Here is a 72089-nt window from a genome sequence, read left to right on the forward strand (position 1 = left end):
TCCACTACATTGAATTCTAAACTTAACAGAAACATACAATCAGAGAATGAAGGTTCCAGAAAGGATGAGCTGGCTTCCCTGAAGCAGTCTCTCGAAACATGTCAGGCAGTGGCGTAGTGAGGGTAGGAAGCGCTTGGGGTGGTAGTGCCCTCCTGCACGCCCCGCACCCTCCTCTCCACGCCCCCACTTCTTACGCTCCTCCCATCTCTTAATCTTCGCCAGCGCGAATGGCTTCTGCAAGCATGCTCCTCGCACCAGCGTTGGATTCCCTCTGATGTCACTTACTGGCCCCATGACCCGGAAGTGATTCCGAAGGGACCTAGCCCGGCGTGAGCAACAGGCAGAAGTTGCTCACCCTGGCGAAGATAATATGGAGGTAAGGTGTGAGAGGGAGGGATGGCGCGAGAGTGGCATGGTGTGTGACAGGATGGGGTGGAGAGGTGCCAGTGCTTCCACCAACTTGGCGCCCAGGGCGGTCCGCATCCACCTTGATACGCCACTGATGTAAGGACCCTCAATAAGTTAAGTGAAAGAAATTGCTTCCTTATAAAAGTATTTAATGCTGAAGCATGACTAGGAAATAAATAAGAAAAATTCATGTGCAGTGATTATATTATGAGCCGTGGTCAGGAGACCAAGTCAAGCTAACTTCTGTCTCTGTTTACACCGAGGTGTTTTTAGATGGTTATTTTGGGATTACATCTGGTATACAGTGCTCCCCCGGTCATTTGCGGTTGGCAATTCGTGGTCCCAGTCATTTGCGGTATTTTCCGACTGCGAATGACCGGGCAGGAGAGGGCAGACGGAGCACGCGGTATGCTCCAACCGCCTCTTCCTGCACTAAAGTTGGGCCTAACCAATCAGAAGCTGCGTATCAAAGCAGCTCCTGATGGTTGAGGCCTGACTTTAATGCAGGAAGAGGCGGTCAGAGCAAACCGCGAGTGATTTCTTTCACTTGCCGGCGCTCTGGCTGCCCTCTCTTGTCTCCCCCACTGAAAACCGTATTCATGGTTTTTCAAGATTTGCGGGGGTTCCTGGAACGGAACCCCCGCGAATATCGGGGGAGTGCTGTATAACTCTTATTTTTTCAACCCATTTTGTTAGCATGTATTAATTCTGCCATTAGGACGTGGCCACTTTTTTTTTTATTACCGTGGCAGCACTTATACTAAAGGCTCCTGTTTTATCTATGCACTAACTCGTTGGCTTCTAGTAATGTAGATGCATTAACTGGTTAAAGCAGGAACATCCACGCTCTGTCCCTGACATAACTCCTCAACAAACCAGACAAACAAAAATTATTCAATGTGTGGTTAGCCCACACACATTCTAAAATTTACCATATGACACTACTACTACTACTATTAATTATTTCTATAGCACTACCAGATGCATGCAGCGCTGTACAGAGTCACAAAGAGTAAGAAAACAGTCCCTGCTTGAAAGAGCTTACAATCTAAACAGGCAAGACAGACAAACAGGACACTGTAGCACATCCAGCAGTACTCCATTTTGTTTTGTTTTGGGTTTTGTTGTTTTTTTTGCTGTATTATGCTTGTGTTAGTACCTAACCCAGCTTAGTAAAAAGGCCCCATATTTTTAAGCTCCAGAGACTGAAAAATACATACTACATCTGAATGCAACTCACCTGGAGTTGAAAAAGGCTTGAGCAAAATCCCCAGGGCCGGCTTAACCTATGGACAGGTGAGGCTCTGGCCCAGGGAGCCGGCACTAAAGAGCACCAAATGCATGAGCCCATGATTACAGAGTGACACGGGGACAAATTTTTCCCCATCTGCACAGGAACTCATTTTCCCATCCCATCCCGGCGAGTTCTTTTCCTGTCCCTGCCCCATTCCTGCAAGTTCCATCCTCATCTGCACAAGCCTCAAACACTTTCAAATCCTAAGTAGCAACATTCTAGAGCTCAGATTGTGATGTCATAATGCCTCATTCCTCCAATGCCTAAGCTCTGTCCTCATTTGCACAAGCCTCAAACACTTTAGAATCATAAGTGTTCGAGGTTTGTGTGGTTAAGACAGAGCTTGGAGCAGGGACAGGGACAGCGTCAAAACTCGTGGGCATGGGACGGGGAAATTGAGTTCGTGTGGGGACAGGGAAAATTTTGTCCTTGTGACATTCTCTACCCATGATGTCACTGGCCCATAGGTTAAGCTTGGCTTCTCACTGTGAGCAGCAGCAGTCTGCAGTCGTCGATCCGGACTGCCGGCATACAGGCAAGAGTCAGAAAAAGGCGGCTTTCGTACTTCCTCTTGTCTCCTCTCTCTGCGGATGTTTTCAAGGGCGATGTGCCTGGCGCTGATGCTTCTCCAGCATGGCAGCTGGCATCTGAGGCTGCTTAGGCCCACCCCAGCTTGAGCTGGCCTCGGATAGATGCACAAAGCACCTTGGAGCCACTCCTGTTCCCCCACCCAGAAGACACACAGGTTGATCTAAGGTGGGGAAGGGGCAGGGGTGGGACAGGTGGGAGACATGGCATGGGGTTGGGGGGGGAAGCACAAAACCAAAAGTTGGTTCATGGCACCGCAGCCTCTTGAACCAGCCCTACAAATCCCTTTCCCTGAATATACAGCACAGTAGACTATTCAGAAATACGATAAAATGTCAGCACAGTAGAATGAACGATCTTAAAAGGCATCGAAGAGAATACGTGGCTGGGACAACAGTCAGATCTGGTCCCTCCTCGAGGGCCGGAATCCAGTCGGGTTTTCTGGATTTCCCCAATGAATATGCATTGAAAGCAGTGCATGCAAATAGATCTCATGCAGATTCATTGGGGAAATCCTGAAAACCCGACTGGATTCTGGCCCTCGAGGACCGACTTTGACACCTGTGGGTTAGACAGAAGCGCTTGGATAAATAAAAGCAGGTGGCTAGCTGAAAGTAAAACTGTATACAGTATGTGGTCTAATAAGTTCTAAGGAACTGGTCAGAGGTTGTACAGCAAACCTAGTCCTGATGCATTGCGAGTGACTAGCTGGTCAGCCACCTTTGGAAATGGGGAACAAGACCATGAAACTAAGGCAGCATGGAGGGAACGGGAGTGGATGTTTGCTGTTCATGTGGTGATTTTCAAGAGGAGATTTTAGAGGCCTACAGTTAAAATCCCCCAAATTGAACCCTTTAGAGAAGATCACACTTAGGGGCTCCTTTTACTAAGGTGCGCTAGCGTTTTTAGCACACGCAGGAAATTACGCTTCTAGAACTAACGCCAGCTCAGTGCTGGCATTAAGGTCTAGCGCGCGTGTTAAAAACCCTACCGCAGCTTAGTAAAAAGAGCCCTTAGAGGCACTAGACAGGGATGGGCAGGTTTCTAAAAAAATCTCGGAGCAAGGTAAGAACTAAAATAAACGTAAAGACTCTGTGAAACCGTGTTCTCGGTATTTAGCTGAATGCCAACAATCAAGAAGGGGCTGCTTAAGTTTTCAACACTTTGCACATTCATTAACTGATGCAGAAACAGTGCTCAGAGATTCAATCTGATTTGTCAGACCAAATGCCGGAACACCAGACATTGCTGGAGATGCTGTTCTCGAACCATTACATGTGTTTCTCAAAAATATTTTTAGAGTTTGTATTGCAAATAAAAATGATCAAAAACACCACTTATCTGAGCTGTATACTCTGGTTTCACGTCACGTAGAACGCTCTGGGCTTGACGCGTTTCGCCAAAGGTGTATCACAAAGCCCGTCATTTTGCTTTCTTTTTTGAACCTTTTCGGCAGCTAGCAAAATGATGGGCTTTGTGATACAGCTTTGGCGAAACGCGTCAAGCCCAGAGCGTTCTACGTGACGTGAAACCAGAGTATACAGCTCAGATAAGTGGTGTTTTTGATCATTTTTATTTGCAATACAAAATCTAAAAATATTTTTGAAAAACACATGTAATGGTTCGAGAACAGCATCTCCAGCAATGTCTGGTGTTCCAGCATTTGGTCTGACAAATCGAATTGAATCTCTGAGCACTGTTTCTGTATCAGTTAATGAATGTGCAAAGTGTTGAAAACTTAAGCTGCCCCTTCTTGACTGTTGGTATTATACTTACCCTTGAAGTTTGGCAGTTATACAGTAATTTCCCCCTTTTTTGTGTGGATTTCTCTGTATATAGCTACCATGCAGACAACACTGCCTGATAAGTAGAAGAGGTAGAACACACATATGTGCTTCTGTGCCTGTTCACCCCAACAAGAAACGTCCTCTCTGGCAAGCTGGGATTGGGAGACTCCTGGTATCTGCCAAATATTTACAGCAGTCCCCACTAACACCACTGATACCATTGACCCTCATGCTCGTACAGCTCCCTCCTCTGTCCCACGTGGGGTGGTGGAACTAGAAGACAGCTGGATCACCCCACACAAGTTGGGGAAAAGCACCGCTAGGAACACAACAGCGCCACCTGGAGGAAAGGGACAGCAATGCCAGTGCTATTGGCTAAGGGGCAAGTGGTGCGAACCAAACGCCACAGATGTTTTGATGGTCTCTGCTGGCGGTAATCTGAATCCTATTTTAAGATCACATTGTTTCAAATAGCTTTAAATACTAAATACATGGGGTGCTTTTCTAAATTACCTGCTCATAAATATTGTCTTCATAACTTGGGGGTCCTTTTACTAAGGCGCACTAACCGTTTTAGCGTGCGCTAAATGCTAAGGCGCCCATTATATTCTATTATATTCTTAGCATTTAGCGCATGCTAAATCGATTAGTGCACGCCAAATCAATTAGCACAGGCTAAATCAGTTAGCGTGCCTTAGTAAAAGGATCCCTTGAAGTGATCTCTTTGACAAATGCAAGTTTTTAAAAAAAGACAAACCTTTTGTGGATTTTATGTGACATTCTAGAATTATAGCTAAATATGGGCAAAGTATATGTCCTAGATAAATTTTAATGATCCTTTCTTTATTTCTCTCAGGTTTCTGAATTCATGATAGACGTGCCCTTTGATAACAGTACAGATGACTTGGGATCTGGGGACTTTGATGACTTAACCGAGCCATGCTACACACAAAATACCAGTTTCAATCAGATCTTTCTCCCCGTCGTCTTTTCCATCATCTTCGTGATTGGAATCGTCGGCAATGGATTGGTTGTCGTCGTCATGGGTTACCAAAAAAAGTCGAGGACCATGACAGACAAGTACAGGTTGCATCTCTCGGTGGCTGATCTCCTCTTTGTCTTTACCCTGCCGTTCTGGTCTGCGGAGGCAGCGCAGGGGTGGCATTTCAAAATCCCAAACGTTCTGTGCAAAGGCATCAACAGCGTTTACACCATCAACCTGTACAGCATTGTCTTGATTTTGGCATTCATCAGCCTAGATCGTTACTTGGCAATAGTTCATGCAACAAATAGCCAGGGGACAAGAAAGTTGTTAGCCGAAAAAATTATTTATGCAGGTGTGTGGCTCCCAGCTGTGCTTTTGTCGGTGCCTGATTTAATTTTTTCTACAGTTAGTGAAGTTGAAGGCGTTTATGGCTGTAATCATATTTACCCTGGGGATCAAGTTAAATGGGAGACTAGCTTCAGGTTTCTTCACATTATGGTAGGATTTATCTTCCCTGGTCTCATAATCTTGACTTGTTACTGTATTATCATTTCCAAATTGTCACACTCCAAAGGACACCAGAAGCGCAGAGCTTTGAAGACCACCGTCATCCTTATCCTTGCTTTCTTTGCCTGCTTGCTACCTTATTACATTTGTCTTGGCATGGAGGCATTCATTCTGCTTGGAACAGTGAAGTCTGATTGCATTTTGCAGGACAACGTGGACAAGTGGATCTCCATTACGGAAGCCGTAGCCTTCTTCCACTGCTGTTTAAACCCGATTCTGTATGCATTCCTTGGTGCCAAGTTCAAGATGTCCGCCCATAATGCTTTTAGCTCAGTCAGCAGGGGATCGAGCCTCAAGATACTGTCAAAAAAGCGAGGTGGGCTCTCATCAGTCTCTACAGAATCAGAATCATCAAGTTTCCACTCAAGCTAACACAAGCTCCTGCCCTCCTGTCAGCAGAGACTCTTTTCTTTCCTGGTTTATGCACTGGGTCAAGAAACTGGAGAGACTGGTCTGTCTGGAGTCGTTTTCCAGTTGGATTTAGTTGTGTTTGGCCATTTGTCAGTCGGGGCCATCCTGAGAGATGCATGAACTGTGTAGCCACAAAGGATGCAAAATGGATGGGGTTGCAAAATTCGCACCCTACCCATTGCATTCTCTGCAATGGCTGCGACGCAATGATCAGGGTAGGGAAGCCAGGGCAGTGTGTCGCTTATGGTGCAGTTTTGGCTCAGGACACTCTTTCCATTAGTTCCAAAATCAAGCTGAAGTTATTTATATGAATGTGTTTAAGTTTCATGTCATTTAATAGCGTGGTTTTGGCAGGGCCTATAACCCGCTGACCAAAAAATTGTTTAATTTTTGTCAATATGTATCATATGTTCATTTTCAGTGTCACAGATTTTATTGCTGCCAACGGAGCACTTATCATTCAGTGAATGACAGCTTAAGAACAGAAAATATTGTTTGCTATTTGTACAGAAATGATCTTCACACAGTTTTATGATGCCTTAAGCTTTGCAATGGTATTCAAACCTGCAGCATGCATAACCTGTGTACTTTACATCTGTTATTTAATTTTGCTGTAAATGAGGCTGTTTATATTCTAAAATCTCTTCTGTTCCAGTTTTTTTTTTATACTGTCAAATGTTCATTCCAGGATCTGTTTAAAAATCGATATAGTTTGTTAATAAAAACATTACTGAACTTTTTGTTTTCCTGGTCTTTGCTTTGTTTTCATCACAATTTTGGTTTATACTTGCAGCTATCAATGTCAATGTCTGCTACTGCCCCCTTCAGGTGCCTTCCCTGACTGCAGTATTAGCTTGCTGAGTCTTGATAAATATATTATGAAATATAAAAAAAGTTCCGTGAGAGTTCCTAAGCTTGTCAGTTTCTATGTGAATAACAAGCTGCTTGAGTGACTAGGGAGCACTGGAGTTATCCATCTCCTGAATCTTTCTGTGCTTTAATGTTCAGAAGGTAAGGACCTCTAATTAGTTCAATATTTTGTACAACTATCCTTTTCTCTGAAGTTTACTAAGCATCCAGTCACCCAAAGTTATTTAAAGCATTGGCTTTGCAGCATATTTGAAATCAATTTGTGTGATACCAATGTCAAAATCTGAGCAGGAACAGATACCTTTTGTTATTTTCTTTACTAATCCATACCCAGAATTTGCATATTTTAATTTGGTTCCCCTGTGTATCTTTTACTGCAAACTGCCAGGAGAGAGGGGAAAGAATGCTGGAGCCTATAAGGTGGGGGTAGATGAGGGGTTAGAGAGATGCCAGGACCTGCAGGGGGGGGGGGGACTGAGGGATACTGGACATGCTAGGGGAGGGGAGGAGAGAAAGAAAGATGCCAAGATTTGCGTGGGAAGGAGGGTTGAGGCAGAGGGAAGAGAACAAGACCTGGGGAAGAAAAGATGAGAGATGCTGGACCAAAAGGGGTGAGTAGAGAGAATGGGGGGTAGGGGATAGAGGGATGCTGAAGCGCTGAGTAAGTGGAGGGAAGAGATAGAGAGTCTGCACCCCGAGGGAGAGAGATGCTGAACCAGTGGAAGGAGAGAGTGATGCCAGTCTGTAGAGGGGGGAGACAAAAGGAAAGCGCTGGACCCATAGTGAGGCGTGTGAAAGGAGGGGAAGAGAGATATGACAAGCTGGATACGTGGAGGGACAAGGACACAGAAGTGATACTGGGCACAGGAGAGGGATAGGGGCACTGAGAGGGCAGGTGCTGAACATGAGGGGAGGACAGGGATAGTGACAAAAGATGGATAATGGACATAAGAGAAGAAATATCAAAATGACCGGAGAGCTTGGAAAGAATTGAGAGAAGCAGAAAAAAGAAACAACAAAGGTACAGAAAAGTGGGGGGGGGGGGGGTCTGAATTTATTAATTGTAATATATCACCTTTAGGAAATGCACATCTCTGGTATCATGTATTTCAGTTTCTATTACTGTGACAGATTTTCTATAAAGGTCTGGAATGTGTGTTTTGCAGGGTTTGTTTACTGGAGCTCTGAAGGGGATTCTCCTCCCCCCCCCCTCCTGCCTGGTTTCCCACTACCTTGGGAGAGATGGCATTATAGAGGGGGGGGGGGCATCTTAACTTTTTTTTGCCCAGGGCACATTCAGTCCTAGCTAAACCACTGATTCTCATATATACCTAGATGAAATATTCCCAGCAGCAGCATCAGAACATAGTGAAAATGCGTAGAAATTCAAACTGTTATCTCCAAATTAGATTGAAGCAGGCATTGCTGTGTAGAAGAGACTCCAGTATAGGTCTGTGTTTTGCCTTATGGGCCTGCTTCAAGGCGGATGTAATATTGTTTGACACCAGTCGGTCACTACCAGATAACACATGCATCCCAGCAGCAGGCAATGACAAAATACCTGACAAACTGCAGCAGAAAAAGTGTCTGAAACAATTGGCAATCATTAAAATTCTTTGAACAAATTCTGAGCTCCTTTTACAAAGCGGCACTACCAACTGGTGGTGTGTTGAATGCGAAGAAGACCGTTCAATTCTCACGGGCTTCTTAGCATCTAGCAGAAACTAATTGGTAGAGTTGTTTTGGAAAAGGAAAGCTCCATTTAAAAAAGAAAAAAAAATCAGCATTTATTGTATCTATGTATTGAAATTAATTTTTTAATATGAATTAAGCCCCTCCCCCTTTTCCAAAACCGGCGGCATTTGACAGACCCCTGAAGAAACAATTGTGAAACATGTCAGGTCTTACCGCCAGTCTACCGTGAGAACTGATAGTTCGCCATTACTAAGATAAGTAAATTTAAGCATAAGAATTGGAGGAATGATATAAAAATTTTAATTAAATAGACCGGTGAGGAGTGCACCACTTGTATATCCCCGTGATTACACTTCGGTGGGACGGAGGAGTGGTGGTTCTGAGGTCTATTAAACAAATATTTATTAAGGTGACATAAGACGTTTACTGAGCACCTTAGAAACCATTTATTTACATATTGAGCATAGAATTCCTATGAGCATTAGAGCTGTTACTGCCACGGTCGGCACTAAAAACTGCGCTACAGTTTTGTAAAAAAAAAAAAAAAAAAGGGGTGGGGGGTATATCAAAAATAAAAATCACAGCCTAGGACCTTTTTTTAAAGGGAGAAAATGTATTGTGAATTTGTTTCAACGTCAAATATATTCCATACCCGAAAAAGATTTAGACCTGAAAAACATTTTTGAATATCCCGACATTAATAAAGGCAAGTGAAGAACAGCAACAATGACAAAGCTCTTGTCTTGTGTTCTTCAGAGGCCCTGAAGGTTTTTAAACTGGAAACGGCCAAACGTACATAAATAAGTTGGATTTGGCAGTGAAAATCTGACAGGCAGTAAAGTAATGTCACGAGCTGGCAACTAGATGCTGGTGTAATAAGTACAAGGGGCTGCTAAAACGTTCTGAGCCCAACCAACAAAACTGGGGGGGAGTCTCCATCAAGCGCTATATACTGACCCCCTCTTTTACTAAGGTGCGCTATGCTTTTTAGCGCGCAATAAATATTAGCATGCGCTAATCACACGCTAAACGCTTACGCATGCATGTTATCCTATGGACGCATTAATGGATAGCGCACATGTTGATTTAGCGTGCGCTAAATGTGCGTTAAAATGCTTAGCGCACCTTAGTAAAAGAGCGCCTTAGCCCAGTGATTTTCCACTTTTTATGTTCCATCGGGAAAATATGGAATGGAAAATGTGGAAGATCACTAGACTAAGGTACATAATCGAAACGAAAATACTTCTAAAAACCCGCCTAAATCATCACATGGATGACCTAAAAGCCAGGTTGTCCAAGTGCCGATAATCAAAACGGGTTTTTAGACGTATCTAGAGGCATCTTAAGCCTTTTGACTGCCGCTGTGCATCTAGAGCAAAAAGGGGCGTTTTTTGAGGAGTGGTGAGGGCAGGATTTGGGCAGGATGTGGGCTGACCTAGACTTAGTCGTCCTGCAGCGATAATCGAAAGTTTGACGATACTGCTTAGATGGAACTTATACGTTGTGACTTAGCACATCTAAAAACAGGTATAAGTGCCCAGACAGTATCCAAAGTGACCAGATAACCACTGCAGACACCAAATACAGACCCCCCACACACACTCCCCCAGTGATCACTGAACCCAATACACTGCCATAAAAATCAGAATAAAAACATACATACCTGCCTCCAGAACATCAGCACCTGGCATAAGAAAGCCTAGTAGAGCTGCACAGAGATGGCTTAAGTAGTCTGGAGGGGTGGGCTAGTGAACCATAGAGAGGAAGACCCAGGCCCATATGCCACTCTAACCACTGCATTCATGGTGAAAAATGTGCGCCCACCAAAACCCCCAAACCCTATGGTACTGCCATATAGGTGGCAACTGCAGCAATAAGGGCTATTGGGGTAGTAGACAGTTGGGTATGGTAGGTTTTGGGGGGCTCACCATGACCTACAAGGGAGTTGTGAGATCTTTATGTGGCATCCTTTTTGTAAAGTTCTCAGCAGTGCCCTGTAAAGTGCCCCACTACTCTGTTGCTATGTCTGGGTGGCCAGTCCATCACTTTGCTGACCCCTCCAATGTCCAAAAGATCTTGTTCTAGGCGTTTTGGATGTTTTTTTGGACAAGAATGCGATATGAAGATAGACGACTTGACGATCAAAAGGCGGGATGTATAATTAGACGATTCTCAAAAAATATATATATTTTTGACGTATTTTTGAGAATGAACTTTAGACACTGCCGACTATGGGCGACTAGCGCCCTAGGCCCAAAATGGACTTAGACGGGTTTTTTTAATTATGCCGCTCCACGGGTATAGCCCTCAATGGAGACTGCCCCAACAGTGTTGGTTGATCTCAGAACTTTTCAGCAGCCCCTCATATATGGCTATAAACGTCTTGTTGGACAGAGCTATCTCCAGATATAGCAAAAAAATAATGTGTATGTTGGGGGGGGGGGTTTTGCCACAGGATGAGATATCTCCAGCTATTTCACCATTTGGGGGAGTACAGGATTTTTACAATCTTGAGACCAAGGTGAGAATAGTATTAATTGAATCTGAGCAGAGATATATCAAAAGGCTTGAAATTGTACAGTACTGTTCTCTAACCACTAGGCTACATTGCTAGACAACTTTGGTGCATATAGATAGAGAGAGAGAAAGAGATCCTATGCATTATTATTTGACTGACATATCAACTTATTCTTAATGATGTGTTATATGGCGGCAGAAGCAGCAGACTATGAATGAACACAGGGACAGAAAGAGCACACTAACCGGCACCCTTTTGCCCACAGAACTCGGGAATGGCAGTAGAATTACCTACTGGAGTCGCCTGACAGGGTTGATCCAGTCCTGGCTTTACCATCATTGCATGCAGAGACTTGTGGTTCTGGTTTCCCCCTTTGCAAGCCATAAGGAAAGCAAGACTACAAGTCCCTGCATGCAGTGGGGGGGGAGGGGGGGGGTAAACCCAGGACCGGATCCAGCTGGCAGGGGCCTATAAGTGTGCATTGATTTTGTGCTCATACTCGCTCACAACCTGCTGCCACACTCGGGACTTGTCCCAGCAGTTTTCCTCAGACTATAATAGGAACATTAATGGAGTAAAGGCAGACAGTAAGGAAACATATACATTCAAGATTCTTGCTTGAGGAGGGGTTGGATCCATAAGGATTAGGATAGAGTGAGGCTGCTGGAGATGTTAATGTGTAACAGATTACTTGCGAGCGTATTAGACAGTTTAAAAGGTTCTGCCAACCTCTGGGCTCCCTCAATTATAACAACTGATGGACCACCTTTCTCTGACCCCCAAGGCTTTCATAGTAACATAGTCAATGACGGCAGATAAAGATCTGTCAAAGGCTTACCATACTCAGGCTGGAGACTTTGCAGATCTGTGAGCCCTAGGCAAAGGCCTGGTTTGCATGTGCATTAATCCTGCCCTATCTGTGCGGTCTGAAGGCTAAATGGGCCCATCAGATGGGCCTTATGGCTTTTATCTGTGGTCATGATCTATGCCTGTGTGTAGCCCTAGGCCAAGGTTGTCGAAGGTACCCTCATTACCTCTCTCAAACCCAATTAAGACTTACAGTTTTTAGTATAAGATTTATAGTATTGCAAAAAAGAAAATCAGTATTAAAATTATCCTTAAAGTGGCAAAGGATCAATCGTCTGCCCGAAGTTAGGGCATCAGGAGCCTCCACTCATTGCAAGGTTTGCAGCAGCTTGAGAATTCTCACAAATTCATGCCTTGAAATTGTCAGTTTGGTTATATGATTGAGAAAAAAAAAAGTAATATAAAGGCAGTTGGGATGTTTTAATCTACTCATTTTAATAAGATGAATGTTATTATGAAGTACTCTAATTACTATAAGATAGACATGGAGGCAGTCCGTCCAGTTATCCTGTCCACACTGCTTAATTAAGCTAATACTGTGTTATGGCGGCACTCTATGTGACTCTTCCTCACACACACACACACTCTCCTGTGATAAGTGAAAAGGTGTGGAGGCTGTGTTAGTCCTCTTTCCACGGTAATGTATAGAATTTTTTTTAAAAAAAAGAAAATAAAGGAAATAAGGTAATACCTTATGACAATAACTGTCATCCTTTTTCCTAATTTCCTTATCCATAATAATAAAAGGCTAAGCGCGCATGCGCTGTCGAAAATCCGTGAGCTGTGCTTCTGTGTCAGTGCTCACGGCGCCTGCGCTAGCGCGTGTGCCAGCGACTCCTCCCTCCCACTGCCGGTCCTCTTCAAAGCGGCCTGCTGAGGTTCGCCAGCCACTGTAGCGAACCTTGCGGGCCGCTCTAGCAAATCCAGGGAGGCGAAGGCGGGACGGAGGCTGCAATCGGCAGCGGCTGCTGCTACTCCTCCAGCCGCCTAGCTCCTCTCCGCCGGCCCCGGCTGGCAGCCCCCTCTGCCCGGTCCCCTCTGCTCCGGTGGCCCGCGCAGGAGAAGAAGCGGATGAAGCAGGGAGACTGTGCAAAGGGAAACAAGGGGGGGGGGAGGAAGCCGAGGAATCTCTAGCACCCGTTAATGTAATGGGCTTAAAGACTAGTGCAGTATATAAACTGCTCTGTCGGGGGTTTTAGTTTAGTTTTGATTTTGAGCAGAGCAGTGTGGACCAGCAACAAATGTCCCTTCTTTCTGCTTCAATATTTTGGCCAGATGAGCTAACAAAATCCCCAGTTAATTCTTTCTAACTCCCACTGATCTTTCCCAGGTCAAAATCACAAGATTCACACAATCTAAATCACCAGAAAAATGCTAGTGAAGTTGCCACAAAAGTAAGGTTACCATATGACTCCAGAAAAAGGAGGATGAATAGAGGCAGCCAGGTTTTTACTTCCATTGAAAGCAATGGAAGTAAGGACTTCCTCCTTACCTGAAGTGATCTGATGAGGCTTTTCAAAGGCCAGACAAAGTGCCGGGTTTTGAAAAGCCGTCCGGGGAAATCTGGACGTCTGGTAGCCCTAGTGTTTGCCTAGAGTGCCTAATACACTTGCACTGGGCCTGGTTCTGCCCTTGCAAACTGGGAGTTAGGCTACCAGCTGCTCTTAAAGTGTGGATAATAAAGTAGTCGTAATGTGATGAAAAGATCAGTTTATGCAATCATGGAATTTCAGAAAATTTAGCATATTTTTGACAAGTGGTCTGGAAGAAGGGTGTAGGAACTTTAGTTAACTAAACTTTAGTTTTCAATGGGCTAGAGATTCACTAAGGAAACGGATCGGATCCGATCCATGAGGGTTCTGATCCGATCCGTGTCCGGGGGGCTGATTCACGAATCGCCCTCATGCAAATGAGGGCGATCAGAATCACACCCTCAACGGCCTGCCCGGATCGCTCTATAGCGATCCCAACGCATGCGCAGACCATCTGTAGATGGTCTGCACATGCGCTGGACCTCCGGGCCTGGCAAATAATTTTTTTTTTTTCTTTTGTAACTTCTTTTGGAGCCTGTGGTTTTAACCCACTTAAGCCCGCAGAATAAAGCCACAGGCTTGCACTGCGGGGAAGAGTGGGAGAGTCAGAGCAGGCAGGCGTTCGGGGCAGGCATGAGATCCAGGGCAGTGGGAGAGTCGGGGCTGCAGGAGGCATTCGGGGCAGGTAGATCAGGGCAGCGGGAGAGTCGGGGCTGCAGGAGGCATTCACGGCAGGCAGGAGATCAGGGCAGCGGGCGAGTCGAGGCTGCAGGAGGCGTTCGGGGCAGCAGGCGATCGGAGCTGACAGGGCAGAGAGCAGGGCGGCAGAAGGCAGGGCAGTCAGAAAGGGCTTGAGTGACTGGTCCTCAGCAGTCGCTTGTTTGTGATTGGCCAGCGCAGTCGGTGTTGCAGGGTTTTGGGTAGTGAATCGCGTCCCTGCCTACTTTGCACGCGGTCCCCCTCATTTGCATGCGCAGATCGGAGGATGGTCGGCAGAGAGGTAGGTGAATCGGGCCGGAGGGAAATCAGTTTGCAAAGGGGTCGCTTTGTGAATCTAGCCCAATGACCTGCCGTGAGGCCTATAGGATAACAAAAGTGTACCCTAATCAAAAGGTGTGAGCTCTAATTAACATTTTATTTGCTGCTATTCTTTGAAACAATGGTCATGAGCAATACTAGCCCACCGGTTGCCCATTTATTCTATATCTACTACAGTGCTACAGACAACGAAAACAAAGGTTTAGAATCTGAGCTGGTGTTTAATTTTGTGCTTTTCACTAAAGGCTTTAAAATAATAAGGGCCAGGAGTCAGTAAGGCTTTTCTTCTGTGCCTTAAACAGATTTTCTCTGTACGTTTGAAAAGTACTTGTTTCTCGTTTTCCAGCCTCCTTTCTGAACGGAAAAAGGCTAATGAGATCATCACGTCTGTGTTTGCCATCTCCTAATAACTTTTTCTGTTTGGTGTCCTATCCACACTAAAATTTTCAGAATCCAGTAGCCAAGAAGCTGGTGCCAGGTAGACTGGTGTTCATTTATCTCATAATATTGTAAATAGTTCTATTCTTTTTTATATGTTTGCTTATTCATTGTTTTATATTTTGGCTCACATTTTTAACATATTCTCAGTTGTTTTGTGACACATACTCTCTATCTTATTGAATCCATAGGTTATTTATTATATTTTCATTGTATATTTTTTAATGGTTGATAATCAATAGTTTTAATGCAATTTTTATGTAAGCATGATTAGTTATATCTTTTTTGCGTATTATTTATGTAGAGTTATATATTTGGTTAATTTATATTTTGTATAAAGCCTTTTATGTTTTTTTATAATCTGTGCAGATATGGATAGGTCTTTATTTTTAACCATGCTGGTATTTATATGTGTTCGTTGTTTGGTATTCTTTTACAATATATTTTACACATAACATATCATTCATATTTTTAACATTTGTTGTTTTTGTTTTTATACATGATTATGTTTATTTAATAATTATTATTTATGTATATAATTTATAGACTCCTGATGCAGGCCGGGTGGCCGAAACATGATCATGTCGAGTCATTGAGTTACTTTGGATGAATAAAGGCATTTGGATTTATCAGATGAGTTGAAAGACACTTTTTGTGCACCATTCTGATTGGACATTTCCACTTTTGATTTTTGTGGATTTGTTTCCCCTGTTTTAGTGTGCCAGGTAGACTTCTACAGTCTGTGCCCCAAAATGGGCAGGAAGAGATGGAGATAAAGAATCCCAGTATTTATTGATTGGAATTTATTAGCCGCCTTTTCATGAAGAGATTTTGCCTGAATAGTAATCAGGCACGCTTAACTATTTCCCCAGTGTGCCTCCTTTTGAGGACATGTCCGGGGATCCGGACGGCTTTTCAAAACCCGGCACTTTGAGTTTTGAAAAGCTTCTGGCAACGAGCGACGTTGGCAAAGCATTCGCACATGCGTGGATGCAACACGGTGACATCATACGCATGCGTGTGACATCATCGCATAACGCCAGCGCATGCCGTCCGACGTCGCTTGTTGCTTGTGCAGGTCAAGGGGGTGGGGCTGGGGGCAGGCCTGGGGGGTGGGACAGGGCGTGGTCGGCTGGAATGGGGGGCGGGCCTGTGGAGTGTGGAGGTGGAGGTAGAAGTGTGAAGAAAATTTAGAGGACTTGGGATGCCAAGATATAAGAGTTTCCTTGATTCCTAAGTTGGAGGGAGACTTACATTTTTTGAGAAAAGCCAGGTTTTCAGATGTTTGCGGAAAACTTGGCGAGAGAGCTCAAGTTCCGAAGAGGGGAGGTAAGGTTGTTCCAGAGCTCAGTGATTTTGAAGTGGAGGGAGGTCCCTAGCTTTCCTGTGTGGGAAATGCCTTTTAGCGAGGGGAAGGATAGTTTTAAGTTGTGGGAGGATCTGGTGGTATTAGGGTTTGAGGAATTCCAAGAAAGAGGGATAAAGGGATAAACAAAACAATGCCACCAGATCCTCCCACAACTTAAAACTATCCTTCCCCTCGCTAAAAGGCATTTCCCACACAGGAAAGCTAGGGACCTCCCTCCACTTCAAAATCACTGAGCTCTGGAACAACCTTACCTCCCCTCTTCGGAACTTGAGCTCTCTCTCCAAGTTTTCTCAAAAAATGTAAGTCTCCCTCCAACTTAGGAATCAAGGAAACTCTTATATCTTGGCATCCCAAGTCCTCTAAATTTTCTTCACACTTCTACCTCTAACCCTCTGTTGTAGCTCCTTCCTATTTCTCCTACTGTAAACCGCGTCGAGCTCTACGAACGTGGAGATGATGCGGTATACAAACCTAAGGATTAGATTAGATTAGATAATAATAATTTATTTTCTTATATACCGCCCTACCAACAGTTCTAGGCGGTTCAAAACAGAAAAACTGAAACATTTCAGTCAAAATACAATCTCATATACAGTACTGCTAATATATCATTGAATACATTATTTCAAGAACACACAATTAAAATACATCAATTAAATGCGACATTAGTTTAAAAAAAACTAAAAAGAATGCATCGTAAATGTATATTCAGAAAATCAACATTCTTATTTATCAAACAGGTAAGTTTTTAATGATAGATTTTCCGTTTGGAAAATCTGGTAACCCTACACCTAGAGGTTGTGAGGTCAAATCCCAGTGCTGCTCCTTGTGACCCTGGGCAAATCACTTAATCCTCCAGTGTCCACCGCTTTGAATATATGCTTTGAAATGTCAAAGCCACAAAAAGGCAGTATACAAGTCCCCAGTCCCTACCCTTTCCAGGCAGGCTCACACTCTAACTGTGGTACCTGGGGCAATGGAGTGTTAAATGACTTGCCATAGTCACAAGGATCAGGTTGGAATTAGAGAATGTCACGGTGACAAAATTCATCACCGTTCCCGTCCTCGCGGATAACCGCGGGAAATAATCCCATGTCATTTTCTAGTGTCTATTTCAACCTCGGTCCTTCTACACCAGCATTCTTCAAAGCAAAGCTTGCGGGTCAGTGGCTGTGCTTATGTGAGCCAAGGATAATGAAGCCATTGTGACATCACTGATGTGATTGGCTCTTAGGCACTGGTGGAATGAGGCATTATGACATCACAATATCTGCTCTGGATACCAGAGACTGTCATTCTGTAGTGTCTGTTTCAACCTCAGTCCTTCTACACCAGCATTCTTCAAAGCAAAGCTTGCGGGTCAGTGGTTGTGGCCATTCATATTCTAATTCTTCCCTCTCTCCTTAAAGAATGACATGAAGATGGTTTCCCGCGGTTATCCGCGGGGACGGGGACGGTGATGAATTTTGTCACCGTGTCATTCTCTAGTTGGAATCAAACTCACAGCCGCAGGTTGCTGAGGTAGCAGCTCTAACCACTAGGCTTCTCCTCCACTCCAGGTCACTCCTCATGAAGAGCTGGAGACTGTGCAGAGTTCCAGATTCAACTGTGGCCACCTTGATGGTCAGATTGAATGGACCAGTCAGGTCTTTATCTGCCGACTTGTACTGGGCTACTATGTTTCGTTAGAGGGTCCAAGTGGATCCTGATGAGGTAATTTCTATGGGACAGATTCTTCAAACTTTCGACAACTACAAGAACGAGAGGGCATTCCAAAAAATTAAAAGGAGACAGATTCAGAACCAATGCTAGGAAGTTCTTCTTCACCCAACGGGTGGTGGACACCTGGAACGCGCTTCCAGAGGGAGTGATAGGACAGGGTACGGTATTGGAGTTCAAGAAGGGATTGGACAATTTTCTGAAGGAAAAGGGGATAGAAGGGTATAGATAGAGGGCTAGTATACAGGTCCTGGACCTGATGGGCCGCCGCGTGAGCGGACTGCTGGGCATGATGGACCTCAGGTCTGACCCAGCAGAGGCACGGCTTATGTTCTTATGTCTTTCTGCTTGGAACTTCTTATCGTGTAGATTGAATAACTAGACTAAGGGATTCTTTTATTACAATGCCCTTACCTCACTTTTAATGCAAAACCAAAGGTGCAGCAAGTACAAAGCCTATATAGTAAATGTTGGTGGGAGGGGCTATGCCCAGTACCTGCTTTGCATTTACTACACAGACAGCACATTTCAAGCAGTGAGAGACAGCATGGGAGCTCTTGTGCTATATGTGACTGCAGATAACATGGCGGAGGTCCAATCCATCAAAATTATATAAGGTTACCAGATTTTTGGCTTCTAAATCTGGGACACTGGGCAGGGCAGAGCAGAACCTTCCCATGGCAATTTTCCATCATAAAAATCGTCACCTCCCTCTCCTCCTTCCTTCTATTTCAGCCATCTCCACCTTTCTCTCTCCTCCCCCTTCCAGCCCAGCCAAATCCACTTCTCCTCTTCCAGACCCAGTCCATCACTTGCCCCTCTCTCCCCACCTTCTGGCCTTGCAACTAATTCTCTTCCCTTTTCTTTCCTTCCTCTACCCTCCTCCCAACCCGTGATTTGCAGCTCTCAGCTCCTTCCCATTGATGCAGTGTCAGGAAGTGTAGTGCTGCGGTGCCGAGATTCCTCTCAACCAGCTGTGTGTATCTGCTGGGTCCTGCCCCCAATGTGACAGGAAATGTACATCAGGTGGGGTGGGGCCTTGGGAGCTGGGATAGTCTGATTGCTCACAGACCCAGCAGAGACACGCAGTGTGGTTGAAGAGCATCTCTGAATCGTGGCACTGCACTTCCTAATGCTGATACTGGAGGGAAGAAGCTGGGATTGTAAAGAGGGGTTTGAGGGGAGGGACTGGCATCAACAGAGAGTGGAGACAAAAGAGGGAAATGCATCTCTTCTGAGATGAGTCTTTGTTGATGTTTGTTGATGATTACTATGATGGGGTTTTTTTCCATTTAATTATATATGTATTTTTGTGATCCACCTTGTACAAAGGCAGAATATAAATTATAAACTATAATTGAGAGGAGGCAGGTAAGACAAGGCAAATTTGTGCTTTGATACCTCTATTCCCATTGCTAAAATTGGGGACAAATGGTTGCCAAACAAGTTAGAATGGAATGCTGCTATTATTTGGGTTTTTGCCAGGTACTAGTGACTTGTATTGGCCTCCATTAAGATGGGATACTGGGGTAGATGGACTCTTGGTCTGACCCAATATGGCTATTCTTATGTTCTTATGTGAACCAAGTATAGGACAAGCAAGGCATTGTGACATCTCTGATGAGCTTGGCTCTTAGGCATTAGTGGAATGAGACATTATGACATCACAATCTCAGCTCTGGAATGCTGCTACTATTTGGGTTTTTGCCAGGTACTTGTGACTTGGATTGGCCTCCACAAAGATGGGACACTGGGCTAGATGGACCATTGTTCTTATAGTCTTATGAATTGAGAACAGGGGTTTGAAATTAGGGACAATCCCCCCAAATTGGGAATGTCTGGTGTTACATATAAATGCTAAAAATATACATAAAGACCACAATAGCAGAGATAGTACTTCAAAAACAAATGGCAGTTAATTCAAAATTGTACCACACAAACCAACAAGAGGAAAAACAGGAAAAACAATTCAAAAAGCTAAACAAAATTGTTTTTGTCTCTGTCCACTAGAGGGTTGCTCACTCAAGTAGACATGCCCCAAATACCAAAACGTGGAGAATAAGCCTCATACACCATGACAGCACTTACAATTCAGTAAACATAAGCTGTCACATCATATTATTAGCATAAAAAAACTCCACAATCTATACTGCGTACTCTTCTCAAAATGAAAAAAAATCCCCGCCGAGTACACAAACGGGAATTTATCTGAAAACACCAGACCACTTCATCTCCAACTTCGATCACATCCCACGCTAGAATTGAATCCTCTGCCAAATATAGCTTCAGAAAGAAGTTGCTGATAATATCCCAACAAGGCGCCTTGTTTCGCCGACTCTATCAGGGGAAATCCAAATCTATTGTGCAAAGACAAAACTCACAACAGCGGCAGCAATGGCAGTCTTCACAATTGCTGTCGTGGTGTATGAGGCTTTTTTCTCTACTTTTTGGTATTTGGGGCATGTCTTCTCGAATGAGCAACCCTCTAGTGAACTTAAACAGTTTTGTTCAGCTTTTTGAGTTAACTCAAAATACCATATGAAAACCCAGCAGGAGTGCTGTATCTAGAGAGAGAGCTAGTTTTTAAAAATGTTATCTTGATAGCACATGACCTATGACTAGCAATCACAGATAGCTCTTCAAAGGCTGAATACAATCATAAGGCTGCAGTATATGTGTTTACCAATCCAATAGAACACTATTTCAACATCCATATTCAAGAATAAAGCATATTAGCTATCAAAATTGGAATAGCTGTGAAATTTAAACAAAATGAAATTCTATTGTAAGAAAGCTGGCCACTGAGCCTACTGATTAATCCTTCAGGGCACAAATCTAACATGGCTCACAACAGATCATTCCAAAGAGTGTTCCCCCCGCCAGTTTAAAATACTGCTTTCCGGAACAAACAAAAACCCTCTAAGGAATGCAGTAGTTCAAGCCAACAGCAAAGCAAGGCAAGACTATCCAATGTTCAAAACTTCAGGTGTTGATCTTCTGTAAAGCATTCCCATAAACTTATAACATACATGAGCTGAGATGAATTATGATTAAGGCTTCCGATTTTAGATTTTGACTGATAAACGCCAATAAAACGCCCTTATGCAAAGAAATTAATATAGATGCTCACTGGATAAACACCAGAAAACACCACTTCCCCTAGAAGTGGCATAGTAAGGGGTGGAAGGTGGACCGCCATGGCCGCCATCTTGATGGGGGCACTGGCACCTCTCCACCCCCCACCCCTGATTTCCTCGTCTCTCGAGCCCTCAAAGATTATTTCAGCCATTGCCTCTGATTGCCACTGGCTACTCACTCCAGTCACTCTGGTCATCTCCAGACATTCTGGTAGCCAGTCCCTCTGGTCACCACCAGTCACTCACTCTGGGCCCTACTAATCACTCTGGTTGCAGGCCTCTCAGGTCCCCAGCAGTCCTGGATGCCAATGGTCCCTCTGGTTGCCGGCCTCTTGGCTCTAACCAGTCCCTCTGATTCCTCCGCTGGTCACCACCAGTCTCCCCACCAGCCACTGTCAGCCTGAACTTCCCCAGTACACTGGTCTCTCCACAGGCCCTCTGGTCATCAGTCACTCCCTGAAGACTCCCCTGATACTTCAGGCACTCCACTGAGGACTCTCTCCCTGGTCCCTCAGGCACTCTCCAGCTGGCCAACTACAAAAGGTAGTGGAGGGGTCCGGCTGGGATAGGCGGGGGTTTCTGAATGGGCTAGGGGGTGGGGGGTCCAGTAGCCTCCTTGGCGGGGGGGATCCAGAAGCCTACCTTGGCGGGGGGGTCCAACAGGAAGGACTGGGCCCGAACCACCACAAACCTCTCATCAACCTTCGCCGGCAGGAGGGATGCCCAATTCCTCCTGCCCAAACCCCCCATGACCCCCCCCCGCAACCTTCGCCGGCAGGAGGGATGCTTAGTCCTTCCTGCCGGACACCCCCCCTCCCAACTCCCTCCCCGGCAACCTTCACCAGCAGTAGAGTCAGGGCAGAGCAAGGACTTACCTGGTTAGTAGCAATTTTCAATATGCTAACCGAGTAAGTACCTGGACTTTATCCATTTAGTTATCTGGACACTGGTCTGAATATTGGCTAATACACATGACCTGAATCGTCAATGTTGGTGCCCGGATTAGACCTGACATTGAATATGTGGTTCCATTTCAGCCCACAACTGAGAGCAGCTTTAAAACTGCTGACCATCGTGGACTACATTTTGAGGGCGGGCTAGCTTAAATGTTTCAACATGGAATGTAGTAGGGAGGTGAATTTCAGTATATACTCTTTTATTGCAGGTAAAATTTGATGGATTGGAGGGGTTCTGCTATTCTTATTTTCTTTTTAGTTCTATGATGAGGTTTTCTCATCTTCACAATTGAAGGCTTGTAGTGGCTCATAGGAATATTGCTTTTTTTGTGCTTTGGTTATTGGTTTCTTCTAGGCACCTACTGCTTGCCCTGGATCGGTAGCATATAATGTTGCTACTCCTTGGGTTTTAGCTAGGTATTAGTGACCTGGATTGGCCACCGTGAGAACAGGCTACTGGGCTTGATGGACCATTGGTCTGATCCAGTATGGCTGTTCTTATGGTCTTATGTGTGCCAAGTATAGGACAATCAAGCCATTGTAGCATCACTGATGAGGCACTGTGGAATGAGGTATTATGACATCACAATCTCAGCTCTGGAATGTTGCTCACATTGGGGTTCCGGAATCTTGCTATTCTTTGAGATGCTGGAATATTGCTACTCCTTGGGTTTTGGTCAGGTACTAGGGACCTGGATTGGCCACCGTGAGAACAGGCTACTGGGCTTGATGGACCATTGGTCTGACCCATTAAGGGTATTCTTATGTTCAAATAACTGGCAAGATCCTAAAAGAGTAAAGATTTTATGCTGCTTATCCTAGAAATAAGCAGTGGATTTTCCCACGTCCATCTTGATAATGGCTTATGGACTTTTAGGAAATTATCCAAACGTTTCTAAACCCTGCTAACATAGTAACATAGTAGATGACGGCAGATAAAGACCCGAATGGTCGATCCAGTCTGCCCAACCTGATTCAATTTAAATTTTTTAAATTTTTTCTTCTTAGCTATTTCTGGGCAAGAATCCAAAGCTCTACCGGGTACTGTGCTTGGGTTCCTACTGCCAAAATCTCCATTAAAACCTACTCCAGCCCATCTACACCCTCCCAGCCATTGAAGCCCTCCCCAGCCCATCCTCTACCAAATGGCCATATACAGACACAGACCGTGCAAGTCTGCCCAGTAACTATTTTTATCCCAGGACAAGCAGGCAGCATATTCTTAACACATGGGTGACGTCACCGACGGAGCCCTCGGTACGGACCTTTTTAACTAGAAGTTTCTAGTTGGCCGCACCGCGCGTGCGCGAGTGCCTTCCCGCCCGACGGAGGAATGCGTGGTCCCCAGTTTCTTCGTTTCCGCGGAGCGAAGAAGACGCGTGTGTTTTTTCAACGGCCGTTGAAACCACTTTTTGCCTTCCCGCTCGCGCTTTTTTTCCTTATTTTTCTTTCTTTACCTTCGGGTTTATTTTACTTTGATTTAAGAATTCCAGAGTTTAATTACACTTTGAGTGAAGAAATATTTTCTCTATTTGTTTCAAATTTACTATTTAGTAGCATCAATGCATGCCCCCTAGACTTAGTAATTTTGGAAAGGGTAAATAAGCAATTCATGTCACTCCACTCAGTATTTTATAGACCTCTATTCATGTCTACCCATTCCACTCCACTATATCAGCAGACATTTTAAAGTCTAAATAAATCAGACCTATTGATTACTGAACCATACACCTGCCCCTATTGAAAAGAAACAAAGAAGTTTCATAGCTACATTTCATTATGTGATGGTCCAAAATGAGCATAAGGACCTCTCCATCCCATTTTAGCTACAGGTCACTTTCTTCCTCTCTCCACGCCCTGTTAACTCAGAATCAATTGGAAGTTGTTTTTTCCATTTCACTTAGAAATGATTATTTCTGGGGTGAGATCGCAAGATGCATTCTGGTGGGGAAACCATCTGGCTCCTGTACAAAGGGAAGCTGGTTTCTGCTCTGACTACCCTTTTAGATTCTAATTTGAAAGTACAATATTCTGCGAACGCAAAAGAATTTGCAATGCTTTGGGAGATAATTAAAGAGAGCATGACTGATCTCTCCCAAGTGACTTGCCGCGAGGTCATTATCTTATTCATAAAGCTGCCAGCATCCTGGATTAGCATTAGATTTTGCATGATACCCTTAGAATTAAATCCAATTTCAATTGCCAGATGGGGCCAAGTCATCAAACCAGTCCTGTTTTCGTCCAGCAATTTATAGTTCTAATTACCCTATTAAAAGGAGACCCAAAGGCCTAGAATTTCTTTTTGATTAATTTTTTACTTATTCCCAGATGTGGACCCAGAGAAGAATGCTCTAGATCAGTGTTTTTCAACCTTTTTACACCTATGGAACGGCAGAAATAAAACAATTATTCTGTGGACCGGTAGTTGAAGAACACTGGGCTAAGTCGTGGGCCAGACCCCGCCCATCTCTACCCAATCTCCACCCCAGACCCCGCCCCCATAATAGTACTAATTGCACCTTGCACATCCCGTGTCTCATCTGGAAGCCTTCCCTCTGATGTTGCAACGTCAGAGAGACGACTTCCGGTTCAGGCGCAGGATGCCCGTAGGAGCCACTGCCCATGGCTTTGTGCACTGAATCAGTTAGGAAGAGGGAGCTGGCTTGAAGATAACACCCCATTGATCGCACCGTAGACCGGCAGTTGAAGAACACTGTTTTGGGCATGATGCACTTGCTGGCCCTGTGGACCGGCAGGAAATTTTTGTGGACCGGCACTAGTCCATGGACCGGTGGTTGAAGAACACTGCTCTAGATCAGGGCTTCCCAATCTGTGGCCTTTAAGAACAGTTTTCATCTTTTATGGATCTCTATCCTATTCAGTGTTCCTCTGTTTATGCACTGGGCTGGACTAGTGCCATAGTTTGAGTGCACTGACCTGCTACCGGAAATGGTATTTGCCTTTCTTGACCACCAAAGGCTAGAGGTAGAGTTACCATATTTGTAGAAGTAAAAAAAAAAAAAAAGAGGACACATGGCTCCGCCCCATTCAGCCCCCAGCTCCACCCTTCTCCTTTCCACACCAACCCTGCCCCCCACACATACCTCATCTCCTTTCCTTCCCTGAGCTCGGGGCCATGTCTGGAGTGCTTCCGAGCATGCACGGATGCAGCGCAATGATGTCACATGCAAGCATGTCATGTCATCGCGTCGCATCCCCGCATGCGCAGAGACCCTGCAGATGTGGCTCCGAGTTCTGGCAGAACCTGGACGAACTGCTGGGTTTTCAAAATCCATCTGGACAGTCCTCTATAAAGAGGACATGTCCGTGTAAATCCGAACATGTGGTAACTCGAGCGGGAAGGAGCTGGGCATCTGGCACCTAAAAGCAAGCATTAGGCCTCAGAGCAGTTCTATTGTATTTTTAAAGTTATTTTATTTTTTTAATGTACTGCGTATTGCTATTTTGTAATACTATACTTCGTCGGTGGACAGTTTTATACCTTCAAAGCGATTTGCCATTATGTTAGCTGAACCTACATGAAAAGAAAAGAGAATGTTAATGAACAACTACAGACAATTCAGAATTACTGAGGCATTCATCAATTCTCATTGGCTTCCAATCCAGAAAAGAATACAATTTAAATTCTACTATATACTATTTAAAACTATAAATGGAGACAGCCCAACCTACCTGAACGACTGCCTCATCCAAACCACCTCTACCAGGCATAGAAAAACACACACCCCATTCACTTACCCCCCAATCAAAGAAGTAAAATGGAAAAAACTATACAATGGACTAGTGTAATTATTGTGAACCGCCTAGAACTCGATGGGCATGGCGGTATATAAGAATAAAATTATTATTATTATTATTAGTGGCCACTCAGGGAGCGAAGATAGACAACCAAGTCTCCAACCTATTGACAACAACCCCAGACTACAAGATGTTCAGAAAGGAAATAAAAGCTATACTCTTCAAGAAATCCCTTAATAAAGCTTAATACCATGATAAAGCTTAACCCCCCTCTTACCATCCCCTCCCTAACCCCAGATCCTACTTTTCCCTCTCTTGTAAACCTTCTCTGATCTAACGTTGTAACCCTTCTTCCATAACTCTTTTTGTAATCCGCTTTGAACCGAAAGGTAATGGCGGAATAGAAATCTGTAATGTAATGTAATGTAACTATGATGAATAGTACAAGTCCAAATATCCAGACTGCTCGGGGATTGGGTCAGTCTGGATTCTCTGGATTTTCTGGATTCTCAGGTCTGGCATCTCTCCTTCCCCTCAAAGCCCTGCCTGCGGCGCTCTCTCTCTCCCCATGTATCTTTTTAATAAGGCAGCAAATTGTCGTATAAACATAAAAACATGATGGCAGATAAAAGTCAAATGGCCTATCCAGTACCTGTCCCACAATTTCATGAATTTAAACACAGTCTTTGTCTCCACCACCTCTAGCGGATCTACCACGGATCTACCACCTTTTCTGTACAAAAAAAAAGGTATTTCCTTAGATTACTCCTGAGCCTATCACCTCTTAACTTCATGCCTAGGGTTAGCAGATGTCCAGGAAAAATCTTTTTAGAGGACTATCCGGATGCCCAGGTTTTGGAAAGCCCCGCTATATCTGGAGGGCCTCTGAGCATGTGCGGATGATGTCACATGCATCCGCTTATGCTTGGAGGCCCTCCAGACCCGGCAGGAAAGGAGAGACAAGGCTATGTGGGAGCATGGCTGGGGGGCAGAGCGGGGCAGTGTTTGAGGCAGAATAGGATGGGGCCATGCGTCCGGGATTTTACTGTTTAAATATGGTACCCATGCCTCTCACTCTGGAGTTTTCTTTCAGCTGAAAGAAACTTAGCCTCGGGTATTTATGTCGCTTGATCGTTTCAAGTCAAAATTGAAATCCTTTCAGTTCAAAGATGCTTTTGAAACTGAATGCTCTTCCCTATTAGACTTCTTCAGATACGATTCTCTATTGTTCAATCCTTTACCGTCTTACTATCTTATCGATTTTATGGCGTTCTCCCCCTTTCCACCTGTTTGCTGTATGTCTGTTAGTCATATATGTTCTCAGTTTATAATTGTAATTATAAACCCCTTTTTATGATACTTGTACACCGCTTAGAATTAAGATAAGCGGTATAACTTATCTCTAGCATATCTCCCCTCTCCTGCCTGCAACGCTAGCCTGAGCCCAAGGGAAGGGGCCCAGGTCCCCAAGGCCTTTCTCCCTGTGACTACACCATGCACAGTCCCATATCTCTCCTTTCCCTATCCCCCTCCAGTGTACCTTTTAATAAGTGAGCAAATCTTAAGTCTTGCAGAGGGAATGGGAGATCTGTATACAGTATTGCCTATTTGTGGCTTTGGCATTTCAAAGTTGACATTCAAAGCAGTAGGCACTGGAGGATTAAATGGCTTGCTCAGGGTCACAAGGAACAGCATTGGGATTTGATCTCACAAACTCTGGGTGCAGAGGCAGCAGCTTTACCAGTGAGCCACACCGTCAGAGCCAGTAGCAGCAGCCTTACTCGAAGGTTGCCTGTGGCCTACACTGGGCTTTTTCCTTTGGCCTGTCATGCCCCTTCTGAAAAGAGGAAATGCAGGCCTCAGGCAGCCTGTGAGTAAGGCTGCCACTGGTGCTGCAAGACCGAAGACTTGTTTGCTTATTAAAAGGTACCCGGGGTGTAGGTGGGGGATTGTAGGGGAAGGAGAGAGCGCTGCGGGGCAGGGCTGGCAGGGGAAAGCCAGCTATTTTGGGAGTGTTCCGGAGCAGAGTTGGTACATAGCCAGTTAAGTACCAATATTCAGCGCTTAACCGCCAGGTTAACTGCATAAATAGGATCTCATAAAAATCAGTCCTTTCTTTATGCAGTACACTTCCCCCTCCCCATTCGCAGATTCTGCACTCGCGATTTCACATAATCGCAATTTTTTTCTGGGAAGGGGGAAAATTTTAAAAAACATATTTTTTACCTCCCTGCCGCCTTCCCGGCCTTACCTGGTGGTCTAGCGGGCTCATGAGGAAATGGCTGTAGGGAGTTCCTGTCGTAGTCTCGAGAGACTATGGGAACTCACAGCAGCCATTTCCTCATGGCGATCTGCACGGGCAGGAGTGTAGGAAGATCGCTCCTGCCCCGAAAGCCCTCTAGACCGCCAGGTAAGGCCGGGAAGGCGGCAGGGAGGTGGGGGACGGGTCAGAGCCGGATAATCGTGGTTTTCCGCCATTCGCGGTCCGGCTCTGCCCGTATCCCCCGTGAATAATGTAATGTAATGTAATTTATTTCTTATATACCGCTACATCCGTTAGGATAACAAGGGAGAAGTGTAATCCATAGCTGGTTAAATGCTGAATATAGCATTTAACCAGCTATGTGTTAGCCAGTTCCACAAACCTGTAAATTTAATGCCGGTGCCCAAATATGGCTGGCATAGAATTTTCAGGTTTTACACGAGCGGCAGTCATAGTGTTACCAGACGTCCAGATTTCCCCGGACATGTCCTCCGGGGGTCCGGGGATGGCTTTTCAATCGCATCGGGCAGGAGGCAATCCGCGCATGCGTGGGTCTCATGCGATGATGTCATCGCGTGACACCCGTGCATGCGCGGATTGCCTCCTGCCCGACCAAAGCAGGCAGCGGGGGACAGAGCTAGGGCGGTACTGGGGCAGAGATGGGCGGGACTGGGGTGGGTGGGTCTAGGGTGTCCGGATTTTACAATCGTAAAATCTAGCAACCCTAGGCAGTCAACAAAACACGGATCACCGCCACCTGAGGTGAGGAGTGGCCTAGTGGTAAGAGCTGCTGCCTCAGCACTCTGCGATTGTGGGATCAAATGCAAGCGCTGCTCCCTGTGACACTGGGCAAGTCACCCAATCCTCCATTGGCACAGGCACAAAATAAGTACCTGTACAGTATATATGTAAACCACTTTGAATGTGTAACCACTAAAAGGAAGTATACAACTCCCTTTCCCTCTGTTATTATCATCAGCGGTATTAGGTATAATTGTAGTATTTTGTTCTGCTTGTCTTAAAGTCATCTGCATATTCATCTGCACCGGGGTCAAATAGCTCATGACCTCATCACAATTCATTTTAGCATGCTGTGCACTGGTGTCTAATGCGAGTTTTTGCGCAGGGTTAGCGTGCTGGAAAATCTGTCTGCAGGCCCCTCGCCAAATGCCTGACATGTCTGTGCTAGCTTTCTTCACTGGTCTCTACGTTTGTACCCAGGATAATGGAGAAGCAGCAGAAAACTTCGAGCCGGGCTTCTCTGGTTGTTAACCTGGATCCTAATGCAGAAAGCAACATCAGGCAGAACCGCACAGTTAACGAGCATTCGGCGCACGTGTAACTGGCTGCATGATGTGCAAGCGCCAATATTTCAAAATGATTGCGGGGGGTGCCAAGCACAATAAAAAAATTACCCCTCCCTCGATACCAATGAAAGAGTTTGCTTAATATTTGGGGTTCTCAACACCCCTTCATCCATAGAGCTCTTATGGCATGATGCAGAAAGAGGCTCACCATTGCAGTTACGTAATTCACTGGGTGCATATGAGAGCGCGGTGTATTAAAATTAGAGGTACTGTACACATTAATTGTGGTTAATGCGACAGGCATTATTCATTAGTCCAGAGGTACACGTTAATTGCGGTTAATGCGTCCAGGCATTATTCATTAGTCCAGAGGTACACGTTAATGCGTCCAGACATTATTTATTAGTCATGATTAAACAAATTAATTGTGGTTAATAAAATGAATTGCCCACACCCTGCACTTCCCTCCCTTGCCAGCTCCCTCCTTGCTTAGAGAACAGTGACAGTACAACAACGTCCATATGCTGCCTGCTGCCTGCTCCAGAGGCTCCCTTTGAACCATCCAAGTGGGCTAGGTCAGAGGGGGCTCCAGACAGTATCATGGTAATGGGCAGCGGGGAGACGGACCACCCACCCACCCCTTGCGTACCTCTTTAAATATTCACCAGTGTGAGCAGCATCTTCCACTTGCAGCTCGCAATGGTGTCGGCTCCCATCTGGCATCACTTCCTGGTCCCAGGTCCCAGGAAGTGGGAGAGTAAAGAAGGAAAGATAATGGGAGGGGACAGGGGAGGGAGGAGAGAGGGAGAAATGTTGGACAAGGGTGTAAAGGGGAAGAAGTAAGAGATGCAGACAACTAGAAAGAAAATGGAGAAAAAGCAGCCAGGAATCCACAAAGAAGCATGGAGAATAATGAACCAAAAATACAAACAAAAACTGAAAGAAAAAAGAAAGACATACTACACAAAGCAAATAGGAGAAGGACCCCAAGACACAAAAAAGCTATTCCAGCTACTAAAAGATCTCACAGACACCACACCCTACCTAGCCAACAGCAACCACCCCCCTCCCTCAGCCACCCTCTTAACCACATACTTCAAAAACAAGATCGCAAACATCAGAGCCACGTTCAATGGAATTCACACACACATAGAAGAGATCTCAAATCCCCCCACAGAGAAAGAATCAGTTATAGCAGACAGAACCTGGTCCAACTTCTCACCCATACAATGGTCAGACTTCAACAAACTATATAATAAATACAGCCACGCAGCCTGTGACCTTAACCATTGACCCCCCCCCCATAGCTATTGAAAACCTCAAGTACACTATTCCACTCCCTGCTCCTACAATGGATACAATCTTTACTCACAGATGGACTTTTCCCAAAAGACCTCAATGAAATCATCATAACTCCGATACCAAAAGACCCCAAAGCAACAACGGACCAACCATCCAACTACAGACCCATAGCCTTAATCCCACTGTACGTCAAGCTGATGGAAGGCCTCGTAGCTAAAACCCTAACCTCATACCTAGAAATCCACAACTTACTCCACTCCACACAGTCTGGCTTCAGAACCAACTACAGCACTGAGACTCTACCAGGAACACAGCTAGACAACATCTCAGTACAGGCAAGAAAATCCTGATCATACAACTAGACCTCTCCGCAGCCTTCGACCTGGTAGACCTACAAACCTACAAACATCTTCCTACAAACACTAGACTCCATAGGAATCTCAGGCAAGGTACTCTCATGGTTTAAAGGCTTCCTACAATCCAGAACCTACAGGGTTAAAACAAAGAAAAAAAAATCAGAAACATGGTCCAACCTGTGCGGAGTTCCCTAGGGATCACCTCTGCCTCCCACACTATTCAACCTATACATAGCTTCCCTCAACTCCTGCCTAGACAAACACAGCATAACCTCATACAGCTATGCAGATGACATCACCATTCTCCTCCCCTTCGACCATCCAGAGCCCACCATGACAGGCACAATACACAGAACACTCGAAATAGTAACAACATGGATGACAGAACACAAACTAAAACTTAACTCTGACAAAACAAACTTCATCCTCCTAGAAAACAGCAAAACTCCAACCTTAACAAACCTAGTAATAAACTCGATCTCATACACCATTCAACCCACGCTAAAACTTCTTGGAGTACTGATTGATAGAGGCTGTATCATGCAACCACAAATCAACAAAATAATAAAAGCATCATTCGCAACTATGAGAAACCTAAGACAAATTTGAAAATTCTTCAACAGGAAACAATTCCAACTTTTGGTACAATCTCTTTTCTTTGACTAATAGACTACTGCAACATATTATACCTCCATGATAAAGCAACTACAAATAATACAAAATACAGCCCTAAGACTCATCTACTCATTGAAAAAATTATGACCACATCACAGAGGTATACCACGACTCATACTAGCTCCCAATACAAGCAAGAGTACACTTCAAATTCTATTGCTTACTATTCAAAGCTATTAACGGAGACAGCCCAACCTACTGGAACAACCAATGAATTCAAGCCACCTCAACCAGACACAGAAGAACCCACTCACTATTTACACACCCGCCAACCAAAAATGTCAAACGAAGAAAACAATATGACAACCTAATGGCCACCAGAGCAGCAAAACTAAACAGACAAATCACCAATCTGCTGTCTTCAACCACTGACTACAAAACCTTCAAAAAAGAAACAAAAACTTAACACAACCAGTTCCTTCCCAAGCTCCACCTACCACATTGTCTACTCCTATCAAATCTAAAATGTTCAAATTACCCAACATGTATTACCTTAATTTCTCGACAATTCTTATGTAATCCGCCTATATATTACATTACATTAGTGATTTTTATTCCGCTTGTACCTTGCGGTTCAAAGCGGATTACATAAGAAGAGAACTGGACATTTCCAGGAGGGTACATGACATTGGAGAATATATCTTGGAACTTCATGACAATTCTTATGTAATCCGCCTTGAACCGCAAGGTAATGGCGGAATAGAAATCACTAATGTAATGTATGATGGGGCAGAGGAGAGGCAGGAAAAGACGTTGGACAGGGGGAGGCAGAGGGGAGGGAGGGAAAGATATCCGATTAGGAGAGTGCATAGGGGCTGGAAGACTATATGGACACAGAGCACAAAGTTTCAAAGTTTATTAATTTTCTTGATTAATCGCTTTATCAAATTCAAAGCGATGTACATAATAATAATTAAAAGAAAACATACAATACATACAATACAGACTTTAAATACTTACAATGGATAATATAAACTACAATACATAGGGAAAGAGGGGTTTAAGAAATACATTAATAAGATGCTGACAGGCTGGACTTGGGGAGGGAGCGAAAGGAGGCAAGAAAGAAGTTTAGATGTTGGTACCAGGAAGGCAGATGGGAGAGTGGGAAGAGAGAAGGATAGATGTTGGACCCAGGGAGACAGAGAGGAAGGAGGGAAGAGAGAAAAATAGATGTTGGACTCCAGTCTTTTAACTGTGTGATTAATCGTGGATTAAAAATTGTAATTGAAATACAGACCTAGTTAAAATGAATGGCAATGAGGTCATTAGGTATTCCTCTGCAATGCACAGAAGCAAGGAATTTTAAATTATGAGAAATTTACCACCAGGATCAGGGATTTAGCTAGGTACCTGGGGCCTATGTTGGCTACTGTTGGAAATTTGTTACTGGGCTCGATGGGCTCGGTCTGTCTCACTATGGCAATTCTTATGATTTCATGCCAATTATTGAGATTTCCCACCAATTTTTTCTTTCTTATGCAACCATTACTCCTGGCAGAATTCTGCACAACTCCACAGTGCAGAATTCCCCCGATATGCAAAATTACCTCTGTTCTGTACAGAATTTGGCATCAGCACTCCCTCTCTCCATCTGCGGCCCAAGTCGTTGCCGGCGACATCTTTGGAAGTCTGCCTGAGCTCTGCAGGCTTCCCTCTACCGTGTTCCTGTCCTCGATGATGTCGCTTTCTCTTTCATTACAGGTGGGACCATGGCAGAGGGAAGCCTGTAGAGCCAGTCGCAGGTTGCCTATTGGAACGTCGGAATTACTGAGATACACACTGGGGAAGCCTTAGGAAGAAGAGTACATGCAAGGCCAGGGCCTCCACTGGAGTAGATGCCATATGGGGTAGAGGGGATGACAGGGAAGAAAGAGAAAGTAATGGATGAGAAGGGGAGAGGAACATTTTTTTCATTTATTTATGGGTTTTTAAGGGGGAAAGAGTGTCAGAGATCCAGGCTCAGGGGGAAGGGTTAGGAAAAATAAGAAATACTGGCCTGAGGGGGAGAGAAGGGGAGAGAGAGAGATGCTGGATTGGGGAGCACGTGGAGAGAGTGAGACGTGCTGGCTGGGGAGGATAGGGGAGAGAGAGTGAAATGGCTCAGGGGGACAGGGGTGAGAGAGATGTTGGCTCAGGAAGGATAGGATGAAGAGGGGGTAGCAAGTGGCGTAACGAGGGTAGGAGGCGCCTGGGGCAGTGGTGCTCTCCCACACCCTCCTATCTGGCCCCCCAAAACCTCTTTAAATCTTCGCCAGGGTAAGTAGCTTCTCTGGCCCACTGCTTGCGTCTGCAAAACTGCTCAAGAGTTGAAGTTCAAGTTTAATTCAATTTTAATATACCGACCATCGACGTGCACCTGGCCGGTTTACAAAGCTAAAAAAATGTTAAAATAAAATTTTAGAAAGGGGGTGGGAGGAGCATGTGAACATTAAATAGACAGATTACGAATACAAATATGAGTTGGAGGGTAAAGAGGGAGGAAAGTTAAGAATTGCATTGTTAAAACAAATTAATTAAGGGTAAGGGGGGGGAGGAATAGAACACCAGGAAAGGGGATCGCATCTTAAAAGCGGTTCGTTTAATAAACTGCTATGCTGTTGGAAAAGGAAATATTTAGACGCTATTGTATGCGTCTTGGAATAAGAACGTTTTTAGTTTAGTCTTGAATTTGTCGAGTGAGTTTTCGTGGCAGAGTTGAGGTGGCGTTCCATAAAGTTGGAGCTACAACAGAAAAATTAGTATTTCTAGTGTAGTAGAAATTCTGATCAGCCGATCTAAGGGTCCGGGAAGAGAAATAGGGGATGATGAGTTTATCGAGAGGTTTTTAGCGCTGGCCGGCGCGCTGAATGCTCTACGCTGCTCAGACGCTCATAGGAACTCTATGACCATTGGAGCAGCGCAGAGCATTCTGCACGTCGGCCAGCGCTAAAAACCTCTTGAGTGCTTTTGTAAAAGGGGGGGAGGAGGTAAATGAGAAAAAATTGAAGGCACTTTGTTTTCTCCCGTTTTACAAAGCCACACTAGCGGCTGCTGTGTGGCAACGAAGCCCGTTAATTCCCAATGGGTTTCGGTGTGATCACCACAGACTACCATGGCAATCAACTTCGTAAAAGAGGGCCTCAATGAAAATACTGAATTGCACTGGCATTCTGGATAATAATCAGTAAAGATAAAGATTTTGCAAATTTTGTGCGCAGAATTTGGATTTCCTTGCGCAGAATTCCGCCAGAGTAAACCATATATACCTGCAACTTTAAAAGACAGAACAGAAGCAACAGTTGTGCATGATTAGGATTACCAGACTTCTGGATTTCCCCGGACATGCCTTTCTTTTCGAGCAGAAAACTTCCTGTATTGTCTTTATTGCCACTGGGAAGTCAAACGTGCCAAATTGCACAAGTTCAAAATTCAAAATTAATAATCTGGGGGTCCGGACTAGTGCTGCAGAGAAAAATATTTCGATTCGATTCACTGTTAATGACGCAGCTTTTTAAGTTTAAACATTTTATTTAACCAAGGCACTATCATATCAAAAATTCTCAGCTTCCATCCACAGCCCCCCTGCCGATTCCCAGCTTCCATCCCCAGCCCCCCTGCCGATTCTGAGCTTCCATCCCCAACCCCCCTGCCGATTCTGAGCTCCCCTCCCCAGCCCCCCTGCCGATTTCAGCTTCCATCTCCAGCCCCCAAGACTCACCAGCCCCCCTGCCGATTCTGAGCACTCCCTGCTGATTCTCAGCCCCCCTGCCGATTCTGAGCACCCCCTGCCGATTCTCAGCCCCCCCTGCCGATTCTGAGCACCCCCTGCCGATTCTCAGTCCCCCCTGCCGATTCTGAGCACCCCCTGCTGATTCTCAGCCCCCCTGCCGATTCAGAGCACCCCCTGCCGATTCTCAGCCCTCCCTGCCGGTTCAGTTACTTACTCGACTGGATGTGAAATAGCAGGGAAGAGAGGAGAAATGCGGAGACAGCCAAAAAATACCCTTTGCTTCCGACTGGTCCGCTGCACGAGGTCTGCTCGCGCCCCCTCGACACTCCCACGTCCTTTTGTTTCTTCTGATGTAACTTCCGGTTTTGCAAAACCGGAAGTTACATTAGATGGGAATGAGTCCAGCGGCCGGCAGTGAAAAAAGAATGAACTTTAATCGGGATGAATCGGTAAGTTCGTTTTTTTACAAAAATGAACCGATTCGAATCGATTCACCTGATTCGAATCGGTGAACCAATTCGAATCGTGAATCGGGCAGCACTAGTCCGGACGGCTTTTCAAAACCCGGCACTTTGTCTGCGTTTTGAAAAGCTTCCTCAAAATCGAGTTGGGCAGGGGGGAAGGCAGCGGGGCGAAGAGGGGGACTGGGGCGAGGCTAAGGTGGGATTGGGGGTGGGACTGGGGCTTAACGGGGCAGGGATGGGTGTAACTAAAGTAAAATCTGGTAACCCTATGCATGTTGATAACAGCAGTTTCACCCAGCGCGTGTCGAAAGAAAATGTGAGAACTAGCACATGTTGTTCAGCGCATAAAAATTTGATGTGCAAGAAAGTTTTGTGATGCTAATATTTATACCCAAAATAGCATTCTGGTTCATGCACAGAAGCGTGCTGTCGCTTTCGTTTACTTTGAGCACGCATACAGTGAAGCTGCGTTTTGTGTGTATGGGTCTGGCAGGCTTTCCTTGATTAGCGCACAAGTTCTGTTTGCTTTGGATTTGCATCTCATTCGTTTACTGCATCACTGTGGAATATTTTCTCGCTAATCTAGCTGTAGAAGCCACACACTCAGCCTGCAAAGCACATCTCTGCAATCTGCATCAACCCCCTGGTGCTCTAAAAACCTCAATCTCTGGCTCCAATTTTAAAATCTCTCTCTGCTATTGAGGCAGACATGGGGGAAGCCACTGCTTGACTTGGGACTAGATTCACTAAGCAAACTGATCATGTACCGATTGGTTTGCAACCCCTTTACTATCAAATTTCCATCCGGCCTGATTCACTTACCTCTCCTGAGATCCACTTCTAATCCGTGCATGTAAATGAGGTGAAATGCATGCAAATTGGACAGTGATGTGATTCAAGACACCAAATTTCTGATCCGACTGGGCTGGCCGATCACCTGAAGAAGCGACTGTTGGGGACCAGTCGAAAACGTCTTTCCGACTGGAAGCCCTGCTCTCTTCCCTGCAATCTCTCCTGCCTGCTCGCCCCGAATGCTGCCCTGCTTCTTATCTCCTGCTGCTCGTCTTTCCATGCTCTTCTCCTGCCTGCCCGAACTGCTGCCTGTCCCAAACTGCCATGCCTGCCTGGACTCTCCCACCCTTCCCCGCAGTGCAAGCGCATGGTTAAAACCAAGGGCTCCATTTATCTTTTTATTATTAGTGAGGGCAGCAGCTGGCAAGAGCTTTCCGGGAGCCACGCAGGTTGGGGTCAGTGGAAGTGGCGGCGTTTGGTTCAGTCTCCCCAAAGTCCTGCCGCCCAAAGTTTAAAAAAGTTTTTAAAAAAATATCGCTGCTCCTATGGTCTGTAAATGCGTGCGGATCGCGCATGCGCAATCCACACAGGCAGATGGGGGCGTTCCTCCGATCATCCCCATCTGCATATTTTTGTTTTATGAATTGGTCGGACCTGCCCGGATTGGGCCCAATCAGGCAGGTTAGTGAATCGTGCCCCTGGATTGGTAGTATGGAATGTTGCTACTCTGGGTTTTTGCCAGGTACTTGTGACCTGGATTGGCCACTGTGAAGACAGGATACTGGGCTCGATGGACCATTGTTCTTATGCAGTCTATTTTGTGTGTTTTTGCCTGTGTTCTTGTGTACGTGTGTGCTAGCACCATGGAAATGATAAGCAGTGGCAGGAGGGGTAAATTACAAGTCTTTAATTTTGTGGGAAGTGGGGAAGGGAGACAATATCTGATGCTAATTCTGCTTCATGTTTATTTATGGAACCATATGAAAAAAAAAAAAAAAGTGATTGTGACTTCTGAGCTGCCATAGCCCAGTCTCACATCACATCCCCCCAGCCCCTCCCCACTCTCTGTTTGTGGCTTTGCTTTAGAATAATTCAATCAGTAGGAACTCAGAAAAGATCATTCAAGCAGAGAAAGGAAAAGGACTGGAGGTCTCCCCGCCTGTGAGCCCTTCCACATTCCCTCTCTTTTCCTCCTTTCATCTGCAGAGATGGAAAGCATGGCCAATCGTTTCTCCAACATTTAACAGCATTTTTGTTTTAGTCCGGGGGTCGCTTTTTTTTGTGTGTGTGTGCTGTTTTTCTTAGCTAGCAGAGGAGTTCATTCAGAAGCTGAGCTCCAGCACCACTCCTGTCCAGCTTGAAACAGACGCTTTCTAACTGTCAGGCTGAAGCCTCACACACTGGCAAGCGATGGCTAGCACATTTGCTGTGGAAATTGAAACGGTAAGCAAAAAAAAAATAAAACTTTGTTCTTTTGCAATAGGGGCCTTCAATTTAGAGGAAATATCGTGCTTAGCCTTGAAGGTACCTTTCCAAGGGCTTTTAAAAGCCTTGTTTCTTAGATTATCCAAATTCTGTCAGTTTACCCAAATGATGGCAATATGTAAATTTTGATGTTCAGCCACCTGTGTCGTGAATCTTACATTTCTGCTTCCAGGAGCTGAGAATAGCTACTGCAGAGGCCACGGACCGGGCTGGGGTTCCTCACAGTTCCCAGAGTAACTTAGGGGGAAGTTATCAACATGGGCTACCGTCAGGACGTGTTATTTTACTAATAACCAGGTCTCGTTGAATAAAATGGGACCTTGCGCTAAAGTAGTACGAGTTGGGACGACGCATTTTAACAGCAGCCCAGGTTGATCATTTCTCCCTTAAGTGTCTGCTCAGTGGTTCTCGCCCTGTTCTGATTGCAGAATTCGACAGGTTATCTTTTTAATGCTGTCTAGAGCCTGTCCTAAGAGAACTGTCCTTTTGGGACATGCAACCTTTGCTTTAAGAATAAGGTTTGCAGTGTTAGGAAAGTTCTCTTTTATTTTTCAAGAAAAGGACTGTCTGTAAAAACAGTTCCTCAGTCCACTTTGCTCTCAATGTATTCTCATTGGAGCCCGGGGAAAATCAAATCACTGAGCTGGCAATGTGTGATTGAGTGCACACAATTGTTTTCATGTTATTCCTGTTGGTACAAAGTGTTTTGAGAACAAAAGACTTAGCCCTACTTGGGCAGACCAGCAGTCCGTCGTCACGGCGGCCAATCTAGGTCACCAGCACCTGACAAAACCCCCTCCCCCCCAAAAAAAAGTAGCAACATTCCATGCCACCGATCCACGCAAGTAGTGGCTTCCCCCCCTCCCCCCCATGTCTATCTCGATAACAGACTTTGGACTTTTCCTCCAGGAAATTGACCAAACCTTTCTTTAAACTAGGGATGGGTATTTGTTTGCAACGAAATGTCGACATCTCATGAGGTTGTATCCTGTTATCAAACGAAAACAAGCAGGGGAAAAAAACCCATGAAAATGTGGGTTTTTTTTGTTCACCAACAGCAGTGCACTCTCTTTTGAAAAAGTGCACATTGGGGGTCTTTTACTAAGGCATGCTAGCCGATTTAGCACACGCTGAATGTTAACGCACCCATTATATTCTATGGACGCATTTGCATTGAGCGCGTGCTAAATCGGCTAGCACGCCTTAGTAAAAGACCCCCATTATTTGCAAAGAAGGTGGCCATTGCATACGCACAAAGTATCATGCGTGCGTGAACCGTTGCGCCGGGGGGGCATAGCACGCACTGTTTCCAAAAGAGCGCGCCCAACGACTTCGCTTTCGTGATTAAAAAAAAAAAAATTGGCCAAACGAAAATGTTTCAAATGAACATGCCTGGAAACGGCCCGAAATAAAAATGTTCTGGCTGCCATCCCTACCTCAAACCTGAGCACAAGAGAAAACAACGCAAGGGCAATATACCTTCATTGGGTAAATAATAACCGCAGCAAACAATATTTGCATTATTTTTATAACATGGAAAAAAAATAAACCTTGACTTGAGAAAGTATACTGGATGAAAGCTAAGTCTGTATTTCTTTTCTACATATGTATTGATTGCAGGACCTATTTGGAAGGGGTGCATTCAGGGCTTCTGCTCATCTGTTTTTACAACAAACTTAAGGGTCTCTTTTAGGAATTGAACGGGCTGTGTTGCATTTGCCGCACCTGTATTCACGACTTTGGCTTCCTAAAAGGGGCCCTAAGTGAAGTGTGAGCCTCATGTGGTAATGATCAGATGTTCTGCGAGTCCTCTGCCTGCTTCCTTTGGCTTTTACTAGTGGTGGTTGGACACACTGCACTGATTCATTTGTGAAAATGCCACAAATGCTCGGGGAACAGTTTTTAAAAAGAAAATTGAAAAGATGAGGGTCACTGAAAAAGGGTACTTTGGTTTTGTGGTTTTCCTTTTGCATTCGGCAGCAAGCGAGTTTCGCAAGCGCAGTGCAACCGCCTACCAGCAAACTGTGTGTTCATGCCCGAGTGGCATAACGGTTAGCGATTTCCTGATACCTGCTCTGAGTTCATCAGAAAGTGTGGTCCAGCATGTTTTTCCATGCTCTTCCCACATTCTAGGCAGAGAAAAGCACTTGTAAAGTGGGTGTCTGTAATATTCCCTCTGTAAGAAATTCCCTAACCCCTGTCTGTCTTCTTTGTCTGTTTTAATTAGATTGTAAGCTCTACTGAGCAGGGATTCTCTCTTTTAGCACCGCATACATCTAACAGTGGTATAGAAATGATGAGCAGTAGTAGAATAGCAATGATTGCTGCTTGTGGTAATATTTGAGGGTACTAGAGGTCTTTCCAGGGCTTCAGAGGGGCAGTTAATCTCCTGACTGGAGCCTCACCCCACCCTTCTTGTGTTTGCTTTTGTCTTAGATAAGATTACTCAGTAGAAGGCTGTGGGAGTGGTTACCTTATATCTACAGCTGCTTGATCTTATTCTTGCTTGTGCCAGAACTGGAAGGAATCTTATTGTGGGAAGACCTAACACTCAGAACAATAAATCAATGGTACTACCCAGTTTACCTATGGATTTCAGATTTTCTCTCTGTTAGAATCCTTTTACTAAAATAAACTCCCATCCTTTACCTTTTGAATTTAATTCGCACAGGGTTCTTTTTTAGTAGAACCTCAAGATGTTACATGTGGGTACAATTTCCCTGTCAGGCTTATAACCTAAGTTTGTATCCAAGGCAACAAAGGGTTAAGCGATTTGCCCAAGGTCTCAAGAAACAGCACTGGGATTTGAACTGGGTTTCCTTGGTTATTAGCCACTAGGGCTACAATTCCACTCCTACCTACTAACTGCTTGACAAGACCTCTCTTTAATCAAGCTTAACTTAGGGCCTGTTTTACAAAGCCGCACTAGCGGCTGCTGCGCGGTAACGGCCCCGAAGCGCATAGAGATTTAAAGGGCTTCGGGGCTGTTGCCGCGCGGCTTTGTAAAACAGGCTGTTAATTTTTGGTCGCCTCAGTAGTTCAGTCCTTGGCTCCTGAGCTCCTGTGTTATAAAATGAGCATTTGTTGTAAGAATTCTGATAGTCTCAGTATCATTTTATTTTTGGGCCTCTCATACTCTCATCTGTTTTTTTGTGTTGTTGGTTGTTTTGGTTTTTTTTTTAAACCCACCTAAAAGTTCTAAATATAATGTGACCATCTCTGAGAAAAGTTGGCTAAAGTGAATCCCAAAGAATGGCCAATTTTTCATGTCACGAGTCAATAAAATTCTGAAAAAGTTCTGTTTGAACTTCTGGAACTTTTTCATTTTTTCACATGAAAAGATTGGGGTTTGGACTATTCTCTTACAAATTGTTTGCTGAACCAGAATTCATTAAAACCTCATGTTTTTCGTTTTTAGTGAGTTTAGTCACTTTTTCCCAGAGATGATCACAAATGTAGGACACATTGCAGTTGAAAATGTTTGCAAACCACCAGCAAACTTTTATTTCAAGTATTATATCTATTTTAAGTATTATATCAGTAGATAATGATGACAATGTTCTGGGAAAGGTCCCATTGTCTTCTAGACCAGTGGTTTTCAACCCAGTCCTCAGGGGCTACCTGGCCAATCAGATTTCAGGACACCCACAATGAATATGCATAGGGCATAGTTGCATATAATGCAGAAAATGTATGCAACTGACCAAGTAGTCCCCAAGGACTGAGTTGGAAACTAGTATTCTAGACTTTCTCTGTTTCTTTTACATGCCTCCTTTCAAATCTATCTAAAACTTTTTCCACACACTCAGCTCTGCACATGTAAACTAACACTAAAAATTATATTTCAGTCCAAAATAGATCCCTAATCAAGCTCCAAATCAAAAGCCAAATGAAAAAAAAAAATTGAATGCATCACACAACTGAGAATAAGTAAACCTTTAATTCACTGTCAATGATATTTGGGAACTAAAGTTTGACTTTTCCCTGTTTACAGTGGAACTGGCAGAATGTGCTTCAGAATGCGTTTGATGTGATCCTAGGATTTCTTACAGTTGGGATATAGGATAATAGAGCCCATGAAACTAAAGAACTGCAAACTGGCTCCAGAATTTCTTCACAGCTTTGGCATTAAGGCAAAGGGGACACTCGATGAGGTTACAGGGAAATACTTTTAAAACCAATAGGAGGAAATATTTTTTCACTCAGAGAATAGTTAAGCTCTGGAACGCATTGCCAGAGGTTGTGGTAAGAGTGGATAGCGCAGCTGGTTTTAAGAAGGGTTTGGACAAGTTCCTGGAGGAAAAGTCTACAGTCTGTTGTTATTGAGACAGACATGGGGGAAGCCACTGCTTGCCCTGAATCGGTAGCATGGCATGTTGCTACTCTTTAGGTTTTACCAAGTACTAGTGACCAGGATTGCCCACTGGGTGAAATGGGCCATTGGTCTGACCCAGTAAGGCTATTCTTATGTTCTTATGATTCTATAAAAGATACCTGAAATTAGGCGCCGCTTAGCACCTTTAAAAAAGAATTTAAAACAATTTTTAAAAATTATCCCCCCCTTTTTTTATGAAGTCGCGTTAGGCCTTTATATCACCAGACGCGGTGGTACTAGCTCCAACGCTCATAGAATTCCTATAACTGTCAGAGCTAATACTGCCACGACCATCGATAAAAAAATCCCAACGTAAAACGGGGAGGGGGTTAATTAGCTAGTAGGCACCTAACTCAATAGGCGCCTACCACTTTGAGGTAGGCGTCTACTCCGAAGTGCCTATCAGCAAGTAGGCATGGTTAGGGGCAAATTCAGGGCAGATTTTGAATGTGGTTTGACTTAGGCGATAGTAGGTGTCTAACTTAGGTGCACTCATTTAGACTAAGAACACCCAGGCCTAAACAGGAGTGCGCCTAAGGTTTCAACGCCTACCAGTGCCTAAGACCGCTTAGGCACCACTAGGTGTGATTCTATAAACAGCACCTAGTGGATAATTTATTTTATTTATTCATTTAACTATTAACACTTAATTAACCGCCTTTACTAACTAGCAGACCAAAGTGGTGTACAAAGCAAAATATCATCGGAGGTCATTGCGCTCAATGGCGTTTATTTATTTAATTCATTTTCTATCCCCCCAAAGAGCTCAGAATGGGTTACAGGCGCTGTTTATAGAATCAGGCCCAGACAGGGTAATTTTATAACAAGAAGGTATCTGTAATTGAAGGCAGCAAAACTCCACCTAGTTCCTAAAAAAAAAAAGTAGGCACCTATTTTTCTTTATAAAATTCTAGGCACCTGCATTTCTTCATAGCTGGTGTAAATGGCCAAGCAAGAACACAGGAAGATTCTAGTATTCAATAATCCACACAAGTACTTGCTTGCGCTGCCACACTCCACCTAAACTCTGCCCATGTGACTGCCCACAGTGAAAGTGCGGATTAAGCAAGTCACTCCTGTACATTTATACTGGTCGGTATTGAACGACTAGAGAATGACACGGGGACAAATTTTTCCCCGTCCTCACTGGAACTCATTTTCCCATCCCGTCCACGTGAGTTCTTTTCCTGTCCCTGCCCCGTTCCCACAAGCTCTGTCCTCATCTGCACAAGCCTCAAACACTTTAAAATCATAAGTGTTCGAGGCTTGTGCAGTTAAGGCAGAGCTTACAGGAATGGGGGAGGAACGGAGACAGCAAAAAACCTCATGGATAGGTAAATTGAGTTCCTGCAGGGACGGAGAAAAATTTGTCACCTTGTCATTCTCTAAATTGCACCACTCTATAAATTAAAATGTAGCAAAAGTGAGCCAAGTAAGGACAATCAAGCCATTGTGACATCACGGATGAGCTTGGCTCTTAGGCATTGGTGGAATGAGGCATTATGATGTCACAATACCAGCTCTGGTCTGGTTATCAGAGGCTGAAACTTTTCACACTGCTTTATTTATTTATTCAATTTTCTATACTGTTCTCCCAAGTAGGGAATGACACGGGGACAAATTTTTCCTCATCCCCGCGGGAACTCATTTTCCCGTCCCAACAAGTTATTTTCCTGTCCCTGCCCCATTCCCACAAGCTCTGTCCTCATCTGTGCAAACCTTAAACCCTTTAAAATCATAAGTGTTCGAGGCTTGTGCGGTTAAGGCAGAGCTTACAGAAATGGGGCAGAGACAGCGATAAAACTCACGGGGACGGGGGAAATTGAGTTCCTGCGGGGACGAGGGAAATTTGTCCCCGTGTCATTCTTTAGTCGTCATTTACTTGTTGCCATATTCATGAGCAAATGGCTAGAATACCAACATTTATGTGTGCTGTGTGCATTTAAAAACTAGGCACCGTCTTATAGAATTACCCCATATGTTTTCTGGTTTCAGCCAATAACCTTCTCCTCCCCCTGCCCCAGCAGATTCTGCAAAAGGTGCATTGCATAATTATTTAGCCAATGATAAGTTTTCCCATGCACAATTAATCGTAGCTACAGCCCTAATTTGAGATCTTTGCCATCGTGATCTTACCATTTGGGCTCAGACCATCTTAGTTTTGTTTTGAGTGTGTGTGTCTTTATCTTGATTAGATTGTAAGGAGCTCTCTCTTCGTTTCTGTACAGTGCTGTGTATTCCTTATAGCACTATACAAATGGTAATAATAAACATTTCCTAGTTGGGAGCCAAGAATAGACAGCATTGCAACATAGCTGAGGCACCATTCAGAACTGGAGAAGAGCAGCAGTGGGATCATAGCCCCCACTTTCTTAGGGCAGTCCGTAGTAGAATACAAGCATTCTATTGCATGTGTTTTAAAATTCAGCACTATGAGGTCCTTTTATTAAGGTGGGCTAACCGATTTAGCACGTGCTAAATGCTAAGGCGCCCATAGAATGGATGCCCTTAAGAAAAGGACCCCTATATTTGCATACATTTCCATAAGCTTTGCTTTGATGAGCACAAAAATATCTGTTTTGACCGAAAAACTTACATTTAAAAAAAATTTTTCCTAAAAAAAAAATCTTTCTGATCTTCGTTGCTTGCTTCGGATATATTTTGTTCAATTTTCTTTGTCCTTCAGGCCTCCTTATGTCTCCCATTCTCTATCTCTCGAATAAAGCAGGTATCTCCTCCCTTTTTTCTGCCGCCTCTTTTCACTCTTACTGTATATTTAGTTCCCTCTTTTCTTTCCTCTATATCTGCCCATTCCTCCCTTTTTATCACTCATTCCCTTCACTCACCTGGTCTTCATTCTCTTTAATAATATATCTTAAGTCTTGTCTTCTTCCCTTCATCGTCCCTCCTTTCTCTCCAGCTTACTTCACCTGCTGCCATTCCTCCATCCGTCTAATTTTCCTCGTTGTAAACTCTCCTTCCTCCTCTCCTGTTGTCTTTCCTAGACCACATGAGCAGCAGGAGAGAGACAGCCTGATATGGGATATGAGACACACCATGATATGCTACAGGTCAGCAGAAGGAAAGAGATCTCAAGCTGGGCTGAACTTGCTACTTAGAATAAAATGGGATGTTAGCATTTCCACTTGAAGCAGATAACCCTCGTCCTTGCCAGCATATGTACATAAGAACAAAAGAAAAGTCCACCTGAGGTTCATTAAGCCCAATATCCTGTCTCCAATAATGGATAGTCCAGGTCACAAACATAAACATGTCACAAATACTTGGCAGATCCCAAAAGGTAGATCTATTTCCCATTGTCTGATCTTGTTGAATCCTGCTATGCTTGCTAGTTCTTTGCTAAAGGAGAAGGTATAAAAAAGGTTTGGATAACTTCCTAAAAGAAAAGCCCATAAGCCATTATTAAGATGGACTTGGGGAAATCCACTGCTTATTCCTAAGATAAGCAGAATAAATCAGTTTTATTCTTTGGTATTTGCAAGGTACTTGTGACTAGGGTTGGCCACTGTTGGAAACAGGATACTGGGCTTGATGGACCTTCAGGCTGTCCCTGTATGGCAGTTCTTATGTGAGTCGAGTATAGGATAATAAAGCCATTGTGGCATCACTGATGAGTTTGGCTCTTAGGCATTGGTGGAATGAAGCATTATGACATCACAATCTCAGCTCTAGAATGTTGCTGCTCTTTGGATTTCTGACAGGTGCTTGGGACCTGGGTTGGCCACTGTTGGAAACAGGATACTGTGTTTGATGGACCTTCAGTTCTGTCCCAGTTTAGCAACTCTTATGTTCTTTTGATGTAATCTTAGGACCTGCACTATGGCAATGTTCTCTCCAGTCTGTGCCTGATTATTCCTGCCATCAATTATGTGGGGAAAGACAGATCTCACAAGACTCCTGCAAACTCACCTACCTGCCCATCTTGCACAGTTCAAACTGCTTGAAGGCTGCAGCACACATGGCAGTTGCAACGTGGGTAGCAGTCGCCTACTCGGTTCTGAGGAAACGTTGACTACTGGAATCAAAGTACAAAGCATTTCTGCTTAGAGCAAAACTTTAAATGACTTCAAAATAGTCATGGGGGAGGAGGTGATTTACAGTTAGAATCCTAAACAAAGGACGAGGGGAACCTCCATACAACAACATTCGCAACCCTAACCAAAGAAGACTGGCAGGAAAACTTCCATGGAGCGAAAGAATAACCTTAAACAAAGGCATAGAGGTGGGAACCGGCACAGAGCTGCAGTTACAACTCTAAAGAATGGCAAAGACAGGGGAAATCTGCATGGGACAGAACTTGTAACTCTAAATATAGGCACAGAGGAGGGCAATCGGCACAAAACCATAAAAGGAGAGAAACCTGCAAGGAGCGACGGTTATAACCCTAAACAAAGACATAGAGAGGGGAAACCTGCATCGAGCGACGGTTATAACCCTAAACAAAGACATAGAGAGGGGAAACCTGCATGGTGCGACAGTTATAACCCTCAACAAAGGTGTAGAGGCGGGAAACCTGCATGGAGTGATGGTTATAACCCTAAACAAAGACGTAGAGAGGGGAACCTGCATGGAGTGACGGTTATAACTCTAAACAAAGGCGTAGAGGCGGGAAACCTGCATGGTGCGACAGTTATAACCCTCAACAAAGGTGTAGAGGCGGGAAACCTGCATGGAGTGATGGTTATAACCCTAAACAAAGGAGTAGAGACGGGAAACCTGCATGCAGCGACGGTTATAACCCTAAACAAAAGCGTAGAGACAGGAAACCTGCATGGAGTGACGGTTATAACCCTAAACAAAGGCGTAGAGATGGGAAACCTGCATGGAGCGATGGTTATAACCCTAAACAAAGTCATAGAGGCGGGAAACCTGCATGGAGCGACGGTTATAACCCTAAACAAAGGCGTAGAGGCGGGAAACTTGCATGGAGCGACGGTTATAACCTAAACAAAGGTGTAGAGGTGGGGAACCTGCATGGTGCGACGGTTATTACCCTAAACAAAGGCGTAGAGGCGGTAAACCTGCATGGTGCGATGGTTATAACCCTAAACGAAGGCGCAGAGGCGGGAAACCTGCATGGAGCGACAGTTATAACCCTAAATAAAGGCATAGAGGAAGAAAATCTGCAGGCAGCGACGGTTATAACCCTAAACAAAAGCGTAGAGACAGGAAACCTGCATGGAGCGACGGTTATAACCCTAAACAAAGGCGTAGAGATGGGAAACCTGCATGGAGCGATGGTTATAACCCTAAACAAAGTCATAGAGGCGGGAAACCTGCATGGAGCGACGGTTATAACCCTAAACAAAGGCGTAGAGGCGGGAAACTTGCATGGTGCGACGGTTATAACCTAAACAAAGGTGTAGAGGTGGGGAACCTGCATGGTGCGACGGTTATTACCCTAAACAAAGGCGTAGAGGCGGTAAACCTGCATGGTGCAATGGTTATAACCCTAAACGAAGGCGCAGAGGCGGGAAACCTGCATGGAGCGACAGTTATAACCCTAAATAAAGGCATAGAGGAAGAAAATCTGCAGGCAGCGACGGTTATAACCCTAAATAAAGGCATAGAGGAAGAAAATCTGCAGGCAGCGACGGTTATAACCCTAAGTAGAGGAGAATAATCTGCATGGGGCAAGTTATAGCTGTAAAAAAAAGCATAGTAGGCTACATGGTCATAACTTTATTCCACCTTAATGAACAGACCAGATGGGCCATATTGGTCTTTTTCTGCCATCATATACTATGTTTCTCTGTTTCTATAATTGAACAATAGATTTCCTTCAGACTGGTGCTGTATACCCAGATAAGAGGGAAACAGTCTCATTCAGTTGGGAATTTGACTTTCATGGTTCCCAACCTTCCCACAGCAGCTCAGCTGGTTCCACATTTTACAACAATGATCCTGCAGTGTTTCTCGATCTGATATCTGGGTGTGGTGGGTATGGGAGGGGGGTACTTACCCTCTCCCCCAAATGTTGTCTGTACTAATGCTGAAGTTATCTCCATCCATCTGACTTCCTTATCCTTTGTTCCGCCACCCCCACCTCTTCCCAAAGTAAGCAGACAAAGGGCACCAATGCACAGTTCTATACTTTTGGGTGAAGGTAGACATAAAGGGAGTCATTTTGTAAAAGCCTCTTATGTATGCAGAAAAAAAAGTTTTATAAAACTGTGCAACTATATACCTATGGAATGTATGCACCGACTTTTATGTGATCTGCCTGTAGGTTATTCCAGGGGCATAGTTTGAGTAAAGTGTAGGTGGGTTAGATCTGTGATGTAGGTGCGTATTAGTACCCGATTACTATTCAGTGTACTGGAAACCACTTCGAGAGAATCTCTTCATGAAAAAGGCAAGTAATAAATCCCAGAAAAATAAAAAAATACACGCCAAGCATGCATACCTAAATTTGTACCTTCTTTAGAGCAGGTATAAATCTGTGTGACAGTCTGTGCATTATTGGCAGTGAATCTAGGAGCTTATATTACAAAGGGGCCAATGTTGTCCTCTTAAAAAAAGGTATTGTTTTGTACATCAAACATAGGCACATTGTTATAAAATCAAGCCCCAAAACATTAACGGTTGGAAGCAGTTAAGGACTAAAGGGTCCATATAAAAAGCAGCCAAAAACCTTTAGGGAGACTTTTTTTTTCTATTTTGGCTTAGTATTTTTTTTTTTCTTCTATTATTACCTTTTGCTTGCTTGCTTTTTCCTTTCACTCACTCTCTTTCTCTCTAGGAACCCTTCCTCCTTACTTACCCATCTCTCTAAATCCCTGACCTATCCCACATTCTTCCTATCCTTTTAGGCACTCTCCTGCTAAAACTGACTGGGCCCTGGGCAGAAGAATTGAGAAGGGCCTCCTTGTAACACCAGCACTCCCAAGATAGTGAGGGAGAAGAGGGAGGATGCACATTCCCCAAAGTATATTTTTCTGAATTTATTAATATTAATTTTTTCTAGCTTTTGTTGTCTCAGCATTGCTTTGGTCCTTTTGGTGTCCTTTTCTGGTTTGCTGTCTTTTTCTTAATCTCTTCAGGGTCTCCTTTTCTTTTGACATCCATCTTTCTTATGGACCTCCTGTCCAGAGTCTCTTCTCTGTGTCTCTGTTCCTGTGCTCCTTCCAGAACTAGCTTTTCTTTTGAGTCTCTGTCCCTCCCCATGTACAGCTTCTTTCCTATCTCTTCCCTTCCTCCTATATCCACCCTCTGTATTTTAGCATCTCTCCCTCCCTCTGTTGGTCCAGCATCTCTCTACTGGTCTAGTCTCTCTCTTTTTCTCTCTCTATTCCCCCTCCCCTTTGGTCTAGATCTCTCTCTTATCCCTCTCCCCCTCCCTCCCCCCTCTCATCAGTTCATATCCTCCAGGTCCAGCATCTGCTCCCTCCTTACCCTCGCTCCTTTGGTCCAGGTCTCTCTCTCTCTCATTCTTCTGCTCTTATCCCAAAGTTCAGCATCTCTCGCCTTCTTCCCCTGTCTGGTATCTCTCCCCTTCCCACCCCCTTCTCTCATGTGGGTTCAACATCCCCTCATGCAGGTCCATCATCTATCTCCTCCTCACTTCTTCAAATGCTGCTGCGGATTACAGCTGAAAGCAGTTCTTTCTCCAGCACCCCCCATGCAGGTCCAACATCTGTCTAGCTCCTTCCCACTCCTGCAAACACTGCAGCAGATTACGGCAGAGGCAGTGTTGAAAACTGCTCTTTCTCCAGTGGAGTTTTTCCTCTGTATGTTCTGCCTCTGCCACATCCTGTGGGCAGAATGTGGCAGAGAAAAGGCTTTGCCAAACAAAGAGCAGCTTTCAGCACTGCCCCCGCCACAACCTGCAACAGCATTTGCAGGAGCAGGGAAGGGGGAAGTAGATGGAAAGGCATCAGACTCAAGCACAGGAGAGGAGGCTGAAGAAGAAAAGAAGGGAAGGTGAAATTTTAGGTGGTCCCTACCATTTAGGCAGCCCCGGACATTTTACCAGGTTTGGTCAATGGTAGCAATACTCTTGCACCTATCTAAGCTGCTACTGCTACAGTGTGCCCAGGCCCTGTTGGCAGCAGACATCACACCCCTCCCCAGCATAGGACCGATTGGCCTCTCTTCCTCCAATAAGCCACAAGTCCTTTATTGCATTCATCTATTTGACCCAGCAACAGGGATTTCCCACTATGCTATAGACACTCAGGGTTTCTTTCTCTTCTCCACTGCTGAGCATCTTCCATGCTTTTTCCATTCATTCCTCAGTTCTGTTAGTTTTGCTTCTAGTATCTAGTCTTACAGATGGTGTTAAGCTATTAGGAGAACTATTTTACAGAATTGATGATGCTTCTCCAAAGGCAAATACAGATAGGTTCAATAAAACCAAATCTGTTGTTTTTTTTTAAAAAAAAAAGATCCTTTAACCTTTTGTTCTGCATTTCTTTCAGACTTCCTTAGAGAACAATACAGACGACATTGGATCTGGGGACTTGGATGACTTAATTGAGCCATGCGACAGACAGGAAAATACCAATTTCAATCGGATCTTTCTACCAACCATCTTTTCCATTATCTTCGTGATTGGAATAATTGGCAATGGATTGGTTGTCATAGTCATGGGTTACCAAAAAAAGTCAAGGACCATGACGGACAAGTACAGGTTGCATCTCTCAGTGGCTGATCTCCTCTTTGTCTTCACCCTACCGTTCTGGTCTGTTGAGGCAGCAGTGGGCTGGTACTTCAAAGATTTTCTATGTAAAGCAATTAATGTTATTTACACTGTCAATCTGTACAGCAGTGTCTTGATTTTGGCATTTATAAGCATAGATCGTTACCTGGCTATTGTCCATGCTACCAACAGCCAGGGAGCAAGAAAGTTGTTGGTGGAAAGAGTGGTGTATGCGGGTGTGTGGCTTCCAGCTGTTCTTCTGACAGTACCCGATTTCTTTTTTTCCACTGTTAGCGAAGAAGAAGGAAGCTATGTCTGTAACCACATCTATCCTGAGGACCCTGTGAAGTGGCTAATTGGTTTGAGAGTTCTGCAGATCATAATGGGCCTCATCCTTCCAGGGCTCATAATCTTGACCTGTTATTGTATTATTATTTCCAAGTTGTCAAACTCCAAAGGGCACCTGAAACGCAAAGCTTTGAAGACCACGGTCATCCTTATCCTCACCTTCTTTGCCTGCTTACTGCCATACTATCTTGGTCTTGGCATGGAGACATTGATGCTGCTTAGAGTGATCAAGCCTAGCTGCAGCTTAGAGGACAACGTACATAAGTGGATCTCCATTACAGAAGCCATAGCTTTCTTCCATTGCTGTCTTAACCCAATTCTGTATGCGTTTCTTGGTGCCAAGTTCAAGATGTCGGCCCGAAATGCTTTGACCGCAGTCAGCAGAGGATCGAGCCTCAAGATGTTGTCAAAAAAGCGAGGTGGGCTGTCCTCAGTTTCTACAGAGTCAGAGTCATCAAGTTTCCACTCGAGCTAACACAGTCTCCCGCTTGCCTCTCTTCTATAATGAAGGACAATGTTTTAAGAAACATAACAAAGACTGGTTATGTACAGTTTTTATTTTCAGTGAGAATGCTGTTGTTGCCTACTTGTTAGATGTTCCTGTGAAATTTAACTGACTTATTTATATAAATGTGCTTATGTGTTATGTTGTTTGATTTTTAGGTTAAGCAGGGTTAGGGGATATTTGATTTGTTCATAAAAATATGTTTATAGTACTTGTTGCAGATTTATGTCTATTGTAGATATTAATCAAGGGGTCAATGTTCAGCCAAAAGTGGTCAGTGTTTCTATAAACCCTAACTGCTACTGACTAAATCAGACCTAGGTATTCACAGCAGAGCCTTATCCAGGCATCAGCAGTGAATATCTGGGTTTTTTGGTAGTACCCAGAGTTTTCCAGATATGGCCAACATGCAATGCCTTAACCGCCTAGCTAGCTGAGCAAAGTTACGACTGGTATTTATGCAAATAAGGCACCAAGGCAAAGAATTTGCCTTGAAGAGTGGATCGGCCTTATCAAAGTGTGGTCTTCATTCACGTCACAATTCGGATATTACATACACATGTCCAATATGGCCATATTTTGTCTGAGGGGTTGCATCAGGGGCAATAATTACTAACTGGTGTAAGGTTCACTAGGGTTGCCAGATTTCCTCTTTGAAATCTGCCCCCAGCCCCGCCCCGTTCCACCTCCAGCCCCGCACCTCCCCCCAAAAAAAACCTCGAGCTTGTAGGCTGCATTTGGAAGCCTTCGCACATGCACGGACACCGATGCAATGATGTCACATGTATGTACGCCTACGTTTGACACCATCACAGCAAAGGCTTCCAGACACGGCCTCTATGCTCAGGATTTTCAAAACCAGGACAAACTGCTGGGTTTTGGAAATCCCTCTAAGCACCTGGACAGTCCTCTAAAAAGAGGCCATGTCCGGGTTTTCCCGGACGTCTGGTAACCCTATGTTTCACCAATATAACATCAGCATCACAGATTGCCCCTGCACTAACAATAGCAGTTGGAGCTAATATTCAGCAATGGAGAATGACACAGGGACAAATTTTTCCCTGTCCCCAAAGGAACTCAATTTCCCCGTCCCGTCCCCGTGAATTTTGCTGTATGCTCTGCCTTAACTGCACAAGCCTTGAACACTTGTGATTTTAAAGTGTTTGAGCCTTGTGCAGATGAGGACGGAGCTTATGCATTGGTGGAATGAGGCATTATGACATCACCATCTGAGCTCTAGAATGTTGCTACTTATGATTTTAAAGTGTTTGAGCCTTGTGCAGATGAGGACGGAGCTTGCAGAAATGCGGCAGAGACAGGAAAAGAACTCGCCGGGATGGGAAAATGAGTTCCCTTGGGGACGGGGAAAAATTTGTCCCCGTGTCATTCTCTATTCAGCAGCACTGTGCAGTCTGAGCAATATAACTGGGCAGGAGTATCCCCTGCCAAGATAAATCATTTTGAATATTGACCCCCCAAGGCCCAGATTCTCTAAATGGCGCCATTTTCGGTTTCCACCTTAAAAGCAGCCACCAGTCATGTGTCAAAGCACGCAATGGCACCATTCAGAGTCTCACACCTTCGGGAAAGGTAGGCGCCAAAAAATGTAGGCCAGAGTTTTCAAGACTTACATTTCCGGTACCTACCTTTGACATGAATCGCCAATACGTAGGTGCTTTACAGCGCATAATGCCACTTTTGGCATTTGCCACTCCTACAGTGGCATTAGGCACCATAAAGTGCTTATGTAGGAGCGATTCTGGCAGTGGTTTTTTTTTTTTAGGCACCTTGAAATTTGTTTTAAAAGGTATTTTAAATGGCATTTTGCTCTTAACTTAGGCGCCGGTAAGTCGCTGTTTATAAAATATGGGCCTAAGTGTTTAATGAAAGCAGAACTGAAAAAGTCCTGAGAGCCAGGTAATCTGATGCCTAAATTTCAGGGGGGGGGGGGAACAAGCAAACCAAAAAAAACAAAGTATGATTAAAAAAGATAAATTAAAAGATAAATCAACAAAAGAAGCCCAGGCAAAATAGCAACTACAACGAAAAAGAAAGAGAGAGCGAACATGAATGAACAAATTGTCTTCAGCTGCTTAAAATTGTTGACTCATGCCTAATCTCCCCCTTTTACAAAACCATAGCGTGGTTTATAGTGCTGGCCACAGCGCTAACAACTCCGACGCTCGTTCTATGAGCATCAGAGCTGTTACCGCAGCAGCCGGCCGTTAAAAACTGTGCTATGGTTTTGTAAAACGTGGGGTAAGTTTTCTAAGCAGTTTTTCATCCTTGTGTGAAAGTTCAAGAATATATCATTTTAGAAACATTTACCCCCACCCCTTATACAGAGCCGTACGGCAACGGCCATGAAGGCCTTTAAATCCTTATAGGCTTGGGGGCAGTTACCGCAGTGTCCCACGCTAAATGGCTTAGTAAAAGAGGTCCTTAAATTTTCAATTCATATTCGAGCTTTTGTCCGCTCTAGTTTGGTTTACATATTTTATTTAATATTGCATTTACATAACCAAAGTCTCCTATTTTTTTTTTTTCCATTCCTTGATGCTGTTCACTTTCCACTCCAAAATTTGTTACACAAACTGAATGTTTTATTTGCTATGTATGTTAATAAAATAAGGTTAAATAGTTTGTGTGTGGTATTTTCTGTGAAACGAGGGCTTTTATTTTTTTTTTTTTTACTTCAGCATTCAATTTTTTTTTAAAAAAAGTTCAGAATAGATTCACACATTAAAGCTGGATCAGTGTACATTCTGCAAGGGAGATGGAATATTAGCCAATCAGAAACAAGAACAAAGAAAATTAAATGTTATCTATGAAATGATGATAAAAGAGATCATTTCACAACAGGGTGCCTATGACTTTACAGAGGTGCCCAAAAGACTATACAGAGGTAATGTAGAGGGGCATTGTTGATATGACATCTAAATTTGAGTTTAAACTTTTGCAGAAAATGTCCAAAATTCCAGCAGCAAATGGTCATTTTCAAAACAAGAAAATATCTATTTATATACCACTTATATCCCAAGTGGTTTACATTCAGGTACTTTATCATATTTTCCTATCTGTCTCGGTGGGCTCAAACTCTACCTAGTGTACCTGGGGCAATGAGGGGATTAAATGACTTGTCCAGAATGACAAGGAGCAGTGAGGAATTTGAACCCACAACCTCAGGGTGCTAAGGTTTGTTGGAAGATTTATGGTAGATTGTAATCAGTTACATAAAAATTACATCTCTGATAATGTTGTCTAGGGAAAACCATAAACTCTTATCCAGGTCCAAATTTCTTGGTCTATTTATACGACACAAGACCCAGGCTAATGAGAAATACTTTTATTATGAAAATAGAAAAAAATATAATTCACAAGCCAGTTGCAATATCTAAATATTGATCACAAAATATCTGATTACATAAATGAAACTCAGAACATAATTATCACAAAATAATTGTTAGAAACTAATTAATAATACTGGTTACACCCACACTAAACAATTCCTTATAATAATATAATCCCTGATTAGCAAATGATTATATTATCACCAATGGAGCTTTACGAACCTTGTCCTTTATCACAATTGGATCCTTATCTAATTCCCAAACTAAAAGACAGTAAATTCCGTATTCTCACCCGTAAGCTGGCCTCCAGCACAAATGAGGTGAAATGGAAACTTTTCTTGTTAGCTGTAGGCGAAGCAGGAAAATCCTTGTTAAAGGTACACGTGTTGGTCAGTCCTGGGTGAGGCTATAATTCATCAGCAAACAAGTTCCCTTTTAGTGCTGAATTCAGAGCTGTTTAAAAGTCCGAATTTCTCTCTCTTAGGCAGAGAGTCACACGAGGTAACTTACAGGTCTAATTATTTTAAAAAAAGGTTACATGCAGAACACCTGTGGGAAGATGTGAGCTCCCCCGCACCTTAACACAGACTAACTAATTAATTAGCACCAACTTCTCACTTGGATCTCATCAGATGACTTCCTCGGACCAATCCAGAAACAGAACTTGGATGAATAGCCTTTCTGTGGAAAGTATCATATAGGCTGGTAGACCCAGGGCCGTTAGACAGATAAGAACAGATAACTTCTCCAAGACTCACACAGTCCCATTATGAAGGCACAGATAGATGTCCTTGCATAGTATAACATTCTGGTACATACCTATAATGCATCAGGCAGAAACAGCAAAGCTGTGTACTTCTTTCTTCTTGCAATTCATGCTGGAAAGATTTCTTGTTCAGCAGAAAGATTTCTTGAGACGATGGTTCAGGCTTGGTGACATCATAGAGGCCTAACCTTCAGGTGTGAATACGGAAATACCCCTACAGGTTGTAGCTCTAACCTCTGCCCCACAAACTCCCAATCTATTTTTTTTTTAATTTCATAAATGACCATTTCATAAATGTTTATTTATTTATTTTTTCATTTTTCTATACCGTTTTCCCAAGGGAGCTCAGAACGGTTTACATTAATTTATTCAAGTACTCAAGCATTTTTCCCCGTCTGTCCCGGTGGGCTCACAATCTATCTAATGTACCTGGGGCAATTGGGGATTAAGTGACTTGCAAAAATATATATAGGATAAAGAGAGATTAATCTTAATATTCCCAAAAATACCTCTCTTGTTACACTCTCAATTCTTCTTATATATGGAAACAGTGGTGAATGCTTTCTGATTAAACTTATCTCTGGTGATTAAAACAGAGGTTAACCAGATTTTATAAGGGGTAGGAGCCTCAAATCCTACCCCTTATAAAATCTGGTTAACCTCTGTTTTAATCACTGGAGATAAGTTTAATCAGAAAGCATTCACCACTGTTTCCATATATAAGAATTGAGAGTGTAACAAGAGAGGTATTTTTAGGATTAAGTGACTTGCCCAGGGTCACAAGGAGCAGCGTGGGTTTGAACCCACAACCTCAGGGTGCTGCAGCTGTAGCATTAACCACTGTGCCACACTCTCCCCTGTGTTTGTCTTCAGTGCATCTATCTTTTGGAAACTATTTTTGAAAAAAATGTTCAAATGAAAAAGACACAAAGATCATCTATTGTGATGTTTAAGGGGCCAGCATTCTTAGTTGACTGGCCACGCAGACATCCCGACAGCAGTGGGGCGCCCTAGGGGGCACTGCAGTGAATTTCACATAAAATGTTCCACGTACACATCTCACCATAACCTCCTTACATTGTATGGTGAGCCCTCCAAAACTCACTCAAAACCATCTGTACCCAACTGTATACCTCCCAATAGTCCTTATGCCTGCAGATGTCACCTATATGTCAATACAGTAGGTTTATGGTGGGTTTTAGAGGACTCACTTCCTACCTCAAGTGTACTAGTTAGAGTGGGATATGGGCCTAGGTCGCCTTCTCTGCAGTCCACTACACTGACCACTGGTAGATGCATGGAACATGGTAGAGACAGAGACTGTGTCTGAATTCAAGTGAGTATGGGATAGGCATGTGGGATCTTTTAGAAAGAGGAAAAGATAATGGTTAGAGAATGACGCGGTGACAAAATTCATCACCGTTCCCGTCCCCATGGATAACTGCGGGAAACCATCTTCATGTCATTCTTTAAGGAGAGAGGGAAGAATCAGAATATAATTGGGCACAACCACTGACCCGCAAGCTTTGCTTTGAAAAATGCTGGTGTAGAAGGACCGAGGTTGAAATAGACACTAAAACATGACATGGGATTATTTCCCGCGGTTATCCACGGGGACAGGAACGGTGATGAATTTTGCCACCGTGTCATTCTCTAATATTGGTTACTGTGGATGGGCAGACAAGATGGGCCATTTGGCCTTTATCTGCCATTATGTTTCTATCTGAAGCTGTCATACAGGCTTGTATGTACTGTTTCATTCACATCTTTGGGGCTGGAAGGGATCAGTGACAACTGGGAGAGTAAGGGTGCCATGCCTTCATGCCTCCAGTGGTCATCAGGTCAGGTTGGTACTTATTTCTTATTGAAACAGGTCTAACCTCAAGATTTGGCTTGGATGTTTTCTGCAATGTTCCATTTTTACAGAAACGAAACGAACAGAAGAGAGTCCTTGCCTCGAATTGTAACACACAGAGAAAGAAAGAAAGGCAAGTGAGATATCTAAGTCAACCAACCATTCCTTTATTAATATGTCAAAGTATGAAAACTCAGGTCCCAACTAGGATCCCAGGTTCATTATTGCAGAAAAATATCCAAATCATAAATCTACCCTAATCCCGCCCAAAACACAACCCCTAGAGATTTAAACGCACTGCAGGCAGCGTAGAAAATCGTCTAAAAATGTTTCAAAAATGGCAATCTGGTCATTTCAGCAAACAAAACTGTGTGCAATTCTGGAGGCCACACTACCGAAAAGCTGTGCTGAGAGTAGAGTCGGTGCAACGGATGGCCACTAGGATGGTCTCGGGGCTCAAGGATCTATCGTACAAGGAAAGGCTGAAAAATTTGCGGCTGTACTCACTCGAGGAACGTAGGGAGAGAGGAGACATGATCGAGACGTTTAAGTATATTACCGGCCGAATCGAGATGGAAGAAGAGATTCTCTTTCTCAAAGGACCCTCAGCCACAAGAGGGCATCCGCTCAAACTCAGGGGCGGGAAATTTCATGGCGACACCAGGAAATATTTCTTCACCGAGAGAGTGGTTGATCCTTGGAATGAGCTCCCGGTGCAGGTGATCGAGTCAAACAGCGTGCAAGAATTTAAGAGCAAATGGGATGCCCATGTGGGATCCCTTAGAGGGTTAAGCCAAGGGAACCTGTCACCAGGAGTGGGATCCCTATGATAGTAGACTTGGGGGTGGGTCAGTAGAGTGGGCAGACCTGATGGGCTATGGCCCTTATCTGCCGTCATCTTCTATGTTTCTATAACCAGGAAATTACATCAGAGGGAGAGCAGAGGCCGGCGTGAGCAGCTGTTTGCTGCCAGTGAAGATTTTGAAGAGGCACGTGGGGGAAAGAGTACCGAGGAGGAGGGGGCACAGCAATGCCAGGCACCATCGCCCTGGGTGCCTCCCTCCCTCACCACACCACAGCATCAAAGGTTAGGCATGCCTGCTTACCACAGTTCTATGGCTGGCTTAAGCGAGAGTGCCTAAGTGCAGCGCGCAATACACACAACTGATAAGATTCAATAAGTTGTGCACATCACTTGACAACATGCCCATGTTGAATGCTAATGATCTAATTCTATATATGGCAAAATTGTGCATAAAAATTTGGGCTCATGCCCAATTTCTGCAAGCAATTTAATTGAAAAACAAGCCAATTAGCATTGATAATTGGACATTAATAATTATCAGTGCTAATTGACATAAATTAAAATTTATGCACATTAATTTTACATGCATATCTGCAAAGGGGGCGTGGCCATGAGAGAAGCTTGGGCAGATTGGAAGCAGTTTTGCAGACTAAGGGAGATCCACATGCAAATTTGCACTGGCTTTTGCTTGGTATAAATCAACCGATCCCAGTATCAAATGTTATTCTATAAACGGTTCCCAACTCTAAACACTTCTATCTATCATATCCTCGATCTTTCACTTTCCACTACAACTGTTCCTGATGTCTTCAAACATGCTGCAGTTACACTACTCTTCAGTGAACCCTGCCTGCACTTCCAACTATTGCCCCCGTCTCCTTCCTCCCTTTCCTATCCAAGCTACTTGAATGTGCTGTTCACCGCCACAGTCTTGACTTTCTTTCATCTCAAGCTATTCTTGACCCACTTCAATCGGGCTTTAACCATCTGCATTCTACGGAAACTGCTCTTGCTAATGTCTCCAATGACCTGTTCCTCATCCCTCTTGATCTATCTGCTGTTTTTGTCCTCACCTGGATTTCAGGACTCTGGTTTTCTTCTTGTCTCTCCCATCATCGTTTTAATCTATGCAGTGGTGGATCCTTCTCCACTGCTATCCCACTATCACCATTTGTACTCATTCACTCGGTGCCCTGTTTTCTTCCCATGGTTTTCAGTATCGCTTCTATACTGACTCCTAATGGTTAGAGCTATAACCTCAGCACCCTGAGAACATAAGAATTGCTGCTGCTGGGTCAGACCAGTGGTCCATCATGCCCAGCAGTCTGCTCATTTAGCGGCCCTTAGCTCAAAGACCAGTGTTCTATTTGAGTCTAGCCTTACCTGCGTAAATTCTGGTTCAGCATGAACTTGTCTAACCTTGTCTTGAATCCCTGGAGGGTGCTTTCCCTATAACAGCCTCTGGAAGAGCGTTCCAGATTTCTATCACTCTCTGGGTGAAGAACTTCCTTACGTTTGTACGAAATCTATCCCCATTTAACTTTAGTGAGTGTCCTCTCGTTCTCTTCACCTTGGAAAGAATGAACAATCTCTCTTTCTCTACTAAGTCTATTCCCTTCATTATCTTGAATGTTTCGATCATGTTCACTCTGTCTCCTCTTTTCAAGGGAGAAAAGGCCCAGTTTCTCTAGCCTCTCGCTGTGCGGCAACTCCTCCAGCCCCTTAACCATTTTTGTTGCTCTTCTCTGGACCCTTTCGAGTAGTACTATGTCCTTTTTCATGTACGGCGACCAGTGTTGGATACAGTATTCCAGATGGGGGCACACCATGGCCCAGTACAGCAGCATGATAACCTTCTCTGATCTGTTTGTGATCCCCTTCTTTTAGAATTCTGTTTGCCCTTTTCGCCTCAGCCATACATTGCGTGGACGGCTTCATTGACTTGTCTACAAGTACTCCCAAGTCTCTTTCCTGGGGGGGGGGGTCTCTCCAAGTACCGCACTGGGCATCCTGTATTCGTGGATAGATTTTTGTTACCGACATGCATCATCTTGCACTCATCTTCGTTGAACCTCATTTGCCATTTCACGGCCCATTCCTCGAGCGTGTTTATGTCTCGTTGCAGGTCTTTGCAATCCTTCTGTGTCCTCACTGCTCCTTGTGACCCTGGGCAAGTCACTTAATCCTCCCCTGCCCCAGGTACAATAGATAGATTGTGAGCCCGCCAGGATAGATAGGGAAAATGCTCAAGTACCTGATTTGTAACCTGTTCTGAGCTCCTTTGGGAGGAAGGGCTAAAAAATCAAATCAATAAATAAATCTACCTCTCTACACCTGAAATTTCTACAGGAACCTAGGCTCAAGTCTCAGCCTACCTGTCTGACATTGCTGCCTGGATGTCTCACCGCCATTTAAAATTAAACATAGCCGTGACTGAGCTTCTTATCTTTCCACCTAAATCCACCTCTGCTCTTCCACCATTCTCTATTTCTATTTTAATTTTTTTTTATTTATTCTATTTTCTATACCTTTCTACCAGGGGAGCTCAGAACGGTTTACATGAATTTATTCAGGTACTTAAGCATTTTCCCTGTCTGTCCTGGCAGGCTCACAATCTATCTAATGTACCTGGGGCAATGGGGGGATTAAGTGACTTGCCCAGGGTCAAAAGGAGCAGCGTGGGTTTGAATCCACAACCTCAGGGTACTGAGGCTGTAATACTCTCATCCTCTCGTCAGTGCGCAACCTCGGAGTTACCTTTAGGGTTACTAGACGTCCGGATTTCCCCAGACCCGTCCTCCTTTTTAGGACATGTCCGAGGTTCTGGACGGCTTTTCAAAACCCGGCATTTTGTCCAGGTTTTGAAAAGCCTCCTCAAATCGCGTCAAGCAGGGAAGAAGTCCGCACCTGCGCGGATTTTCTCCCTGCCTGACAAGAGCAGGCAGCGGGGGGCGGGATTAGGGCATTACAGGGCAGGGAGGAACTGGGTGGGTCTGGGGGGGGGGTCTGGATTTTATATTTGGAAAATCTGGCAACCCTACCTTTGACTCCTCTCTCTCTTTCTCTGTATTAATCCAAGAGATCAGTAAAGCTTGTCATTTTTTTTCTCTATATCAGCAAAATCCAACCTTTCCTTCCTGAAAATAGTACCAAAACCCTTATCCGCACTTTTATCAACTTGCTTCTCACAGCTCTTCCACTGAGCCATCTTTCTCCCCTTGAATCTGTTCAAAATTCTGCTGCACGACTTATATTCCGCCAGTGTCGCTATGCTCGTATTACCCCTCTCCTCAAGCCTCTTCATTGGCTCCCTATCCATTTCCACATACAGTCCAAACTCCTCTTGATGTACAAGTGCATGCACTCTGTGGCTCCTCAATATCTCTCCTCTCCTTATACTCCTCCCTGGAAACTTGGTTCATCAGGTAAGTTTCTCTTATCTGTACCCTTCTCCGCTACTGCCAGCCCTAGACTCCGTCCCTTCTATCTTGCTGCACCATATGCCTGGAACAGACTGCCTGAGTCAGTATGTCAGGTTCTGTTTCTGACAGTATTAAAATCTAGGCTAAAAGCCTACTTTTTTGAGGGTTCATAGTCATTCGCACTTGAGACTTCAGCGCGCCGACATTGCAGCGCAGACGATTCGGCGCAAGACCCCAGCGCGCTGCCTAAAAAGTTACTTTTAAAGGGCTCCGACGCGGGGTGTGAGTGGGGAACCACCCCTGTTTACTTCATACTCTTCGCGCTGCCGTTGGTGGGGGTTGGGGGGGTTGGAACCCTCCATTATAGAGTAAACTTACCTTTTTCCCGATTTTTTAGGAAAAAGTTGTTTTCTCTATAATGTGGGGGGTAACACCCCCTCATACCCCCCCCAGCAGCAGCGCGAAGAGTATGAAGTAAAGTGGGGGGGTTCCCCCCACACCCCCCGTCGGAGCTTTTTAAAAGTAACTTTTTCAGCGGCACGCTGGGGTCGCGCCAAATTGTCGGCGCTGCAATGTCGGCTCGCTGAAGTCTCGCGTGCTTTTGTGCCGTCACCTTTATGAGGCTGCTTTTAACTCCTCATTCCCACTCACTTGTAAGGTTCTAAGAACATAAGCAATGCCTCCACTGGGTCAGACCTGAGGTCCATCGTGCCCAGCAGTCCGCTCATGCGGCGGTCCAACAGGTCGAGGACCTGTGCAGTAATCCTCTATCTATACCCCTCTATCCCCTTTTCCAGCAGGAAATTGTCCAATCCTTTCTTGAACCCCAGTACCGTACTCTGTCCTATTACGTCATCTGGAAGCGCATTCCAGGTGTCCACCACACGTTGGGTAAAGAAGAACTTCCTAGCATTCGTTCTGAATCTGCCCCCTTTCAACTTTTCCGAGTACCCTCTTGTTCTTTTATCTGTGAGAAATTCCCTAACCCCTATTTGTCCTGTTTGTCTGTCTTGATTAGATTGTAAGCTCTGTTGAGCAATTGTCTCTTGCATGTTTAATGTACAGCACTGCGTATGTCTAGCAGCACTATAGAAATCTAGCCTTATGTTGATTTAGGTGCACTATACCTAAGGTGACCATACAGCCCGTTTTCAACGGGACAGTCCCGTTTTCGGACCGACCGTCCCGTTGTCCCGACCCACCACTTCGGGACACCGAAATGTCCCGTTTTCAGGGACAGCGTCTCGAAGCGGTGCGCGGGGACACCAGGACGGGCGAATGCTTTCCCGCCCTGCCGCGCCGATTCATAGCCTGGTCCGCCGCCACTGCTTCTTGTTTTCTTCCCAATGCCAATTTTGATGTCGGAGGGCAGAATTGGGGGCGGAACTGACAATTAATAGATGTCCCCTTTTGATGAAAAAAAAAATAAATGGTCACGTTAACTCTACCGCCAATTATTAGCACGTGCATAGTTCTATAAACTAGATGCACTATTGATGCCTAAATTTAAGCACCAGCTTATAAAATTTCCTTTTATGCCTCCATCAGTGACAGAAGCGTAATGTCCCATGCACTAATTGTAATACACAGTCCCCACCTATAGCCCACCCATTTCATACACTATAACAGGAAGTGCAGTTAGTATGTGAACTAGTGTAGCTACTGCACTTGTGTGATAATAGTGCATTCTAATTTACACGCTAACTGCTTAGCACAGTTTAATGATAGGTTCACTAAGTGCCTTTATAAAACATGCCCCAAAACTAGTCTCAGTACTAGGGTTACCGGACGTCCGGATTTACCCAGACATACCCTCATTTTAGAGGACATGTCCCGGTTTTGATAAGCTTCCAGCTCAGGACCATGTCATGAGGGTATCTGCGCATGCATGGATGCAATGCGGTGATGTCACGTGCATTCACGCATGTGTGTGATGTCATCGCAGCACATCTGTGCATGCGCAGATGCCCTCCCGATGCAGCTCCGAGCACTACTACTACTAATAATAATTATTATTATTTCTATAGCACTACCAGACGCATGCAGCGCTGTACAGAGTCACAAAGAGTAAGAAAACAGTCCCTGCTTGAAAGAGCTTACAATCGAAACAGGCAAGATAGACAAACAGGATGTCAAGGATACAGTTAAGGGGAACGGTTAATCAGCAGGCTGGGTTGGAGGGCAGAGGGGAGTACAGGACAATTAAGCCATTGTGACATCACTGATGAGGTTGGCTCTTATTGGTGGAATGAGGCATTATAACATCACAATCTCAGCTCTGATACCCAAAGACAAACAGGATGTCATGGATACAGTTAAGGGAAACGGTTAATCAGCAGGCTGGGTTGGAGGGCAGAGGGGAGTACAGGACAATTAAGCCATTGTGACATCACTGATGAGGTTGGCTCTTATGGGTGGAAGGAGGCATTATGACATCGCAATCTCAGCTCTGCTTTCCAAAGACAAACAAGATGTCATAGATACAGTTAAAGGGAACGGTTAATCTGCTGGGTTGGAGGGCAGAGGAGTAGGGTTAAGGATTGAAGGTTATATCAAAAAGGTGGGTTTTCAGTCTGCTTTTAAACAAGGGAAGGGGCTTGACGGACAAACTCGGGTAATTTATTCCAGGCATAGGGGGCAGCTAGATGAAAGGAACGAAGTCTGGAATTGGCAGTGGAGGAGAAGGGTAAAGCTAAGAGCAGCTTATCTGAGAAACGGAGTTCTCTGGGAGGTGTAACTGGCTTACTTAGCATGGTAATTGAAAACACTATTAAAAGCAAATTTTAAAACGATTAATTTGAACTCCGTTCAGAACTTGAAGAGATGCCTAGAGGCACCCACCTGAAAAGTGAGCATGATAGGGGGTAGAGAATGGGCATGGATGACTTAGGCGTCAGCAGGCATCTGTGTTAAGCGCTGGTAAATTAGGCCTGGGAAACTCTGGTCTAATATACCAGTACTAGAGAATGACACGGGGACAAATTATCCCCCGCCCCACAGGAACTCATTTTTCCTTCCCGTCCCCGCAAGTTCTTTTCCTGTCCCTTCCCCATTCAAAAAAGCTTTGTCCTCATCTTCACAAGCCTCAAACACTTTAAAATCATAAGTGCTCGAGGCTTAAGTCAGAGCTTACAGGAACGGGACAGGGACAGTGACAAAACTCACAGGGACGGGGAAATTGAATTCCTGTGGGAACAGGGAAAAAATCTTTCCCCATGTCATTCTCTAACCAGTACCTAACATTATGATGCCTACCGGCACCTAAGTCGAGTTAGGCGCCACTAGGCTTGATTCTATAAAGACGCCTGGTGGTTGATTGACAACTGTGCTGAACGCCGCAATTATGGAATCAGGGCCAAAATGTTTAAAAGCTTTGCCATAGACTCTCTTACATCAAAGATGTTCATTAGCTCAGGGGAACTACAATGTAGATATGGAAGTAAGAAGAAAACTTGCTTGAATTTTATGTACATTCAGTACATATTTTTATTTACTTGTATTTATAGCCCGCCTATCACCTATAGACAGTTCATACAAATGATGGTGAAGCTTAGGCCAAACTGCCCTCAAACAGGCAGTTCCGAACTTTCATTTAAATGCATCTTTTTGTATATTGTTTGGGAAAGGAAGTAGACAGAGGAAGTATTTCCTTGCATTAGGCATGCCTAAAAGTACGCTAAACAACACAACAATGGTGCCGTGGAGGATGGTGGCTTTTTAAATAATTCTGAGCACTGAAACTGGGGAACACTTCCACTGATAACCCCTGTTTGTTTTTTCAAAGGATACCACTCCCTTAACGTTTGTTTAAAAGGGGAATGGTAAAGGAAGGGGATTGACTGAATTGAAGTTCCTGACTTGTTTGTATAACTAAAGTCCAGGTGTTTTCATGAGAAAAGTATGACCATTTTAAATTAATGCACATATCATTTATAGATAGATAAATAGATCTCTCTCTCTCACACACACACACACACAGTTTAACTGTATGAAAATACACTTCTCCTTCTGTATCCACGGTTTCCGTATCTGCGGATTTGCTTATTCGCAATTTTTCAGAAGCTGACTCTGCCTCCCAAAAAATTACATCATCATTAAAGTTCTTTTTCCTTTTACTGTACCGATAAAAAAGTGTATTGCTTATGAAAATGATAGGAGGCTTGCGCCAGAAGACGTATGAGGAGAGACTGGAAGCCCTGAATATGTATACCCTAGAGGAAAGGAGAGACAGGGGAGATATGATTCAGATGTTCAAATACTTGAAGGGTATTAACGTAGAACATAATCTTTTCCAGAGAAAGGAAAATGGTAAAACCAGAGGACATAATTTGAGTTTGAGGGGTGGTAGATTCATCAGCAATGTTAGGAAATTCTGCTTTACGGAGAGGGTAGTGGATGCCTGGAATGCGCTCCCGAGAGAGGTGGTGGAGAGTAAAATTGTGACTGAGTTCAAAGAAGCGTGGGATGAACACAGAGGATCTAGAATCAGAAAATAATATTAAAAATTGAACTAAGGCCAGTACTGGACAGACTTGCACAGTCTGTGTCTGTATATGGCCATTTGGTGGAGGATGGGCTGGGGAGGGCTTCATTGGCCGGGAGGGTATAGATGAGCTGGAGTAGGTTTTAACGGAGATTTTGGCAGTAGGAACCCAAGCACAGTACCGGGTAGAGCATTGGATTCTTGCCCAGAAATAGCTAAGAAGAAAAAATTTAAAATTTAAAATTGAATCAGGTTGGGCAGACTGGATGGACCATTCGGATCTTTATCTGCCGTCATCTACTATGTTATTATGTTACCATTCACTTTGAAAATCGCCGCTACCATGCTTTCTCCCACAGTGATTCATTTTGGATGACACTGCTCAACATCATTTTCATTTTTCATGGCACATGCCTTCAGCCTCTTAAGTAGAGTCGACTCCACCAAAGTGCACACTCCAGTTATCACCACGGTCCCGTTTTTTGGGTTTTTTTACATTAAAGTTAATGGACGTAAACTCCAGACATTTGCACTTCTGATAAGCACACAATCGGATTATGCGCACTGATGTCATAGGTCCCACCTTTTTCAAGTTACCTTCACTCCGGTTAAATGCCATCACGGGTCCTCTGTATTTATTGCACCGCCCCCTCCCTGGAACGTCACAGCATCGCGAACCATCCTAGGCAGCGAGTAGACGGGAGACCTACGCCAGCACGCCGAGCACTCGCCAGCACCTTCCTCTCAGCACTGCTCGCTGTTGCCGCCATCGCCCCAGGTGGCTGCCGATCCTGGCTAAACGACCGCCTAAAAAGTGGTACTCCTATTAAGCGGGCACTCCGCTTAAGCGCGCGTGGCGGTCCGGTCCGGAGGCCTTGCACTTAAGCGGAGTCGACTGTACTTGGCTGAGAAATACACCCAGTCAATAGCATAGTAAAGGGGCTCTTCGCCAGCGCTAGCAGCAGCTCCAAACTGCTGCTGGCGCTGGCCTCAACACCCCCTTCTGACGTTACCTCTGGGTCCCATGACTAGGAACTGAAATCAGAGGGAGGGCTGTTGGAGATGCCGCTCGTGCCAGGGAAGCTAAACAGATACAGGGGAAGGGAAGGGGGGGGTGTGGCGATGGGGGCAGAGAAGAGTGCAAGGGGGGCACCTGCGCCCCAGGTGCCTTCCACCATCCAGTGGATCCAGTCCAACTAGTCCTGGTGACAAATACCACAAGTGTTTGCAAAATGTCTGTGATGTAGCCTTTGATACTACAGGGTTGAATGTTGAGCAGTTCAGAAGTGGTTCACTGCAGAGATCTCACACCTTGTTAAGGAGAAGAAAAAAGCATTTCTTTCCTACAAGCATACAGAAACAAGAGAAGCCATCATGGAATATAGGACCAGATCTACAGCGGTCAAAACAGCAATTAGGGAGGCCAAACTTCGTGTGGAAGAAACTCTAGCAAAGAACATTAAGAAGGGGGACAAATCCTTCTTCAGGTATATTAGTGATAGGAAAAAGAACACAGACGGGATAGTACGCCTTAGCAAACCGGATGGGAATTACGTGGAAGCAGATTCAGATAAAGCTGAACTACTGAACGAATACTTCTGCTCTGTCTTCACTTGCGAGGCACCAGGACATGGTCCTCAGTTAGAGGCTAAGTCAAGTGCGGACGACCCGTTTCAGAACTTTGAGTTCACACCAGGTGAAGTTTACAGCGAACTGTCAAGACTAAAGGTAAATAAAGCTATGGGACCAGACAATCTGCACCCAAGAGTGCTCAAAGAGTTGTGCGATGTCCTGGCGATACCGCTAGCCGCACTCTTCAATCTCTCCCTAAGCACGGGGAGAGTACCCTTGGACTGGAAAACAGCCAACGTCATTCCTCTGCACAAAAAGGGTTGCAGGGCAGAGGCTGCGAATTACAGACCGGTGAGTCTCACATCAATAGTGTGTAAACTCATGGAAACTTTAATTAAACGCAAATTAGACATGATCCTGTATGAGGGAAATCTACGGGATCCCAATTAACATGGATTCACCGGGGGTAGGTCCTGCCAATCTAATCTCATCAGCTTCTTTGACTGGGTGACAAGGAAGCTAGACTTGGGAGAGTCTATGGACATCGTGTACCTGGATTTCAGTAAAGCATTTGATAGCGTCCCACACCGCAGGCTGTTGAGCAAAATGAAATCGATGGGGTTAGGAGAAACACTAACTACTTGGGTCAATGATTGGCTAAGTGGAAGACTTCAAAGGGTAATGATTAACGGTACCCTCTCTAAAACATCGGAGGTGACCAGCGGAGTACCGCAGGGTTCAATCCTGGGCCCACTCCTTTTCAACATATTCATAGGGGATCTGACTCAGGGGCTTCAGGGTAAAATAACATTATTCGCCGACGACGCTAAACTATGCAATATAGTAAGGGAATGTAATTTACTGGATAGTATGGCACAGGACCTGCTTACATTGGAAAGATGGTCCTCGACCTGGCAGCTGGGCTTTAACGCAGGGAAATGTAAGGTTATGCACCTCGGTAGCGGTAATCCATGCAGAAATTACACCTTGAATGGAGAAACTTTGACTTGTACTTCGGTGGAACAGGACCTAGGAGTAATCATCAGTGCAGACATGAAAACTGCCAATCAAGTGGAGAAGGCTTCATCTAAAGCAAGGCAGATGATGGGATGTATCAGTAGAAGCTTTGTCAGCAAGAAGCCTGAAGTCATAATGCCATTGTACAGAACCATGGTGAGACCTCATCTGGAATACTGTGTACAATTCTGGAGGCCACATTACCGTAAAGATGTGTTTAGAATCGAATCGGTTCAACGGATGGCCACCAGGAGGATCTCGGGGCTAAAGGGTCTCTCGTACGAGGAGAGACTAAACAAACTACAGCTCTACACTCTAGAAGAACGTAGGGAGAGGGGAGACGTGATTGAGACATTTAAATACATCACGGGACGTATCGAGGTGGAAGATGATATCTTCTTTCTCAGGGGACCCTCTGCCACTAGAGGGCATCCGCTCAAACTCAGAGGCGGGAAATTTCATAGCGACATCAGGAAGTATTTCTTCACAGAAAGAGTGGTTGACCGTTGGAATGAGCTTCCAGCGCAGGTGATCGAGGCCAGCAGCGTGCTGGACTTTAAGAATAAATGGGATACCTATGTGGGATCTCTACGAGGGTCGAACTGGAATATTGGTCGCTAGGTATAGACTTAAGAGGATGGGTCAGTAGGGTGGGCAGACTTGATGGCCTATAGCCCTTTTCTGCCGTCATCTTCTATGTTTCTATGTTTCTATGACATATCGGGGGGCTTCAGAGCGAATGCACTTGTAAGTCAACAAGAGGAGTTTAAAGTGTACTCGGAAATGGACGGGGAGCCAATGAAGCGAAGGAGCCATTATTCAGATAGACACATCCTGTAGCTACTGCTTGCCCTGGGATTGGTTGCACAGAATGTTGCTACTAGTTGGGTTTCTGCCAGGTACTTGTGACTGGCTTCCAGTTATTCATCGAATTACGTATAAGCTTTGCATACTGACTTTCAAAACTCTTTGTAATAAGACTCCAGCATTTCTTTTTAAATTATTAATTCCATACTCTTCAAATAGAGTTTTGAGATCTAATGAACAGAACTTATTGACTATTCCTTCATTGAAAGTTATTAATACAAGACGGCAATTTATTTTTTCGGTTACTGCACCACAGACTTGGAATGCCCTTCCAATGTTTTTAAGGGAAGAACAGGAACTTGGAAAATTTAAAAGTAATTTAAAAACATTTCTTTTCAAGGATGCCTTTGAAAACTAATTTTAATATCCTATAACTCTAATAAATTTTATCTTATTATATTTTATTGTTATTTTGTTTATCTTCTGTATTTTCCCCTTAATGTTTCTTCTTTACTTTATTGATTTGTATTTCACTCCCCCTTACCCAATGTTATGAGTATGTTAAAAATTTAATTTCAATCCCGTGTTGTTTTTTAAATTTTGTCTTTTATTGTATTGTTACCCATCAAATGTAATTTTTAAACTGTTCATCGCTTAGAAGTATGATTAAGCGATTAATCAAAAAAAACTATTAAACTTGAAACTTAAACTTGAAACCTGGATTGGCCACTGTTAGAAATAGGATACTGGGCTAGATGAACTATTGGTCCGTTAGAAATAGCTTGCAGGATGGCTATTCATAAGTTCTTATATTCTCTTTTGGCGTCAGAGTGAATTGGCCTCAAATTACCCAGATTTTCAGAGAATATGTTACTTTCAACAACTTGTATGCATGGTGCATGGCCCCAGGTGCCGTGAATCAAGACTCTACTTGCTGGGACAGCTCCAAGAAAGACAACTAATTCCAAGAATTCCCTGAAACCATCTCTTGGCTGGCTCTCTTCCAGATGTCTAATTGCAAAATTGATACTGCTTTCTCTAATGCTTCGAATGAACCCAAATACAATCTCATTCACCTTTCCTGTTTCAGGCTTCTCAATCAAAAATGGCCAATATTCTCGAACGCACTTCACGAGGGAAGTTACATGTTCAGATTGACAGTCTAATTTGGTTCACAACTGCCCTTATTTAAGAATGTCTCGGGCGGATTGCTGAATGAATGAATGAATGAATTTAGCGAGATGTGAATCGCTTGTTCACTCTTTCCAAAAATACAGTAGGAAAGAAAGTCTTAGTGCATTCAAAAATAAAAGGACTAGGGGACATGCGATGAAGCTACCAAGTAGTAGATTTAAAACAAACCAGAGAAAATATTTCTTCACACACACAACGTATAATTAAACTCTGGGATTCGTTGCCAGAGAATGTGGTGAAATCAGTAAACTTAGGGGGGGGGTTTGAAAAAAGTTTGGATAATTTCCTAAAAGAGAAGTCCATAGGTCATTATTGAGATGGCTTGGGGGAATCCACTGCTTATTCCTAGGTTGAGCAGCATAGAATCTGCTTTGTTACATGGGATCTAGCTAGGTACTTGGGACCTGGGTTGGCCACCATTGGAAACAGGATACTGGATTTGATGGACCTTCGGTCTGTCCCAGTATGACAATTCTTATGTTCTTATTTGAGCCAAGTATAGGACAATCAAACCGTTGTGAAATCACTGATGAGGATGGCTCTTACGCACTGGTGGAATGAGGCATTATGACATCACAATCTGAGCTCTGGAATGTTGCTACTCTTTGAATTTCTGCCAGGCACATGGGACCTG

The 72089-nt window shown here is 44.3% G+C and overlaps 2 protein-coding genes across 3 annotated transcripts in view; both read left to right on the forward strand.

Moving 5' to 3' along the window:
* Positions 1–6775, forward strand: part of LOC117361640 (C-X-C chemokine receptor type 4-B-like) — a 10629-nt gene extending 3854 nt beyond the window's left edge. For both annotated transcript variants that reach the window (XM_033947263.1, XM_033947262.1), the window contains exon 2: positions 4934–6775. In XM_033947263.1, the coding sequence (XP_033803154.1) occupies positions 4934–6001 (1068 nt within the window). In that variant the 3' untranslated portion in view covers positions 6002–6775. The remainder of the gene's footprint in view (positions 1–4933) is intronic.
* A 31157-nt stretch (positions 6776–37932) lies between these two features.
* On the forward strand, positions 37933–52395 carry LOC117361035 (C-X-C chemokine receptor type 4-B-like). Its single transcript, XM_033945818.1, has 2 exons — positions 37933–38252; positions 51111–52395. The coding sequence occupies exons 1-2, from the start codon at positions 38220–38222 to the stop codon at positions 52152–52154; spliced, it is 1077 nt and encodes a 358-aa protein (XP_033801709.1). The 5' UTR covers positions 37933–38219; the 3' UTR covers positions 52155–52395.
* Positions 52396–72089: the final 19694 nt, after the last annotated feature.

This window comes from Geotrypetes seraphini, chromosome 5 (genome assembly GCF_902459505.1).
Source record: "Geotrypetes seraphini chromosome 5, aGeoSer1.1, whole genome shotgun sequence".
Classification (NCBI taxonomy): Eukaryota; Metazoa; Chordata; class Amphibia; order Gymnophiona; family Dermophiidae; genus Geotrypetes; species Geotrypetes seraphini.

What these genes read in the sequence shown, in the direction of transcription:
- LOC117361035 (XM_033945818.1), top strand. Translation starts at nt 38,220, where the DNA reads ATGGCTAGCACATTTGCTGTGGAAATTGAAACG. An exon ending in TTGCTGTGGAAATTGAAACG is followed by an intron (nt 38,253 to 51,110) that starts GTAAGCAAAAAA and finishes CATTTCTTTCAG; the next exon opens with ACTTCCTTAGAGAACAATAC.